General features: G+C 43.4%; 1 protein-coding gene across 2 annotated transcripts; it reads left to right on the forward strand.

Annotated features, from left to right (window-relative positions):
* The first annotated feature begins 203 nt into the window (after positions 1-203).
* On the forward strand, positions 204-39551 carry GAD1 (glutamate decarboxylase 1). 2 transcript variants are annotated; one of them, XM_060106046.1, is made up of 16 exons: positions 204-309; positions 3693-3755; positions 9608-9766; positions 11106-11348; positions 15940-16030; positions 22854-22966; positions 24108-24223; positions 24300-24379; positions 24604-24658; positions 25930-26046; positions 27243-27307; positions 32284-32362; positions 33694-33843; positions 35920-36027; positions 37725-37814; positions 39378-39551. In XM_060106046.1, exons 1-16 carry the CDS (start codon positions 228-230, stop codon positions 39549-39551), a joined length of 1785 nt encoding a protein of 594 aa, XP_059962029.1. In that variant the 5' UTR covers positions 204-227. The 2 variants fall into 2 exon arrangements, with proteins under 2 accessions (XP_059962029.1, XP_059962030.1); XM_060106047.1 differs by lacking the exons at positions 22854-22966; positions 24108-24223; positions 24300-24379; ... (6 more) ...; positions 37725-37814; positions 39378-39551 and adding an exon at positions 21260-21296 and having other exon boundaries at positions 228-309.
* The last annotated feature ends 26952 nt before the right edge of the window (positions 39552-66503 follow it).

A 66503-nucleotide genomic window follows, 5' to 3' on the forward strand; every position in this document is an offset into this window, starting at 1 on the left:
CCAGCCCGGCGCACCCCGACCCAGCCCGCTGGCTGCCGTTCCTCTAGCCTCTCTCTCCCGAGCCTGGACTTCAGCGGGAGCGTCCGCGCCCCCGACCGCTCAATCGTCTCCCGCGCGCCGGACCCCTGAATCCCTCCCCGTACAGCTCTCGCTTCTCTTTGCAGCCTGTTCCTAAGCCCGGCCGGCCGAGGACCCCGGACAGCAGAGGACAGGGGACAACCGAGCAGATGGCGTCTTCGACCCCTTCTTCGTCCGCAACCTCCTCGAACGCGGGAGCGGACCCCAATACTACCAACCTGCGCCCCACAAGTAGGTCCTGCTCCAGTTTCCTATCAAATGGGCTGCGGGGAAGATGGGGGCGCTGGGACGTGAGGAGGCTGCGCTGGCTGAAAGGGAAGGGGGAGCGCGGAGATGATGGAGGCTAGAAAGAAATGGGGCCCTGACCCAGGTCCCGACCAAAGGTCGTTCGACTGCCAGGGATGCTAGGCGATTCCAGGGCGCTAAGGCAGTGGGAACCACGCAGGGACTGAGCGGCGACGAGAGGCTTCGCTTGGAGGCTTCGCTGCGGGGGAAGGACGCGCGGCGAGGGTGTTGTTTTTGTTGTGTGTGGTTTCTTTGCTAGGTGGGACGACGGGGGTCAGCGCAAGGGGCGGTGTGAGGAGCTGGGAGTCTCAACGGGAATAGAGAGTCTTCTGTCTTCGGCTTTCGTTGAGCCGAGATCTGACCCCTCCCCCCCTCCTTTACCCCTGCGTTGTGCTCGAAGTCTGTAATCAGCGGAAATTTCGACGTTAATTGCAGCTTTTAGAAAACTCGGGGTCCCTAATTGCTCCAAATTTGCGTCGAGCTATTGACGAGTGAGGAAGAAGCCAGGGGCGAGAAAAAAGCATAAAATGGTTTGAGATTAAGCCTCGACATTTTAGACAATTAATTACATTTCAGAGACAAAAAAAAAAAAAAAAAAAAAAGCGGGCAGCATCCTGAGTGACAAGAAGTGGGGAACCAGGAAGAGTCCAGAAGGTTTGCCAGGGCAGGAGGAGAGAGCAGCCCTCTCTTTTCTCCAGGGCAGGAGACCTGTCAGCAATGAACACCTCTCGAAGAGAGAGGAAGAAAAGGGGAACCAGATAAAAGCGGCTGGGGAGATGTATGCTTACCCAACCCTAGCTCCGTGCGACTCCTCAACCCATTTCCAGAATCTGTCTTTAATTCGGATTGATTTCCAGCATCTTTGTAGAGATGTGGAGATGAGGGAATTGTTTTCCTTTTTCCACTTTGGATGGAAATGCGCTCCCTCCAAATCCATGAGCTCCAGATAGTAACGGCCCCAGAATTTCTATATAAAAGGGCTTAGGGATGGCATTGTGGTTAGAAGGAGGCTCATTGCTTCGCTTTTATAGCACTTTCTATAAGCTTGAGAAAACATCAGTTGTTCCCATCAACGAAGGTTGGCGCGGGGGGTGGGGGGTATCGGGTAAGCCCTCTATCCAACCCCTAGGTGCTGCCCTTGGCTTCCCGGCTGGAGGCCTTCTCTTAAATTCTTAGGCGGCGTTCCAGTTCCCTTTGCAGCTCCCTCTCCCCGCCCCCGAGGCAAGCTACAATTACCCACACAACAAAGAGGGGCTCAGGAGAGCCGCCAGCCTTGGTGGCGCGAGAGCCGGGCACTGGCTACCAGAGCTGGTCGGAACAGGCCAAGAGAAACGGGAGGCCTGCGCGCCTTTGTCTGTTGCTCTGGCCCCGATGGATTTCTTTTCCAGTTCTCTCCACATTTCCTGCCCCTTTCTTTGCTGTCTGGCAGGGGTGGGCGGCCGTTGTGTTCACCCATCCTCGAGTCCTGCACCCCTACTGCGCCCCTACTTCCCAGAGGCAGCCAGCAGCGGAGTTCATGTGCCCAACCGCGGGTCCCAGACCCAGCAGAGGAGCTGACCCGAGTTCGCTCATGGCCGGGCGCGCCCGGAATTTGCCAGGGCGGAGGGAAGATAGCCGAGAACTGGGCCCAGGAAGAGCATGCAGCACCTGTCCTGAGAACGCCGCCGCCGGCCCCGACAGCCCAGCCGCCGTGAGCATTCTAGGCTGTGTGCGCACGCCTGGCTCTCCACCCATCCTTGCCCTCCTTTGCAGACACATCCTCGCCCGCCCAGCTGGCTCTGCTTCTCTGCCCCGCCAGGGTCTCCTGGGAGGTGGCGTTGCTCAATTCGCACAACCTTACTCGACCTCTTGCTCCGGCGATGCCTCCTCCTTGTTCTCAGCCACTCGGTCTTCCCTACTCTGGCTACGTCAAAGGATCTCTCTCACTTCCTCTTCCCATCTCTCTTTCCCTTTCTTTCACTGCAATCCCCAACTCTAAAAGGCAGTGCCATGGGTCTGAACTCCAACGCCACAGCTGAGTGACCTTGGAAAACTCTCCTAGCCTCTCTGAGCTTCAGTGTTTTTATTTGTAAAGTGAGTCTTAGATTAACACTCCTCTTGCTTCATAGGGTTATGAGGATTAGGTGAGATGGCGTTTAAAATGAAAGCACTCTATCGGATGAAAATAGCTCTTTACCTGCCAGGCATTTTTATTAGGGTTTAGCTTTCGCACCGATTTACTACTGTCTGTTGCAGGAACTCCATCTGTGACACGCTCTCTCTTTGACGTCGGGCTAGTTCTTCTCCCCGCTGGGGCTCTGTTGTGCCTCGGGTTTAATGGATGTCACTCTCCTTATCGCAGCAAACACTCGCGCCCGGCTGAAGGCACCGGCCCGGATGGGGTGGGGGATGGGAGTGATTGGAGGCGCCTTGCTATGAGGAATCCGAGGGGAATTTCAGGCTAGGCCCACTACACCGGCTCGCATGCAGGCTCTGCAGGCACCCCCGTGCTTCCGGCTGGAAGTTGAACCCCGAGGGCAGGATAGACACTGAGGAGTTTGAGAACACGGCAGCGCCTGAATCCGCGATTCAGACCTGGAGAAAAAGTGTCTGATTCCCTTCGCCTTCGCCTGCTCCAGATCCGAGACGTCCGAGGGAAGGGTTAATGAGGGGCAGGTTGGGAAGAGGGGGCAGGGGATGAGACCCGAGGCGCACTATTGTCTTGCCGACTCCCCGGTCCCACTGAAGAGCGGCCATGCCAGCCCGACCATCTAGTCAAATACTATTTTTCACCCAATTAATTCCTGAACTCTTCTGCGACCCCATTTCATGCCAGTTTATTTTAAGCTGCCACTCGGCTGGAGACCCGCCAAGAAATTATGAGACGTGTTGGTCCCAGATGTCTCTGTGTTCCCTTTCCCAGCCGCTGTGGTCGCCCTTCGAGTCTGTGGGGCGGAGACCAAGGGACAGGGCCTGCGGGTGGGTGTTGGGCTACTCGAGGAGCTGGGCCTGGCCCTTTGCACCTGCGGTCAGCCCTGTCCCACTCCGACCCCGCCTTGGCGGCTACCGCATCGTGGTCGCTGGGAGGCCGGGCGGGGCGCTGGGTGCGTGGCCTCTCAGAGACACTGTTCTGTACCTGAGGTCGGAGCAGGAAGGGACTGTGGTGGGGTCTCGGGGGGCACGAGTCTCCCCGTCGGCCCAAAGATCTGGCTCTTAGCTCCTTTCGGGAAAGAGCTTTTTAATGAGGCACACTGTTGAAGACCTGCCCCTACCCTCCCCAGAAAACCTTTGCCCTCGACCGGGTGCCGGACTGTCCGAGCCTCACTGATCGCACGTCTCTTGGTTTCTAGCGTATGACACCTGGTGCGGCGTGGCCCATGGATGCACCAGAAAACTGGGGCTGAAGATCTGTGGTAAGTGAAAGGGCCGGCTGGGGCCCCAAAGGGGCTGCGAGGCGAGCGGGCTTTGCGGGTTTGGGAGAGTGGGACGTACGCGGAAGGGAATCCTGGCTCTTGGGTCTGTTTTCTAGTGTCTAGAGCCCCTACGCCCGGCAGAGACGCTCCTCTACTGGCCTTGACCTTCCTCTGCCCTCTCCTGACGTGCCCCCGAGGGACCTTTTCCGATGGGGGGCCCTGGGCTACTTGAGACCTCGGGGCTCCCCTAGCTGGGCGCGAGCACAGCGCCTCCGCGCGACAGCCCCGCTCATCTTGCCCGGCGCTTTGGCTGTTCTGACCCATGCGCTCGGCCTACGCGACGCGAAGGCGGCATAAAAAGGTCCGGGTTTACTGGAGAGCAGGCCCAAGGCAAGACATCCGCCTTAGACGGTAGCTGACGCATCGTATTCCTTCCCTCTCCACCATCGCGCGTTCAAAGTGGCTTCCTTGGCTGGATATTTTTTGCCCGAGATGTCAAAACGGATTCAGATTTCGTTCTTTAAGGCCTTGGAGGCCAAGAGAAAGGATTGCCTGCAGCCCTCGGTGGCCTGCCTGGAGGAGGTGCGGGCGGTGCAAGCTAGAGGGTTTGCGGAGCTTGCCCTTGAAGGAGAGGAGGGAAGGGAAAGGGGGCAGAGGGGGCGTGGGGCTGCAAGACGGAAAGCGGGTATGGGGCACGATTTGCTAGAGAGGAAGGAAAATAGATCTGGGAGCTGGACGGGAGAAAGAACTGCTCTCCGGAGACGTAAGGATCTAAAATGAAAACGCCCAAGGGGTGTAATTTTTTTTTTTTTTAAGGAAAAAGGGAGATTTGTTCGAAGGGACACAGCTGAGTGGCTCCGGCTGAATAATGAGAACTTGCTTTCCTTGCTACATTTCACCGTCTAAAATTTCTAGCCTTATCGGGCCAGAAAATACGGACGTCCTCGGTCAGGGGGTGGAGAGGCGGGGTAAGATTAACGAGGGGCTTATTAAAAGGCCATCCGTCAGCTGCTGCGCGCTGGAGATAGTGGCGGCGCAGGCGTAGGCACGCACGCTCAGCCCCGGGAGCGCCCGAGAGTGGGCCGGCGAGCCGGTGGTCTCCGGGCCTGACCTTCCCAGCTGCCCTGCATTCCGGGGCCCCAGGGAGGCGAGAGTTTGTGGCCGGAGCGAGAGGAGTTACTTAGCAGCTTTTGGGAGACACCCTCCCTTCCCCGCCTTGCGGCGCGGCGTCCTCCCTGCGTTTCTGGGGCTCTGCCCCCTGATACCAGAAGCAGCTTTACGGTGAGGAAGGGTTGCTCGACTCCAGGACCTAGCCGTTTTGCAGGGAAAGCCCAGCCCTGCGGCGGGGAGGCCCCGGCGTTTGGCCCTCTCCCCAGCACGCTAGGCCCGCGGGGCGAGGCCTGGGCCGCGTCCCCGCGCTGGGGCAGCTGGCGGCAGCCGAGCTTTGTTCTATAAATAGCCCCCTTCTCCCGCCGCCATTCTCGGCTTAATGGGCCGTTTCGCGCCGGGTCCCTTCGGCGCCCAGGCAGCAGCCGTCATTGTCATGCAGTCGGGCAAGCAGAACTGAGCGAGCCCTGGGCGCCCTCCACGGTCGAGGACAGGGTTGGGGGAGGCTTGGGGTGAGGGCTGCTTTCCTCGCGGTCCTAGGCCTGCCTAGCCAGCGGCCTTCATCCATCCCCATCCCCGCTTCCCGGCCTCGGCCCTGGGCGGTGCCCCCTGCTGCCCCGACTGCAGACCCTCAGGGTCTGAGGAGAAGAGAAGGTCTAAACGCCGCTTCGGGGACACACCCGAAGGGACCCGAAAAGGTAAAGGGGCAGGAGCATCCCTGGGTCCGGGAATAGATGTCCAGGCACAGGGGTACGGGAATTGGGGAATAGAGGTTTGCATCACCTTCCCCTGAGGGAGAGCTTTTGGGCATTTGGGGGCTACCATCCTCAAGGAGTTTCTTCTCTGTTTTTACCCACCTCCCCAACATTAATTTCAGGAAAGTTGAAACCCCTGTGACAGGAGAGGGCTGGTAGTGTGTTGAGGGAAAATTGCCTTCTGCTAATACACGTGCTTTGAGGGCCACAGGTTAGGAGGATTTACAATAGGTTTGATTCTGAAAGGAAACAAAACAACAGGAGGATTTGTTTTCCATACTTTGCGTCAGCTCTGGCTTTCCATTTTAGTCTAGTTACCGGAGGCAAAGTGCAGTCTTTGGTTTTGACTTTAATCCACAGACCCCTCCCCTCCTCCACACACAGATTCCCCCACTCCCTTCATCCCAGACCTTCACGGGCTTGAAAGGTGCCCTCTTGACCTGACACTCCAGGTTGGTTTGGCCTTTCACCTTAAGAGAGTTGAGGGGGGCCTCCCTGGTGGCGCAAGTGGTTGAGAGTCCGCCTGCCGATGCAGGGGATACGGGTTCGTGCCCCGGTCTGGGGATCCCATATGCCGCGGAGCGGCTGGGCCCGTGAGCCATGGCTGCTGAGCCTGCGCGTCCGGAGCCTGTGCTCCGCAACGGGGGAGGCCACAACAGTGAGAGGCCCGCATACCGCAAAAAAAAAAATAAATAAATAAAAAGAGAGTTGAGGGACTAATGGTCATCTTCTCACTTCAAGATCCATTGCCCTGGGGGACCCATCCATTGCCCTTGCCAAGATTCCACCCCACCTCCTCTCCTACCCCCTCTCCTACCCCCTCTCCTGGATCCCCCCACCCCGCAGGAAGACAAGGCTGCAAGGAAGGCCCCTGGTCTCACTAGTGGAGCCCTTAGCTCCGGAGGCAGAATCCTGTGGGAAAGCAGTCAGCCAGAAGAAACCCAGGGTCTTGCCAAGAGGTAGAGAGCCGGGTGGCCACAGGCATGATAGCATGACCTAAATCGAAGGAGATGCAGGGAGCCCTAAGTTCTGGGCTCTGCTAACTTCCCAGTGTGTCCTTGGGCCTCAGTCACTTCTGTATTCAGAGGTCCCAGACTGGCTGCCAGTTACAGACCCTGAGCTGTTTTATTTAACCCATGCAGTGTGTGTGTTTGTGTGTGTGTTTAATTTTGTGTCAGTCACCAACTTTTAAATATACATTTCAAATATTCTGTATATATGATGGCTCTCTTGAAATTAAAAAAAAAGTTTGAGGTGGGGGAGAGATCTGGCAGGGTACTTATAGCCCAGAAAAATCAGGAAAAGAGCCCCTTCCTCTAGGGAGATGCAACTCCATGCTACAGCTTAGTGAGAGACAGCAAGGGAGTTGGGCTTCAAGCCTCACTTGCGCCCTTGGCCAGGTGCCCTTATGCCAGGCTCAGTTTGAAACCCCACTTGGAAACAACCAGCTTGAACCAGGTGCTCTAATTCCTCACACCTCCCCCGCCTCACGGGGCTGATTAGGCCTTTGAGTTTGGGGGCAGCTGTGAGGACCAGCAGCAGGATCGCCCCTCGGCTCATAGGTGGAAGCTAGCCAGGGTGCTACGACCGGGCCAAAGCTTACCGCAGCTTCGGCTCCCCTCCGCTTGTCTCTTTGCCTCTTAAGAATGTTCAGCTAAGCTACCTTAAACTAGGTCCTTATAGCTGAGGTATAGAGCAAAAGGGAGTACAGTCTGCTTTAGTCTCAGGGACCTCTGCTTCCAGGACCCCTTGCTAGCCAGGGAGGTCATCAAAGCACTGACCTCAGTGTCATCCACCACCTCATTATCCTTGGAGAAGCATACGAACCTCCAGAGCCTCTCAGAGCCCAGAGAGGCCCGGCTCCTTGACCTTATTTTTGAGGCTCCCAATATTTTAGAAAACAAATACCTTCCAAAAAAGTGATATTCCAAAAATAATATCCATTAAGTGTTTATATTAGCAAATTAATGGTTTTTAACACAAATTATAATGCAATATAAGTGTGCTTTGCATAGGATAATTATAAGATGTATAGAAAACACTAATTCCTTGTGCACTCCAGGAAGTGTGGTCCAGGAATGGGATGCAGGTTTAAAGTGGCGTAATTGGCATCTTTCATTCCTATCAGGACACCTCTGGGAATGCCTGTGAGAAGAACTCCTTTGGAGATAATATCCAAAGCCCACATGCAGGTCCTAGGTCCTTTCCCACCTAGGAAAGGAGTTGCTAAGGGGTTTCAAGGCAGAGACTTTCCCAGGGAGTGAGTCAAAACCAACCAGAGGTCAGAGACCTAAAGAGCAGGAGTTCAGCTAGGCAAGACCTCACCTCCATTAGGGCACGTGGACTTGGTCTTTTCAGCCTGCCTGAAACAAATTCCACTGCTGCCTGTTTGGGTGGAGGGGGGCAGCCTCACTCAGGAGCCAGGTGATACTGCATCCCTCTGGCAAATGAGCGCTAGCTTCCCATTTTGGACTCTGGGGATTTGGAGGAGGAATTCAGAAAGTAGGAGCAGAGGTGACGGGGAGGATGCACCCCCCCCATCTTTATACCCAAGTGTGGAGCTCTGTTATAGTGTATTTCCCCCCTTCTGATGTCCTTTAGAGCTTTAGTGATAAGTTTTAAAGGTGCTGGGAACAATGAAAGGCCTGGTGCCTCTGCCTTCCTATTCTTCCCTCCAAAAATAGACCCTGCTTCTGTGTGTGGGAGGATTCTAATCACTGCAACTTTCCCCCTGCATCCCTCCTTCCTCCACCCCTCACCACTGAATTGCAGTCCTGGGGAAGTAAAGCTGAATTCCCCAGATTAACTTGCCTCTCATCCAACCTCCCGGGACTTTCCTCCAAGCCTGCCTTGTGACGTATGTGACTCCCCAAGGATCTTGGTATCTACAAATACAGCTTTGGGGTCACCAAGAAGCTTAGAACTTTCTTCCTCTTTTCAGGGTGTTGCATTTCAGACTAAGATTGAGGCTGAATTGGAGGAGATGCTAAGGGAAGGAGCAGGTCTGCAGGTCCCGAGCCCCAGAAGGGACGGGTGGAGGTACTGGGGGAGGAAGTGTGCTCCTGGTAGGCAGAGCCTCAGCCCTTTCAGCTCAGCCTGCTTCTGGGTTTGCCACTGGTAGTGTTTGCACTGCTCACCTCAGGCAGGAGAGATTTCCACTCCTTCTGAGGGGCAGGGGGGAGGTGCTTTGACTCCCACCCTGGGCTCAGAGTTCACCTCTGGGGAGTTCTTGGATGGCTGTCCAGCTTTATTACATTGTTGGTCACCATCTGCCAGTCTGCAAGCTCCTGGAGAAGAGGGGATCTGTCTCATTTATCTTTATCTGTCCCTGGTCCTAAAGGCTTAGTAAAGTCCTTTTCCACAGTAGGTGCTCACTAAGTATTTATGGAATTAAATGTCACCACACATAACATTTTAGGTTTTCTTGTCTCTTTCTCCAATACCTTTATTTAAGGAGGGGGGGGGGGAGACAGGGAAAGCTGCCCTTCCGTTTTGGGTCAGAAAAATTAAACTTACATTCAACCCTGGTAGCATTTACCTGGTGTCCAAGGAAAGCATCTTCCCCAATCCTCAGTGCTGGTCCTCACCCCCTCCTCCCTCTGGTTGCACAGCCCATAAACCCAGAGCTGGCAGCATCCTCTCCGTTTGTGTCCCTTCCCTTAAAACCCCATCCTGGGGCTGGTTACTGGAGTGGAAGCTGTCCAATTGACTTAATTCTGCGTTCACTGTCATGTTCAGAGAGGAGAATGGGCTTCACTTACTGTTTTTCTCTCTTGCATGACTGGGTCTGTGCCACTGACGATGCTTAGCACTGCCCCCTCCCCGCCTGGAGGAGAGCAGTGCCGGAGCCCTTACGTATAAAACAGACACACTCAGCTTCTATTCAAGAAGAGTGAGAACCCTGCTTGGAGAGTCGACCTGGGCCAGCAGCTGACCCTCCAAGGCTGGGAGTTTGGTGCCCTTCCTCTGACCCAGCTTCTTGTGCTACAGGCTTCTTACAAAGGACCAACAGCCTGGAAGAGAAGAGCAGGCTTGTGAGCGCCTTCAAGGAGAGGCAGTCCTCCAAGAATCTGCTTTCCTGTGAAAACAGCGACAGGGATGGCCGCTTCCAGCGCACAGAGACCGACTTCTCCAACCTGTTTGCTCGAGGTAGTCCCCACCCCCAGCCCTAGTGCTGTCCAGTAGGTTGCTTATTGGAGTTTCTTTACTTTTTCCTGAAATCTTGCTTCTTTTACAAAAAAAAGTCATTATTCTCTCTGAACCATCATGAAACTGCTTTCCCAACATTTGAATATAATATACTCCCTCCTTCCCTATTGCCCAGGTATCCATCATTTGAAAGCTGGATGAGGGCAATCAGTTAAACAGCCAACTCTAAAGATACTTGCAGGGACAAATACACAGTCATAGAATCTCAGAATCCAAAGAAATCTTTCATATAAGAAAATCCAGCTATTCCCTCCATAGCATTTATCCTCCAAGGGTGGTGCCCACAACAACAAAATCACCCTGTGGGAAGCTGTGTAGCTGGGCGTCATGACCAAGTGCTGTCCTGAAGGTCATTTTCCTTTTGAAGGTCTTTCACTCATTACCACTGCCCCTACAGCAGTGGTCTCAGGAGGTGCTTTCCTAGTCTTTCCCGACCAGCTCAAAGGTAAACCCACCTCCCTCCCCCTTCCGTGAACTCCCCACAAGCCATGCAGGCCAAACCAGAACAGTATACAAGATTCACTAAACCTTGGAGAGATAATCCAAAGAATAGACACAGAGCATCATATACAGCCAGTCTGTTCTTGAGCTATGGCTGACAAATTCAGTTGGGGCCCCCTACAGCTTTCCCCCCCAGCTACCCCCCAGCCTGACTCTACCTAACAGAGGCCAGAACCCAGAGTCACCTTCTGGCATCCCAGAGGCCAAGCCCTAAAAGGTAAGGTCAAGAGAGGGGCAGTAGTTCCCTCTCCCACCTTCCTGAGCCCCACTTTCCAGTTCTAGTTTTCTGTCCAAGGACAACATAAAGAACCATCCTCTTCGGTGTGACCTCAGCCTCTACCCACAGAAGCCTCACCCGCCACCAGCAACAGATCAAGCACATCATAACACCAAACCGAAAGCCCAGTATCTGAGCCAGATGTACAGAAGCACACCTGGTACTAGGGGAGCAAGACAGATGCCCTATCCATCACACTCCTGACGGGTGCCCAAATGGATAGCTGCAGGGGCAGGCTGCTCATGGCTTCTCAAAGCATTTCATTTGTGAGCAGCCTAACTATCAGAAACTCTGTGAACCCCCAGAGAATATATGCAGCACTTCTGTGTATACGCCAATGTACATTGTTCTGGGGAGATGGTACATCAGATTCTCAATGCATGCATATCCTGGAAGAAAATCAGTCCTATAAAGATAACGGATATTAGGGATTTCTAAGCTGACTGAGGAAATCCGGATACGAGTCAGGTGATAACCACTCATGGGCTTCCCACCCCCCAGATCTGCTTCCGGCCAAGAATGGGGAGGAGCAAACTGTCCAGTTCCTGCTGGAGGTGGTAGACATACTCCTCAACTACGTCCGCAAGACGTTCGATCGCTCCACCAAGGTGCTGGACTTCCACCACCCCCACCAGCTGCTGGAAGGCATGGAGGGCTTCAACCTGGAACTCTCTGACCACCCTGAGTCCCTGGAGCAGATCCTGGTTGACTGCAGAGACACCCTGAAATATGGCGTCCGTACAGGTAAGGGTGAGAGCCAGGTGGACACACAGTGGCAACCTTGGCCTGTGTCAGACCTTTGCCAGTTGCCAGGATGTCAAAGTCATGTTGAAGGAGAAACACAAACCCAGGTGAAGGAAGGCAGCAAAGCGCTCCATGACCTCAGAACCACCAGACACAGTGACAAAATCCCATCATTATTTATTGTAAAAATATATTTAAAAGATACAGATACATGGTGCTGTGTCAAGTTCTGTATCAAGAGTTTTAATTCTTGGTTTGAGGCTATTCACAACCTAAAGAGAGCAGAATGATCCATTCTCTACTTCTTTTCTTGCTTCCATTTTCACGCCTACTTCATTCTGATAAATCCAACCCTTGCCTGTCCCTGAAACTGGGGAGAATTGGGCCCATTTCCTTTTCTTTCTGTACTAGTTTCCTAGGGCTGCCACAGCAGATTACCACAAACTGGGTGACTTAAGACAACAGAAATTTATCATCTCACAGTTCAAAAGGCTAAAAGTTCAAAATCAAGGTGTCTGCAGGGCCATGCTGTCTCCGAAGACTCTTGGGAAGGAGCCATCCTTGCCTCTTCTAGCTTCTGATGGTTGTGGGAATTCCTTGGCATTCCTTGGCTTGTAGATGCATCCCTCCAATCTTTGCCTTCATCTTCACATGCCATTTTCCAAGAGTCTGTGTCCAGGTTTCTCTCTTCTTTGGATTAGTGCCTACCCTAATCCAGTATGGCCTCATCTTAACTTGTTTACATCCACAAAGACCGTATTTCCAAATAAAGTCACAGGAATCAGGGGTTAACACTTGAACATATCTCTTACAGGACACAATTCAACCCACCACACCCTCTATTTGCTGGCCCAAAAGCCACACACTTAAACACCCTTTGCATTCTACTCCATTCTCTGGAGTTCAGGTATCCTGTGGCACCAAATCCTATCTCCAACAGGGAGCCCTGGAGGACGCCCTCTTGCCTCCTTTCCATGTTATAGGAACTCTCTCTACTCAGCAATCCTGGCCAAGTGGTTACTCTCCAGTTGCCTCAAGTTGAAGGACTTCTGGGACCTCTGTCTGGCTCTTTCTAAGCCTAGGAATCAAGCAGTGGTTTCTTCTCCCTACCGTCTTCCCCCACTGCAGCCTGGCTCTCCTGAGCTCTTGGGCAGACTGATGTACAGGAATTGGCAGTCCATAGCATGGTTGTCCCCACAGAGGAGCCCCTGAGGCCATGACTGGTAGCCTCTTGTTCTTTTTTCTTTCTCTCTCTCTCCTTTATTATCCTGCTCACTCTTCCTAGTCATTTGAAGATATGACTGGGGAGGGTGTCATAATAGGGCTGAGTAAGGCTATTGGATGTCAAAAACAAGGGTTATAATGAAATAATGAGGCTGGCCAAAGAGGCATTTTTAAATAATGAATCCCAAACAGCTTTTGAAGTCTGCCAACACCACTGGTATAGGTGTAGCTTCCTTGAATAACTGCAAGATGGACAAGACTCAATTATATTACAAAGTCTGTGTTTGATTTTTAAAGAAAAGCATGCTCATCAATTTAGTTACATCTCACCTTGGTCTGATGGCTAATCTGTTCCTGGTGGAGATCAAGTTGTTATTTGGCTAGGAAAAAAAACAGTCAGAATTCTCCGTGTATGTTTTAGCTTGACTAGCTTTGGTCCACTATTTTTATTTTGTCAGTTCACGCCACAAACACTTTATCAGAGAGATGAGACCACGTACATTTATCATGAAAACTCAGAATAGTGTTGCCCCTCAAAGAAAAATACATGGATTTGTCATAATAGCAACTCATATCGCCTACAAAACTGAAGTATCACGTGGTCAGAGAAGCATGGACTCTTACTAGAGTGTGTGAATCCAATTAGATACTTAGCCTGGAGCCATTCATCCCTGTTCTTCAGAGCAGCTTCTAGAAGCAGATATTTGCATTTGTAGAGTTCAGTCTTCAGGCAATGTGAATCCTGCATCACAGGGTGTTGACCCTGGCAAACTATACTGTTGCTTTCATGGGGAAAACACATTTCCTAGTTGCTGGTCTGTAGTTTAGATGGAGTTACTGGAGCAATAGAGTAAACCCACAGGTATTCTGCAGTGGAAGTGGAAGATATTTTTTAAGAGTATTAATGCACAGCCAGAATAATGAATAGGGTTTTAGAATGAAAACATACTGATCTGGGAAGTGTCTGTGGAGGGATGATGATGGCCTTTGGAAATTTCCCTACAAATTAACAAAGACTTCTGAAAAAGGAACCAATGTATATACACTCTCCAAGAACTGAGAGAAACGCTAGTCAGCCCTCAGTCACAGTAGACATGCTGACTTCCTTAGTTTTCCTTTTTTGAACTTTTTATCATGGAAATTTTAAACTTATACAAAAATAAAACAGTGTAATGAACCCTGTATACCCAACACCCAGCTTCAGCTATTAGCAGCTCTTGCTAGTGTGTTTCACCTGACCCCACCCACTCCCTTCTCTTCTATACTATATGGAAGCAAATCTCCAGCATAATATTATTTCATTCATAAATATTTTTTATCCTCAAGGACTGAAAAAAAACACCTTATCATTGGTACATCCAAAAAAAATTTATAATTTTTTAATATCACATAGTCAGTGTTCAAATTTCCAATTGTCTCATGAATGTCATAAATGTTTTATTTTGTTACAGTTTGAGTCAAGATCCACAAAAGTCCCCCACATTGCAATTGCTTAATATGTCTCTTAATCAATAGATTTCTTCCTGCATCTTTTTTTTTGAAGCTTATTTGTTCAAAAATTTTACTTTAAAAAATTACTCTTTCTTTCTCTCCAACCTGACTCTAAGCCGTGTGCTGCTCACCACCACGTCTATCATGTGTTAGTATTTTTGTTGACTATAGACAGTTGAAATTGAAATTGAAATTTAGGTCATTTTGTTGCTTGATAGAAATTCTGGTATGAGATTTTGGGGACATTAAGCTATAGCCATAAGAGGAAAGTAAGGTTTGGGGGGACTTGGTGTCCTTTTATATTTTAATAGACCATGAGATACTGTTTCGCTTTTGTTTGAGGGTATTTGTGTCAGTCTGTCTGTCTGTCCATGTCCATCTTTTGTCTCTGCTATGCGATGTGATTTTGATACATTGTCACATGGTGTGATTGCATTTATTTATCATTCAATCTTGTCTTAAAATGAAATGTTTGTTGTTAGGAGTTTTCAAATGGGTATTGTGTGTGTGTGTGCATAAATATATATACACACACACGTGTATGTGTATATATATGTACATACATATTTATATTTAAATGGACTTCAACAAAATTAGTTATGTTGTAGGAGATCGCATAGATTTTGTTGGCACTGAGCCGAGTAGAGCAAAATGGACCAGCTTAAGCTATTTAGAGTAATCTACATGAATGTCTGGAATCTGGCCTTGAAGTTACACTAAGCTTACTGTTTATGCTTCTTTTATTCTTTCTAAAGATCAGTATTATTTTTCGAGGACTCTTGAGGTGCAGGGATCTGTATATTCTGCTATAAAAAGTCCTAGTCTAGATGTTCTGAATGAGTCCTCATCACAAGGAGGGAAGGATAGACTTCCTCAGAGAGGGGACTTAGACCAGGAACATTCCAACATTAGCTCTCTGACAGTTATTTCAGAGGCAAAAGCAATTTCCTCTGGAAACACAGCAGTCAGCACATCTTTCTAACACGAGTTCTCTGTCACACACCCCTAGATAATCTATTGCGTTGATGCCTTCGTGACAGCCAAGCCAAGCCTGCTGTATGGGGTTGAGTTTTTCTGTGAATGCCAAGTTGGCCAAAATTTGGCAATAATCCTGAATTTGCTGAGAACAAAGCCTGATAAAGCGTAGAGTAGGTTGAAAAGGACTTTTGAGTTACATAATAATAAAAATTATTCTATCAACAACTCAATGAGTGAATGAGGCTGTGTCTGCCCCTGTTTCACAGAGCAGATGCCAGGTCATCTCAGCAATACACCTAGTTTAACAGTCACCTGACTATATGTGGGCAAAACACACCAGTGCTTGGCATCGTGTTTGACTGACACAGAGGCCCAGAGAGTGATGGCACGCCTCGGCATCTGCCTCAGAGCTGGCACTTACCCTGGGCTTGGGTCGGTTCACAGAGCCACTGACCCCTTCTGAAGCCTGCAGTCTCTCCTCCTCCCTCAGCGTACCTTGATTTGGGGAATAAAAGCTGGAGGTGTTAAATTAAAAATTGAAATATTTATGGAGAAAAACAGGACCACCACATCTGGATTCGTATTTTAAAAACTACAACAGAGGAGCTCATCTGGAAATCAACGATACTGGACAGATTATTTGTTTTATGACACTGGATTTTTTAAAATTTAAAAGCATTATGCTTTAGAAACATGTACGTTTGGGAGACATCTTCAATGGTAAAGGTTGGTATAGGGTGGGTTAACATGCCCTTCCTTCAGTATTCTTGGGCAGCCCTATTAGACCATTGGGATAGAGGTCCCATCACTGTGACCTAGTGGAGTGGACCTTTTGATTCGAAGACAGCTTTAAAAATCTGGATTTGCCTTGATGCTTGTCTGTTACTTACCTCTTTAGGTCATCCTCGATTTTTCAACCAGCTCTCCACTGGACTGGATATCATTGGTTTAGCTGGCGAATGGCTGACATCAACTGCCAATACCAATATGTAAGTCCCACATATTATTTCCATGTAAGCAAACATGATGTCTGAGTATGGCTTGTTGTATTAAAAGTCCAATTCCAATGGTTCTATAATAATTTTATTAAAGTGTGCCCTAGTCATCTTTTCTCTTAAAATCTTTTAGGTTTATCACAGTTCTGAGTTAAAGGTAGATACTTGATAAACTATTTTTTAATTGAATAATGCAGTTTAATAAGAGCATGGTCATAAGAAGTAATAACTCTAGCTTTCAAAGTTTAGTGTGAAACTTCATGTTAAAAGACTCCATATTTCTTAATGATATATTTAAAGAGATCATGTTCTGGGGTATAATCTTGGTCCATTTTCCCACCCAAGCATATAGCTCCTTATCATTTAGGTCATTTTTTCTTCATAATTAAAGAGGCCATAAAGCCACAAACCAATTTGATCAGCCTATTGTTCAACTAAAAATTCTAAAACAATTCATGTAGCGATATCCCTTTGAAAGGAATTATATATCCCTTTCAAAATAACTTTTTCTGAATGTGAAATTTTTTCCATACTTGAGTAGGCAAAGCCTTTGTTTGTTTCTAAGTTCTTGTAAATTTATTTGAAACTGTCTCTAAGGTCCTGGCGGTAGGAGGGTTGTGTGTGCAAGTAATACCTGGGTCGTCTTCTGGTAATCACCCCACAGTTTCTTCTACACACACGTGCCATCTTTGGAGACAAGGACAGGTTACAAGTTGATGGACGGGCATCATAGCCTACTAAGTACTGTCTTTTCTTTCAACGCTCAGATAATGTTTTACCACTCTCTATGTATCCAGACAGTGGTACCACATTCTATGAAAGTATCCAGAGGGAAATAATAAAACAAGGTTATCGCAATAAGTTAAAAATAACTACATAAGAATTATATGGGTTTTAGTCACTGTGGAAATATTTGGAAAATAACCGTACACTTTATAGTTCATGGTAAAGTAGATTTGAAAAATGAATTTAGGTGAAAGGGTGGTGTTATTTAAAATGAGAAATTCCATTTGACATCAAGATAGAATGTAAGTTATTAAAGTTCAAGGTATTCTATTTTTCTTAAAGTACTACCAGCCACAGAACCTGAAAGGGCATTTTAAACTTATATATTGATTTGTGTGTGTTCCAAAGCTGTTTAATGCTGTGACTCAAAATACTTAACTACATTCAGAAAAGTTTCTATTAATTAAGGCCTCCTGCTTTGTTTGCTAATTTAAAACAACAACAACATTTAAAAAGCAAATGTGACAAATGAAACCATTAGTGCTAAAAGGCATAAAAGATTAAATTGATTGAAAAGTCAAATGGTTTTCCTGCTCCCTACTTGCAAGTCAAGGTTAACTTCACAGAATGTTCATGTTGGATCACTGAGGCTCTGAAGGGCTAGGAGGAATTCAGGTCAAAGATACAATCACCTGTATGATCTCCTCAACAAAAAAAACTCCCCTTTGCAGTCTTTATGTTTATGGTTTGTGAGATAAAAATATATCAGCAAGCACAGACATCATAATATATTAATTATAATTTGAAAAAAGACAGTAATGTTTAACTGAAACATCTCACACTAAGGAATGATTTTAATTAGAAAGTACAGCTTTAAAAAAAAACAACTATTTAGAAAATAAATGAGAAAAATAGAGTAAAAGGTACATACCCATTAAGGCCCAAGTACCCTTATTAATATAGGCACCCAGTTCACCCAGTGTCTTTAAGTGTGTATTCTGTAGGCCACTCAGCTGTGATTTCCTAATATGTATAGCTCAGTCTCAAGGTAAATAAAAGGAATTCACCCCGTTGAACCATTTATGACCACATATTCTCCTAAAAGACTTTTCTTTAACCAGGGAAATCTCACAAATTCTCCTTTTTTTTTTTTGTATGTGTTCATAAAATGAAAGTCCCTTACTCTTCCCTTACCTCAGCTCAGCCATGAAACACTAAAATATTGTCCAACCATCTGAGGTCAAGGCCAGTCCAACTAAATGGCACATAGTAATTGCAGCTGTACTGAACAGTGGATATTTATAAAATATGATCCGATTCCAACAGATCGATAACAAAGGTTATTTAAAATACTGAAATAGTTTCTGTCAGTTCTAGAGACAAGGCATTGTCTGAAGAAGTAATAACTATTATCTAGAAATTGTTCTAAGCCAGTTCCTCTGGAAGATCAGGAAATGTGGCGGCGCTGTCAGGAGCTTATGCAGAAATTTGCTCCCTTGTGACAAGTCCTTCTCCAGCTGGGAACAGTGTTCAAAATAAGCCTGGGAAAGAATGGCAAAAGGATCTTTTTTGGCAGAGTAGGATTTAATTAGTGATACGCTCAGTATTTTGACCTGTACTTCATTGAGTTGGATGGCACTGGTAATAGAGAATAATAACTACATTCCTCAGTATACTCTCCCTAAAAGAACTATCCAATATCTTAATCCAAGTAGCAAAGTGTAAGGTATCTGATGGTTAGAATAGAAGGAACATTTATGCCCATGCTTTCACACCCGCCTGTGCATTCAGCTTTGAGATATATTCTTCCAAGCTAGGACTCAGTGAAGATCCAAAGAAAACGTCACCAATGTGTAGTTGGCCATGGCATGTACAGCTCTTTTCTTCCAAAACACAGGCACCGAGCAGGTGTAAACAACAGCCTGCCCTCAAGCACCTGATGATAATACATAACCCTAGTGGCAAGATCTATCACAGCCCTTTGTTATGAGGTTATGATTTCAAGTATCTAGCACTTTATTTTCATAGAAATTACACAGGAGAAATTTTCTATGGGAATTATCAGTCATTTTATACTAGTAGGCAGGTTGTTACAGAGGAGCCTGCAATAAGTAGTTCTCATTTGTCATAGAAAAGCAGCTGTGATGTAAAGGACATGGAATTCCAGCTTGGAAACATCCTACATGTGGGATCTTGAAACAACTCACTGAATTTCTCTGAGCCCCAGTTTCTTCTTCAGAAAAATGAAGAATAATTGTATCCACCTTACATAGTGGTTCTGAAGACTAAAAAAGACACCAGTCTTAAGTGCCCAGTGTATACAACGTACAATGCACACACCCAGGAAAGTCAGCCAGCCCATAGGTCACTGTTGCCACTTGCAACCCCTCCCTTCAACTTCCCAGCTCTTTTGTTTCTGTCTCTCATCATCTCTGGACACTAAAGGGGCTCACTAAGTTCCCCCTCAGGTGTGTTATCTTTTAAGGTAAAGATGGGCCACCCACCACATCCATAAGGAGGATAAAATCTAAGAGGAGTGTCAAGTTAGAGAATCAACATAGAAAATTATTTCTTCCTCTCATTAAAGAAGTTCCTGGTTTGGCAGTCACCAGGGATGCAGGATCCTTGTGCCTTCCTGGTTCATACTGAGGCATGTGGCTCTCATCTTCAATGTTACTTCATGGTGCAAGCTAGCTGCTGGAGTTCCAGCCATCATTTATGTGTTCCAGATCTCAGGAAGGAGTGCAGGCAGAGGGAGCCAGGAGGAAGGAAGGAAAGAAAGAAAAGAGGGAAGGAGGAAGAGCAAAAGGGAAACACACTCTTTACTTCTAAGAAACCTTCTCAGAAGCTCCACAAGACATTTCTCATAGCATCTCTTTAGCTAGAACTTAATCCAATGGCCACACCTAGGGAGGCTAGAAAATACAGTCTTTGATCTGGATGAACTGCAACTCCAAATAAAATTGAATGAAGGAAGGGAAATTTTGATACTGGTTAGCAACCAGCAGATTCTGCCATCAGAGAAAATCAGCTTAACAATCAGTTTGCCTCCATTAATCCCACTGGGAAGGTGAGTTGAACTACTAAAACAGGGCTGACTCACTACCCTACTCAGAATATAAAAACTCTCCTTTAGTGTCACTCCCTGAATGTCACAATCATACTGTTTTTAAACCCTTACTTTCAATCCCATGTTCTTATGCTTCAACCTAGAGCTTTTAGCTGGTTTAGTTTCTTATCCTCCGATTCTGAAATGTCATCTTGTGCTATGACTTCAGCATCAAACTAGCTTCTTCTGAATCCATATTTGACCTTTCATCTCTTGCCTTTATCCACTTTCATCTGTCATTTACGGAAGTGGTACCAAACCTGGAGTCCCAGTTGCAAGAGGAGACTCTCCTACAAGTGTATACAAAATGATGTCCATATCCTCATTGTCTTCCTGGAGAGAGGGACCATAGCTTTCCTAGGAGTCCCAAAAGTGTCTGTTATCTCAATTAAGTTAACAACCACTGCTCTAGGGTGAACTTCAAGGTCTTCTCTAAGGCTTTGGATGCAGGCAGACTCCCAGTTGTAAGCACGGCCCAGGATGAGAAGGCAAGTTCAGAGGAAGTGTCAGGAATGGGGGCACCACGTTAGCCCACGTGACAGTCCTGGCTGAGGATCAACAGCCGTGGGGCAATCTACCAGCTTCCAGGAGAGGATGTCAGGACTAAGGTCACGAATCGGAATAAGCTTGGTGTTAGCTGTGGGGTAACTGGTCCTTCAGACCCAGGCAGAGACTGTCAAAATAGGATGCAGCTAAGGCCAAGATGCTGGATTCATTCTAGTAAGCTTCCTCCTCAAGGTTGGGAATTGTCTTATGACATCTTTGTCTCCTCAGTACGTAAAAAGCCACTTGGAAGAAAATAGTCATTCATTAAATATTTGTTGAACAGAACTGAAAGAAAGGTTTCAGAATCGGGAACCTGGCATAAGTAAGGAAGCTGAGATAGATGAGATCAGATAATCTCACGATCAAACTCTCTAGACTCTTCCTCCTGATCCTGAGAGTAATAGCCATGTTCCTGGTAAGAAGACTAGTTCATGCAAACCTGGGCCCTAAGTTGATTCAAATCCTGAAGTGGACCAACCCTCTGGCCTTCAACCCCATCCTTTCTCCCTTCCCCATGTGGTTCCTGCACCAACTTGACTCTGGTCCAGCTTTCATCCAATCCTTGATACGGTTCTGATATTATGGTGTATGATTCCATTGGTTCCTTGCCTTACCCTAGAGAGCCTTCTCATTTGGTACTGTGAGACTTAAACACACACACTGCCACCAGTACCTCTTCACCATGCAAACATTTTTGCCATTCCAACATTTTCAACAATCAGTGGCACCGTTGATAACGCATTTGTTCAAGAATGGTTAGAACCACATCATGAGTTTGCCCCTTGGTACACTCAGCAGCACAGGCTAAACCAGGAATCCTTCTCTTCTTCTTCCTTTATCAGGCCATCAGACATGAGGGAGTGTTGGTTGCTACGGTGATGGGGCTCAGAGCAGAACCAAAGCATGATTGTGACCTCCAGAGGTGATGGTAACTGAACACATGATTTCCAAGGGTCTTCCTCCCAAATTCAAGGTGTCTCCCAAGGAAAATGGACATATTCTTTTTGCAAACAAAATTCTTCTACCAGAAGATATACCCTGAGGATCCTTCAGGATCTTTTTGTCCTCTTTTACCACCATGTGATTAATTTGATTACTTGATTTTTCTCCGTGATTAAAATTTAGTACCTTCACCTGGGTCTTTGTACAACAATTGTTGTTTCATCCTTGCAAATAGCTTTTCTAAATCATGAAGCCAGAAAAAATTCCCATTAATTCTCAGCATTGGCATTCAGCCTAAACACCCTAACCAGGGATGAAGTCTCCCCATATCACTTGGCTGAGTCAATCTAGGAATCTCCCTTCGGCGAGCATTGTCTGAGCCGAGCCCACAAACTCTAATGCTTAAGAAGGCCAAGCAAAAAGAAGAAAGATAAAGAGTCTCACAGTCAGTAAATACCTTTTTGTTTTCTGGTTTAATTTTCTGTAGATGGACCTTCTTTGATTTCTCTTAAGCCCTTTGCCTTGGTACCATGATTTTGTTTCAATGATTAGTCACCAGACTGTGTTTTGAATGGCTTTGAGAAGAGCATGGCTTGCTACTTTTAAGTCAGTTACTTAGAAGACAAAGCTAACCTACCAGAATATCTTGATGCCCACAGTTAGCTGTATATGCCAGTTGACATTCTTCTTGTTTTTTTTGTGATTGGTAATTAGAAAATCATCACTTATAATTATTCTTGACAGATACCGACTTCAGAGAATTATAGAAGCATTGCTGTCCTTAGGGATTATCAGTAGAAAAACCATGTAGATAATTATATTGAGATCTTTAAAACCTAGGTCAATACTTCCAATTATCTTCATGGTTAGCTTTCAGGTATTTACATTGTTTTTAAAAGATAGACTTTTTGGGAATTCCCTGATGGTCCAGTGGTTAGGACTCCGTGCTTTCACTGCTGAGGGCGCGGGTTCAATCTCTGGTCGGGGAACTAAGATCCTGCAAGCCACCTACCTTGGCCAAAAAAATTTTTTAAATAGACTTTGGCTCTTGGTTTTATAAATTCTACAAGTGTGAAGTTGGCAATCAGTTTTTTGTAAAATGTTGCAAACCATTTACATAGAATTTAGAATACATTTTTTCAATTAGCATTTGCATCATCCTATAATCTTAGAGGTGAAAGGGACCCAGAAAAGTCATTTTCTTTCTTTCTATTTCTCTGGGTGGACCACACCTAAGACATTCCGTTGAGATGAAAGTCTGTTTTGTTGGTGAAGAATCACAGAGCAGGTACTTCCACCACCTCTCTTGGTAACCCAGGATGGTTTCTAACATTTTATGATTGATGACAGTGCATTTCCAGGAAATTAATTGTTTTAGTGGTTTTAAACATCTTTTATTCGAACCCAAGTACAAATACTAAACCAGTTATCTGTGTTCCCCAAATAAGTGGTTTGACTTCTTTATTTTCATTCTTTTTCTCACCACCTTTCCAGGTTTACATATGAAATTGCACCAGTGTTTGTCCTCATGGAGCAAATAACACTTAAGAAGATGAGAGAGATAGTTGGATGGTCAAGTAAAGATGGTGATGGGATATTTTCTCCTGGTAGGTTTCTGTTCTCTTTCCCCAGCTCTCCTCAAGGTTTGCAGTATGGATCCTTGGGATCCATGAGAACACTAAACACAAAGTGAGTTTTTAGAAGAATAACAATTTTTTCAATAGTCCTGCCTCTTACCTTTGTCAGAGTGAAGGCTAGCAAGAGTGCTACATTCTATGTGTACTAACCAACAAAGGCTGTGCCTAAACCTGTACTCACTGACAAAGGCTGTGTCTAAATCATGCTAAACAACTCTGGTCTGTCAATAGCAGTTTGATTAAGCTGGGGAGCAGAGAATCAAGATTATCAGTGGACAGATCAATTTTGGCCAAAATAGTGTATCTACTTTAAGTAATCTCTAGTTCAATATAGATACAATAAGAATCTTTAAAACAAGGACAGATAATCTTGTAGAAAGGGGGGAGTTTGGAGTGGTGTCAGAGACAGTGTGATTGTGTACAAAGGGAAGAGAAAAAAAATTGCAATTGTTCAGGCAATTGAATCAGTCCATGAATTTGCCTGTTTGTCAGGTAACTGATGCAAACATGACTCGTTTGTGTTGGCCAGACATACCTGGTTACCTCAGTTCTCCTTGCATCTTGATTTAAGTAAACACGAGTTTGGTTTTATTTTAATACACTTGGAGTTCTTCTAAATGACTCAATAACTCAGTTGGGCTGTTCTTTGAGGAGAGTATCCAGGCAATGTCACTGTTTCCTTCCATAGGCTCTATTGCTCTCTCTTTCTCTGTCTTTCTGACTCAGAGAAAAGATTCATCTTTGTTCAGCAAATAGATTGAGCAGAAAATGGAAGCAGGAGGGTTGTAACTCACCGACCTCTTTGCAGCCGCTGCTTCTGCCACTCCTTATATTCCTGTCTAGGCTTCGAGGTGGGACAGGCATCAGAGTACGTGAATCACCTCCAGCCAAATTGCCTAAATGGCTTTGGTAATAGGTGTGATTATTTGTATTTCCAGGGCAAAGGGGCCAGAGGGAAGCCCTGGCAATAGGGAAGCCAGCAAAACCTATCACGACATTGTCCTTCCCCTTTCTGACCTCCCCTGTCTCTTGAGACACCACGTCAGCCTTTGTTGTTAGAAACAGTAATGAGGGAGTCCCAACAGCTCCCAATGTGTCTGCTTGCCGATAGGGGGAGCCATATCCAACATGTACAGCATCATGGCGGCTCGCTACAAGTACTTCCCGGAAGTTAAGACAAAGGGCATGGCGGCCGTACCCAAGCTGGTCCTTTTCACCTCAGAACACGTGAGTTGGGTGCTCTTGCTCATGGATTGTGGTGTTTTCCAAGGGACTAACATCTAACCTCCAGCCTCTGTTGCAGAGTCACTATTCCATAAAGAAAGCTGGGGCTGCACTTGGCTTTGGAACTGACAATGTGATTTTGATAAAGTGCAATGAAAGGTAGGCAAGGGAGAGTGAATATTAGGTTCTTGATGTATTAAATGTGCTCATCTGTTAAATTTGTTTTATTGTGCTTAAGGACTGACTCAGTACAGTGTGCCAAGCTGCTAATGGTCTGTTGAAAATATCTGATTAAATTACTTTTTGCTGCTGTTGAAGTTTTTTTCCATGTGCAATCTCACTGATTGTTCCTTTTAATTTCTCTCCTTTTACAATAATCACAGGGGGAAGATAATTCCAGCTGATTTAGAGGCAAAAATTCTTGAAGCCAAGCAAAAGGTAGGTACGCTATGGTGCATCTAAACTCTGGTGAATATAGATTTTTTAAAATACCTTCTTTCTGCCCTAGACAATAAAAGTGTTTGATAATATAAGAGATAATTTTATTGTGTTTCTAAAATTCTTTTCTCAGATGTTTGCTTATTTTCAACTTGTGTGATGACATGGCTTTAAAGCTGTGTCTACACAATATCAATTTTTTTTGAAAAGTGGAAAATTCAGTCATTAAACCACTTGTTCTGTCTTCACTGTGCCAAATGACTAGTTCGATGTACTTCAATAAATCCACTATCTGCGTCTCATGAAGATGCAGCCTAATTGAGGTTTTTACTTGCTACTTGTTAGGTATAATCTCATTTTAACAAGTATCATTTAAGGTTAGGATTCTATTTAGCAAATTGCTTGCATGCCCTGGCAGTTGGCCCATGATACTTGGTGAATCCAGCCTCAGTAAATTCTCTTAAACAGAAAAATCGCATAGAACAGATATATGCACGAGGCACTGCCAAGTAGCTGTCAGGCCATTTACCAACTCGTTGTTTTGGTTACATTCTTGTACCTCCTTCTCTAACTATGGTTGTTTGCCGGGTCTCAGCAGAGGAGACGGATAGAAATGTCACTAGGACTGAGCAAGGGGCAGAGGGGGTGCTCCTAGAACTCATAGACTTCCCCAACCCTGTCTGAGCTCTATTACTTCACTTTCTCATTTATTTCTTGTTCACACCAAAATTTTACTGTATCTACTCTTAGGGAAACGGTGTATAGACCTGTTTTCAATAACCAAACAATGCTTCAGTATTATTATTACCTCAATACACTTAGAACAGCACAGCTTCTAAAATGTAGAATGTCCAGATGACACTCAGATACCTGCCCATCACTCCACTTATTACTCTTTCCTGCTTTATTGTTTGCCATAGAACTTATCACTACTAAACATGCTATTTATTTTGCTTATTTAATTTTGTTGACTGTCAGTCACTCCCCAGGAGAATGCAAACTCCACAAGGACAGAAATATTCATCTTTTGTGCTCACTGCTGTATTCCCAGCATCCACAACAGGGCCTGGCACATGAAAGTCATCAAAAATATTTGTTGAATAAATGAAGGAATGAGTGAATGAGCTAACAGAGAATAGTCCCAGATATAGTATCTGATAACACACCAGCTTAGCTGATCTCTGCTGGAAATAAATGCTACAGTAATTCTTCTTCATGTGGAAAGGAGGAAGGTTAGAAAGACTAATCAGCTTGTCCCTCTTACCTTATAGGGATACATTCCTCTGTATGTCAATGCAACTGCCGGCACGACTGTTTATGGCGCTTTTGATCCCATACAGGAGATTGCAGATATATGTGAGAAATACAACCTCTGGCTACATGTCGATGTAAGTGCTGTAACTCAGAGTGGCCTGGTCCCGTCGGGGGGTGGAAGCAGCTCTGCTTTATAATTTGTCTCCAGCTTCTCCCATTGCCTCTCTCCCCACTACATTTCTCTGGCCCCTAACAGGCCATTCATGACAGGTGCACACCACACACCTGTCCGTCCTCTGGGCTCACCCAGTCCTTACTGGCCAATTGCTGTCATCTGTGATTCATCCTAGAATTTCATCTCTGTCACTTTCCCGGAAAGCTTTTGTCTGAACAAATGTCTAAGAGTGAAGGACAACTGATTTCAGAGGGAAAAGATGTAAGATACAACGTATAGAAAGTGGCCATGAGTCTGAATCTGGGCACTCAGCTATCTGCCTTCAGTCCAGCCATCTATGACACTTTTCTTCCAAAAAAAAAAAAAAAAAAAAGGAAGGAGAAAGGAAGAAAAGAAGAAAGAAAGAAGTGCATATCTGGTACATGTAAGAAAAATAAGGCAGTATATGGAAGGTGTTATCAATTAAGATATTTAGTTCCAAATTTTCCTAGGAACATAAGAGGTACATTTTCACACGTGTGACTGGGTGTGTTTTTCCTTTTCCTCTCTCCATTCTCTATGGGTTTAACTTCTCACAACTAGACAGTGGGGTGATCTGCCCTGCTATTGGACAAATGATAACAAAGGCTGTTCTTGTGTCACATGGTGTCCCAAGATACTCGATCACGATGCATCAGGGGATGCATAAAAATGTCTTGCTATTGCAGGAGTGGTTGTGGGACCTCCAAGCCTACCAGGGCTGCTGCCTTGTGAGTTTTTTTCAGGAGCCCTTAGAATTCTCTGGGCAGAATCAGACGGCAGTCCCTAGTCCTTTGTGTTGCTCCCGGAGCTCCGCCCCTCGTCTCCTCAAGTGTCCCTGGCTTTCCAGAGCACTTTGGGCCTTGGGTCTCAGCACCACATGCTCAGCTCCTATTTACCTGTATCACTTGCACTGTGACTCTGACGTTAACCAGGAGGAACTTTTGAGGAAGTGATAAACGATGAATAAGCACAACTACCCCTGGTGGAACGATCAGCGTGGGTTCCATTTGTCAGAGAAGCTTACGCTTTTCACTGTTTACATTCTCGCTCATGTTTCGCTAGAGATGTGAAGTGACCGGGCATGGACTCCTCAGCGCCACCTCCCTCTCCCTCTCTTTTTCTCTGTCCTCACAGGCTGCCTGGGGTGGCGGGCTGCTCATGTCTCAGAAGCACCGCCATAAACTCAGCGGCATAGAAAGGTAAGGGCTGAGCACGGGGCCTCCCTCCGTTCAGGCCATGCAACATGCTGTGCCGCTGAGTCCCTAATGTCCCTGCCCTGACTCCCAACGTCTTATTCACTCTAAGCTCACTTTTGTTCAGTAGGCACTTATTGAGCACTTATTGTATGTCAGGCACTGGGAAATCAAAGATGATGGATTTCCCAGTCAAATGAGTTCTCGCCTCAATTCACGATTTGGAAAGAGAAAAAGACAAGTATGCAGATAGTTACCACACCATGTGATATGCTCAACAATAGATGTGATCGCAAGGTGCCGGGGTAGGAGAGAAGAGAGACTTACCAGTGTGGGGATTTGGAGGCTAAATGGGAGTTTGTCAAGGGCACAGAAAGGGGCGCTGATTTATTTCATTCTTTTTTGTCACTAAGCTGATGTTTCCCATTAAGCTGGGAAAAGGGTAAGACACTCAGCTTACCTAACTTGTCTCATAAACAGAGATATTTCATCTGCCAAGCCATGCTATTTTAGACAGGGTAGTTGGAGGCCTTTCTGAGGAGGAGGCGTTTCAGCAGATACTGGGATAAAGGGAGAGAGGAAGCATGAATACAAGGAAGAGTGTTCCAAGCGGTGGGAAGGGCAAATGCAAAGACCCTGAGGTAGGACTGTTCTTGGCAAGTTGGAGGAAGGACTGTCACCGAGACCATTGTGGCTGGAGCAGTGAGAGCAGTAAGAGCAGACCAAGGGTGGAGAAGTGGACGGGGAGCAGGCGTCAGGGAAAGCGCTCAGTGGCTTCAGTGTTTGTTACCTCTCCTGTGCCTCTTCCCTTGCATTTCAGGGGTTTTTTTGTTTGTTTGTTTTTTGTTTTTTTTTGCGGTACGCGGGCCTCTCACTGTTGTGGCCTCTCCCATTGCGGAGCACAGGCTCCGGATGCGCAGGCTCAGCGGCCACGGCTCATGGGCCGAGCCGCTCCGCGGCATGTGGGATCTTCCCAGACCAGGGCACGAACCCGTGTCCCCTGCATCGCCAGGTGGACTCTCAACCACTGCGCCGCCAGGGAAGCCCGCATTTCAGTTTTGAAAGGCCAGTATCGAAGCGAATGAGACTGACTCATTGAAGCATAGTTATATGACCCTTAACTTGGAGGACAAGATCTTAAATGTAGATAAGCCAGTCCAGCTGTACTTTAGATTTCTCAGGCAATTTCCATTTTCCATCTTTGAGTCAAGGAAAACTTGAAACATTTTGCACTAGACTTTTTCTTTTCTAACATTTTAAAGTACATATGTCTTCTGAAGGAAATTGAATCCACGTCATGTCTCATTACTTTCCACCTGTAGCACCAAAGAATCATTTACTTCAGACCTTTAGGACATTCAAAAAACATTTAAGACATTTTGTGAGATCTACGTATAACTGATTTTTTTAAACTTATTTATTTATTTAATTTTTTGGGTCTGCGTTGGATCTTCGTTGCGGTGTGCGGGCTTCTCACTGCAGTGGCTTCTCTTGTTGCAGAGCACGGGCTCTAAGCACGCGGGCTTCAGTAGCTGTGGCACGCAGGCTCAGTAGTTGTGGCTCACAGGCTCTAGACCACAGACTCAGTATTTGTGGTGCATGGGCTTAGTTGCTCTGCGGCATGTGGGATCTTCCCGGACCAGGGCTCGAACCCGTGTCCCCCGCATCGGCAGGCAGATTCTTAACCACTGCTCCACCAGGGAAGTCCCTATGTGTAATTGTTTAATGATTCGGTGAATGATAGCAGTGAGAAAATGGATTAAATTCACTACCTTCTAAATAAGGCTTGACACTGTTTTTTTTTAAATAAATTTATTTATTTTTGGCTGTGCTGGGTCTTGGTTGCCGTGCATGGGCTTCTCATCGCAGTGGCTTCTCTTGCTGTGGAGCACAGGCTCTAGGCACGCAGGCTTCAGTAGTTGTGGCTCGCGGGCTCTAGAGCGCAACTCAGTAGTTGTGGCACACAGGCTTAGTTGCTCTGCAGCATGTGGGATCTTCCTGGACCAGGGATTGAACTCGTGTCCCCTGCATTGGCAGGCAGATTCTTTTTTTTTTATTATTTTTATTTTTATTTTTATTTTTGCTTTATAACAAATTTAATCAGTTATACATATACATATGTTCCCATATCCCCTCCCTTTTGCGTCTCCCTCCCACCCTCCCTATCCCACCCCTCCAGGTGGTCACAAAGCACCGAGCTGATCTCCCTGTGCTATGCGGCTGCTTCCCACTAGCTATCTACCTTATGTTTGGTAGTGTATATATGTCCATGCCACTCTTTCACTTTGTCACAGCTTACCCTTCCCCCTCCCCATATCCTCAAGTCCATGCTCTAGTAGGTCTGTGTCTTTATTCCTGTCTTACCCCTATGTTCTTCATGACATTTTTTTTCTTAAATTCCATATATATGTGTCAGCATACAGTATTTGTCTTTCTCTTTCTGACTTACTTCACTCTGTATGACAGACTCTAGGTCCATCCACCTCATTACAAATAGCTCAATTTCATTTATTTTTATGGCTGAGTAATATTCCATTGTATATATGTGCCACATCTTCTTTACCCATTCATCCGATGATGGACACTTAGGTTGTTTCCATCTCCGGGCTATTGTAAATAGGGCTGCTATGAACATTTTGGTACATGTCTCTTTTTGAATTATGGTTTTCTCAGGGTATATGCCCAGTAGTGGGATTGCTGGGTCATATGGTAGTTCTATTTGTAGTTTTTTAAGGAACCTCCATACCGTTCTCCATAGTGGCTGTACCAATTCACATTCCCACCAGCAGTGCAAGCATGTTCCCTTTTCTCCACACCCTCTCCAGCATTTATTGTTTCTAGATTTTTTGATGATGGCCATTCTGACTGGTGTGAGATGATATCTCATTGTAGTTTTTTTTTTTTTTTTTTTGCGGTATGCGGGCCTCTCACTGTTGTGGCCTCCCCCGTTGCGGAGCACAGGCTCCGGACGCGCAGGCTCCGGACGCGCAGGCTCAGCGGCCATGGCTCACGGGCCCAGCCGCTCCGCGGCATATGGGATCCTCCCAGACCGGGGCACGAACCCGTATCCCCTGCATCGGCAGGCGGACTCTCAACCACTTGCGCCACCAGGGAGGCCCTCATTGTAGTTTTGATTTGCATTTCTCTAATGAGTAAAGATGTTGAGCATTCTTTCATGTGTTTGTTGGCAGTCTGTATATCTTCTGTGGAGAAATGTCTAGGTCTTCTGCCCATTTTTGGATTGGGTTGTTTGTTTTTTTTGTTATTGAGCTGCATGAGCTGCTTATAAATTTTGGAGATTAATCCTTTGTCAGTTGCTTCATTTGCAAATATTTTCTCCCATGCTGAGGGTTGTCTTTTGGTCTTGTTTATGGTTTCCTTTGCTGTGCAAAAGCTTTTAAGTTTCATTAGGTCCCATGTGTTTATTTTTGTCTTTATTTCCATTTCTCTAGGAGGTGGGTCAAAAAGGATCTTGCTTGATTTATGTCATAGAGTGTTCTAGGCAGGCAGATTCTTAATCACTGCACCACCAGGGAAGTCCGACACTGATGTTTTTTAATGAGATAAACATTTAGTCAACTTTTCTTAGAACTTTTCAGTCTCTTTCATAAAGGTTTTCTTTATTATGCACATGGGGGAAAGTACATCAAGCCGTTCTTTCTTCTCCTTGATGTATCTGTAGGGAGGAAGGTGATCTCCGCGTCTTACTCTTCCGCCATCTTCCCCTCTCTCCTATTCTCCTTGAGATACAGTGTACGCCTGTGGTCATGTATACACTAAATTATTTTCCCTCTTATGCATCTAAGCAAGATGAAGAGGTTAAAAATTCGCAACAGGAATTTAGCTCCAGGGAGAGCAGAGGCAGTATAATTCCGAGCCAGTTGCTATGTCTGGGGAAAACATCCTTCACAGGTATTAAAGCATAGAGCCCAGCTGTGGGCTAGGCCATTGGAAAGGAGCTACCTAAGCTTTAATCATCATACATTACACGTAGTTGTTTCCGTAGTGTCCTAGCTAGTGTGCTCCTTAACCATTTAATTGTGTCTGACGGAGTGTTGTGGTTGCTAGGAGACCATGCTTGTTAAGCTATCATTGCAGCCTAAACAGGCAAGATTATGTTTATTTAGCATTTAAACAATGCTGCTAAGTAGCCAAAGTCTAGAATTGTCCAACTGATCCTTGCTTTTATGTGTCAGTCTTCATACTACCTTATAAGCAGGTAGGTCAGCATCACCAGTCCAATTTATTAGTAAGAATGGGAAGGCAGAAAGAAGCTGAGTCTGTAGCCTAGAGGGAGGCAGTCTAGTGGAGAGGATATGAACACTGGCTCGACAGTTAGACTCCCTGAACTTGAATCTTGGCTCCAGCACTTCCCAGCTGTGTGACTTTGGGTGATGTATTGAACCCTTTTGTGCCTCAGTCTCTCCATCTAAAATAGGGGTGATAATAGTCCCTATATGATAGGATTGTTGTAAGATTAAGTATTCAAGCGTGGTTATTAGCATTATATATTTACTAACTCATTTTATCCTTTATTCAATTCCTTGAGGCAGATACTGTTCTCCCCACTTTATGGACAGGAAAACTGAGGCTCAAAGGAGTTATGTAACTTGCCCAAACTAGCAAATGTCAGAACCAGGTTTCAGACTTGGGTACTCTGGCTCCAAAGCTTGAGCTCTTAACCATGACACCGCACTGATAAAATGCCTGTAACACTCTTAGAACAATAGGATACATAATAAATGCTGTGCGTAAATGTTAGGTAGTATTAATAGCAGTTATTTAGAAGAGGCAGTCTGCCACTTAGTACTCTGAGACTGCCTGCAAAATATTTGTTTACCACTTGATTAGTCAGTTTAGGGGACGAGGTGTCAAAAACTTGTCTTGACTTGAGTTGCAGTGGGTGATGTTTTCCTCAAGAGGACGGTTGCCTCTTGCTGACTCCTGCACCTCCTCCTCAGAGCATCATGTGTTTCTTTCAGGGCCAACTCAGTCACCTGGAATCCTCACAAGATGATGGGCGTGCTGTTGCAGTGCTCCGCCATCCTGGTCAAGGAAAAGGTCTGCCCTTCGAGCTGGTGGCCTGCACACCCTTTAGAAGGCACAAAAAGAGAAAAGCATGGGTTTTTGTTTTTGTGTTTTTGCGGTACGCGGGCCTCTCACTGTTGTGGCCTCTCCCGTTGCGGAGCATAGGCTCCGGACGCGCAGGCTCAGCGGCCATGGCTCAGGGGCCCAGCCGCTCCACGGCATGTGGGATCTTCCCGGACCGGGGCACGAACCCGTGTCCACTGCATCGGCAGGCGGACTCTCAACCACTGCGCCACCAGGGAAGCCCTGCATGGGGTTTTTTTTACAGTACTGGCTGAGGAACTCACAAGATTGACAGCCCCACTGGGCCTGCCATGGCTGTTCTTTCCCACCTGCATATGTGAGCCTTCGGCTAACCCAGCATATCCTGTTGGCTCCTGCTCCGAACTGTCCTTCTTCCTTGTTCAGCCCCCAGGGCCCTGCCAGTGATAGAAACTACAAGGGCATTATTTGAGTTTGTGGTCCCAAGAGCTGAAACAAGTTATTTGGAACCACAACTACAAATGTCAACTTAGGGCAACAAGGAATGTTGACCAAAAAGCTTCTGTAAATGGAGATAGTTGTGTAACTTGCCCAAGTTAGCAAACGTCAGCCAGATTTCAGACTTGGATACCCTGGCTCCAAAGCTTGAGCTCTTAACCATGTCACCGCACTGATAAAATGCCAGTAAGGCACTTAGAACAATAGGTAGTATATTCTTTTCCTAAGAATCTAATAGGACCCTGGCCCGGAGGGCCTTTTTCCTCCAGTAAAACTGTTGCACAATGAGGCGTCCTCAAAAACCTGTCACCAACCTGTGGGGGCCAGTACCTGTACAAACTTTTTACTCCACTCCTAAGTAGAGCGCCTGTTAACTTCATAGGAGCTCCCGGAAAGGATTGGAACACTTTTTTAGGGTGTGCTTTGGCGGAGGAAAATTCTTCCATGCATGAAACTGTCCCACCCTCTACAGGAAGTTTATATCCCCAACCCCTGCTGACTGAATGCCATAGCACTTCCAGTCTGTGAAATAACCTAAAACACCCATGCACATTTCCAGATGCTCCGTAGAGGGACAGTAGGGTGGGCCCTTGTTGTTGGCATCTGAGACAAAAGATCGTTTTCCAATCAGAGTGATAGAGGAGAAGGGGCAAAGGTTTTTCCAAGGGTAGTTTTGGAGAAGGACATCAGAACAAGTGCACGGCCTCATGAGACGTTAGAAGAAAGATTGTATGTGACCCTAAGTCCGACCTGCCCTGTTTCAAAACCATCCACACCTCTGCCCTGTGAATACAGATGCACGACTGTCTTGATTTCCATTACAGGGTATCCTCCAAGGATGCAACCAGATGTGTGCGGGGTACCTCTTCCAGCCAGACAAGCAGTATGACGTCTCCTACGACACTGGGGATAAAGCCATTCAGTGTGGCCGCCATGTGGACATCTTCAAGTTCTGGCTGATGTGGAAAGCAAAGGTACGAAGGAGGGCATTCAGGAAATAGAGCAGAAATGTAATTTGCACAGGCTATCTGGCAAAAGAGAGGCAAAGGTATATCCCAGATAATTCATTATGTGCGAAGTCAATATCTAGATAATTGAATTAACTGTATTTTCTTTGCAAATGAAATCACTTTATCCCTTATGTCAAATTCTCTCTCCTTCCATTCAGTCTCCTCAATTTGAATTAGCATGACTTTTCTTATAACTTTCTCTTATAAGCACTAAAAATTTTGCCAAGATAAGGACTTCCACAGCAGTCCTTAGGGATGCTGAAATTATTTAGTGCAGATGTAGAGAAAGAGATAAAGATAAAATTACTACATTTTGTGCAGAACCCTGAGTTCCTTTATATGGCCTCAAATCATGGGATATATATGACAGTTTTAAGTTGTATTTAAATAATGGCTTTCCCATTATTTGTACTTCTATACTCTCTTCTAGAAAATGCATACTTTATTCTAAGAAATCCTAGACTGAGCCATGCTATGTCTGCATTCATCAGTCTTTCAGGATGCATTTCTATGTCTAGAAAAAAAGCAAACTACTAGAATTTCCCCCAGTGGGGGTGAGGGAGAGGAATACCATGGGACTATTTATTTCAAAAGTATTTGTATGCAATCAAGTAAGGGCAGTTTTTATTTCACAGCTTTATACTGCAACCATCGTTTTATTTTTCTACTGTTAAAGTAATTTTAATAAATTTCCGTCTATAAGATCGGGTCACCTAATACCAAAACAAAAAAGGGTTTCCAAACGTCTAGTCCAATGCTTTTTCTGTAAGAAGAATTTGATGGGTTATTAGTTTTTTTCCTCATTAAGTTATCCTGTCTTAATATAGAAATAGTCTGAATTTGATTTCTACCACAAAGTAATCATAGGTATTTTAAGCATATAAATAGCCATAAATTGCAACAAGAGAAAGAGCCCTATCATTCAGAACTATAACCACATGGCCTGTCTCAGTAATTTGTGCCTTGGTTTTGCCTGACAATAACCGCTTGAACAGTCTGCTGGAAGTTTAGCTCAAAGAGTATTGGTTACCGAGGTGGGACCTGGTGCAGGCTTCCTTCCCAAGAAGAAAGTGGACTGGCCCGAGCACTGCTCAGCGGCAGCTGCTGCTTTGCCAGTGTTGGACTTGGCCCAGACACATTAGCAACCCACAGGCCTCGTGCATCTGCTCTCCTTGTTAACACCGACCCACTCAACACCCCCCATGCTGCCGTTACTAATCAGCCATGCTGGCTTTGGAAACTCATGCTCAGTCAGTTTGTCAATAGATGGAGCTACTGCCATCTCAGGGCACATCCTGAGACCAGTGCTTCTGTCTGCCTGCCTCTCACTAGAAAGGGGTAATACCATGCTACGTGGAAGGTAGCCTGCCTGGGAGTAAGGGGGACGTGTTTGGCCAGGACTTCCTGCTGCGGAAGGTGGGTTCTAAAGTAGTATTTCTCCAACTATCTGTGGTGAAGAACCAGCTGGGGTGTTTTTAACCGCTCATAGACCAGTACAATAAATTGGTCTTCATTAAACTCATTTATTGTACACTACAATAAATGAATTGCTAGAAAGGTGAAATAAAAAGCCATACAAAGTATGAACACCGGTTTTAAAAATGCAATTCAGTAGGCGTAAAATTACTCTGTCAATTGACCATAAAAGTTTCTTACTACTTAATCTCAAGTTTTGGACTCATCATGGACTGGTTACATTTTGTGGACTGGCCTCAGTCCATAGACAACAGTTTGGGTGGCATCATCCTAAAGCAAACCAGAAATGGGCTTCAGGCTGTGAATTACTAGCAAGAAGCTAAAAGCCCTGTTGAGAATAACTGCCCAGAGACTAGAGTGCCTTCAAAAGAGATGAGGCACACTTTATCGCATGCAGAGCTATGAGAAAGCCATACATAGTTAATGAGATGGCTCTTGCTAACCATCTCCAAGAATACTCTTATATATATTTCCGATAGACAAAGACAGCATAGCCCTCTCAATGCCATCACAGGGAAATTCAGCCTGTCACCAACAAACATGACTTTTCCTTTTTTAAAACAGGGCACGGTGGGCTTTGAAAATCAGATCAACAAATGCTTGGAGCTGGCAGAATACCTCTATGCCAAGATTAAAAACAGAGAGGAATTTGAGATGGTTTTTGATGGTGAGGTAAGTTGTCATCCTGGACTAGATGTATAGCATTTCTGGAAAATCTCTTGAAGGAAGCTCCTGAAGCTGTAGTGTCCCACATTGCCAGGAGCTGCTTCTGAATTTTCATTCTAGCACTCTTCATTTACTTCCCTCTGTGTCCATGAATGTTTCTTCCGGTAGCATTGGGATGACTTTTCCCCTTCACCTCTTCTAAAAAATATATAGTTCTCAGCCAGCCCTTCGTAGGTAAGAGGTCTTTCCTTGGCAGGTCTGAACCCTGTATAATTCTGGGGTCTTATTATGGTGTTGTACGTCCATGATAAAGTGTTCCTCAGTTCCAAGAAGCTCATAGGATGGGTCTATCCTTGTCTTCCAAGACTGGTTCTAAAATGAAGTTCTACTTTACAATAGATTCATTATGAAGAGAGCAAGATACAATTGTCTCTGCCCTGAGTTCAGATCCTCATTGCACACAGTAAGGTACTTGTCATACCAATGTTGGCTAAGTGCCTGCGGTGTGCCTTGCCCCAGGCCAGGAGCTGGATTATAGAGTAGTGACCAAAACAGGTACTGTCTCTGCCCTATTGGAGCTCGCAGTTGAATAAAGAAAGTTGGAATAGGAGCCAGTGCTGAACAAAAGGACATCCACTCATAATTTAGTGTAATAAAACACCACCTGCATTCAATTCAGTCTATTTATCAGGCACCTAAACTACTAGGAACACACTGGAGAGTCACCAAATGAGCAAAAGAGAGCCCTGAGCAGTTCAAATCAATCATACAGGGCTCATGCGTTTCACCTCTGGGACCTCACTCTCATTAAATTTACACTAATTTAAACATTCTGCTAGCAGGTTAAAACAAATGTAATGTCTCTAGACCATGAGAGGCAGGCACAGTGATGGCAGACAGCAACTAGGAAGGAAACTGAAAAACTATAGCAAGAACACAGAAGGACTTAAAAAGCATGAGAGTCTTTAGGGCAGGAACACTAAACAGTTCTAAGCATCTCAATAAGCCCTGTCTTATAGTCTAATCGAACCAGTTTTGTTTTGTTTTGTTGTGGTACGCGGGCCTCTCACTGTTGTGGCCTCTCCCGTTGCGGAGCACAGGCTCCGGACGTGCAGGCTCAGCGGCCATGGCTCACGGGCCCAGCCGCTCCACGGCATGTGGGATCTTCCCAGACTGGGGCACGAACCCGTGTCCCCTGCATCGGCAGGCGGACTCTCAACCACTGTGCCACCAGGGAAGCTCTAGATTAGAACCAGTTTTAATGCTCATTATGATAATCCTGAGTCTTCAGAGAAAGTTCAGTATTGATAGAGTAAACTCAGAATATTCAGTACCGGTAAAATTAACTATGTTTTGAGCATCTTCTATACATGAGGTACTACAAAATGGCAAGATGGATAATACCCTTTTTTAAAATGACCCAAATGTAATTTTTTTTTAACATTTCAGTGTTGAAAGGTGGGTAACTTTAGTCATCTAGAAAATGGGTTATGGGAAACAGTTCTCTTGTCAGATATGATGGGATTAACCAGGCTTTGTTCTCCCAAGTATAGAAGTAACATGAAGCCTTTTTTTTATCCTTTTTTTTTTGTCTGAGAGACTTCCGCCAAGGGTCCATAGGGGTTTGGGGACAGCTTTCTCTCAGGTTCTCACAATTTTTCTGTTTTGTTTGTATGCATGCTTGTCTGTGAAAATCTCCACAGCCTGAGCACACGAATGTCTGTTTCTGGTATATTCCACAAAGCCTCAGGGGCGTTCTGGATAGCCCTGAGAGACGGGAAAAACTACACAAGGTATGAAATCACTCCTTGTCTCATCTAACCCTCTGCAATTTCTCTGGCTAGTCAGAAGATCCTCACTCTGATGTGTCTTTCTAACGGAGGAGAAATAAAAGCTAAAGGCTTGGGGTGGTAGGGAGACATCTTGTTATAGTCTTCTTGGGTCTGAATTGTCCCCTCACTGTGGTTCAGATCAATGGGAACCTCTGGGGGACGCATCCCTGCCTTAGGTTGGTGTTCGTCATTAGAGGGGTCATATGCAGGGCAGTTGAATAATATACATATTCCTAGGAACCTTCGTATTAAACTATGTCTGTTAACATATCTTTTACTAAGTTCAAGGCTGCTCTAATGCTGATTCATTCTAGTTGTCGGTTTCTATATCTAGTTTATATATTACTTATAGTTGTTTGTATTGTACTTAATTTATATAATATTTCATTCATCTAACCATTCAGCAAATATTTGTTGAGCAGAGTCCATGTGCCAGACAGTATCCTAGGCCTGGATTATACAGAAGCCCTAAATTGCGTTGTTGCCCATGTGAATTTTTCATTTGTTTTTGATTTTGAATTTATTATCATTGTCCTATGTCCGACTTTCAAAATTCAGTTGCACAGTACTTTCTGTACGAATGTGTGATTGGGTAGACTTAAATAGTCATTAGAGGCCATCATGAAAAATAATAAATGCTGGAGAGGGTGTGGAGAAAAGGGAACCTTCCTACACTGTTTGTGGGAATGTAAATTGGTGCAGCTACTGTGGAGAACAGTATGGAGGTTGCTTAAAAAAACTAAAAATAGGGTTACTATATGATCCAGCAATCCCACTCCTGAGCATATATCCAGAGAAAATTCTAATTTGAAAAGATATGTGCACCCCAATGTTCATAGCAGCAGTATTTACAATAGCCGAGACATGGAGACAACCTAAATGTCCATAGACAGAGGAATGGATAAAGAAGATGTGGTACATATATACAATGGAATATTACTCAGCCATAAAAAAGAATGAAATAACGCCATTTGCAGCAACATGGATGGACCTAGAGATTATCGTACTAAGTCAAACAGAAAAAGATAAATATCACATGGAATGTGAATGTGGAATCTAAAAAAATGATATAAATGAACTTACAAAACAGAAACAGACTTCACAGACATTGAAAATAAATTTATGGTTACCAAAGGGGAAAGGGGATGGGGGAGGGATAAATTAGGAGTTTGGGATTAGCAGATACAAACTACTTTATATAAAATAGATAAACAACAAGGTCTTACCATATAGCACAGGGAACTACATTCAATATCCTGTAATAACCTATAATGGAAAAGAATCTGAAAAAATATATATGTGTGTATAACAGAATCACTTTGCTGTCCATCTAAAACTATCACAATGTTGTAAATCAACTGCATGTCAATTTAAAAAATTAGTCATTAGATACTAGCCAAGGAAGAAACTTGTACAAGTAACACAAAGAAAATTGCTCTTTTTTCCAACTAAGAAATGGGTTGCATTTTGAAAAAGAGCATGGTATATCACTCTTGAGTTTTGTTTTGTGTTTTCCCTCACAAGGTGGCCCCGAAAATCAAAGCCCTGATGATGGAGTCTGGCACGACCATGGTTGGCTACCAGCCTCAGGGGGACAAGGCCAACTTCTTCCGGATGGTCATCTCCAACCCAGCCGCTACCCAGTCTGATATCGACTTCCTCATTGAGGAAATAGAGAGGCTGGGCCAGGATCTGTAATTGCCGTCCATAGAACAGGAGTTTCTGGGACTTCCCTTTCCCCTCTGGTATTCTAGAACAAACTCTATATGTTGCTGAAACACATAGGCCATTTCATTGAGGGAAAACATAATATCTTGAAGAATACTGTTAAAACCTTACTTAAGCTTGTTAGAGTTAGCAGGAAATGACGTTCTTTTTCAAAAGTTGCATATTAGGAGTACAGTATATATGTACAGCTATATATACCTCTCTCTATAAATATATGTCTGTATAGTGAGTGTGGCTTAGTAATAGATCACAGCATGTCTCCCACTCCAAGAGAATTCACTTTACCTTCAGCAGTTACTGAGGGCCAAACATGCTGCAAACCAGCTTGTGCAACAACCCCAGGAAAGATGTTTTTCAAAATGCCAGGTGTCGGGGACCAAGGGAAATGCTGTTGGCAGGAGTTGACTTCATTTTCAGTATTTCTGCCGCCTGAAGTGATGATGGATGAGAAAAAGCACCACTGGCTGACAAGAGTCCCGTCCTTCCCATTAGTATCCTGTGAGGGGAAAACAGTAGCAGAGTCATTGTTTCAGGTGTACTATTGCTGTATTTTTAGAGATTAATTTGTATAGATTGTGGATGTTTCTGTTGTCTGACCTTGGGCCGGAGTGGAAGAACACATGCAATGATTTCAATGACTGTTTAACAGTAGGTATATGAAATATTTGCTTATTTATATTCAGAGATTTACCATGTTAAAGAGGTGTCTTGTATTTTCTTCCCATTTGTAATGTATCTTATTTATATATTAATGCAGTAAGTTCTGAAAACTGATTATGGTATTTTCGTGCACTTGTGAGCCAAAGAGAAAAGATTAAAATTAGTGAGGCTTGTATTTATATTAGAGTGCCCTTAAATAATGATTTAAGCATAAGTTTACTGTCTGTAAGAGAACTCGGATACTGTACATAACGTCGTATATATGGAAATCCTGTTACTTACATAGCATCTGCTCTTCTATTACCCTCTCTGTCTGGCTATATGTCTGGTGTTCTCTACGCTTTTCTAGTAACTGTTGCGTAATACCTAGACCCCCTGTAATTTTGTAGTAGCTTATGACCAATCTCTGTGACTTGCTTAGCACAAACCTAAGGCAATGTTTCCGAAGACCTTCTGAAGTCAGATAAACTGACCAGGCTCACAACTGTTTTGGAAGAAAGGAAAATCACACTGTGCGTTTTAGAGTATGCAAGAAGAATATAAACAAATAAAAATATTCTCCATGGAGAATTTGAACACAATTTTCTTTTAGTATCTGTTTCATGCAGAAAGAGAGGTTTCCAGTTATAGTTACTGGGATCACCACAGCCCATTCACTCTCCACTAGCTGACTTTAGGTGATGCTCAGTACCTTTATTAAGTTGCGACTCAACCCACAGTCTTAGGTTCCCAAGCCCCTTGTCTAAAAATCATTGGGATTCTAATTAAATAAAAATTGCAATTCACACCTGGGAAAAGAAAAGCCATTCCTGTTTTTCATTTTCCTATCTGCATCTTGGAGTTCCATTCATTCAGTTACTCAACAAATGTTTTCTTCCTCTGTAGCAGGCAGTATTCTAGCACTAGGTAGGGTTGCAGAGGTGTGCATGGCAGACAAATTTTCCTTCTCGTGGGGATCTTCCATCACTTGGTGTCTATGGTATCTGAATACATCTGAGAGCACAGAATTGTGCCTTCCTGCTGTTTATGCTTGTACAGGGGGCCCAGTTCACTTCCTCAGGAAACATATTTTGGTGCTGGATCATTATGAAATAGGGTCCATTTTCTACAATATTCTATTAAGCTATGATAATACTATCTCACTCATTTGGAATACAAGTACTTCCCTATTTGGCACTTGTAGGGATTAAATGAGTCATTTGTAATTAACATACTGATTGTACAAATAACCATTGTATTAAACAAACTGGGTTCCATAAGGAGGTGATGATAAAGTCACTTTACTCTTTCTTTTACTGTTCCTTCAAATCCCCTCTGTGGGCTGATTGTTTCCATACCTCCATTTGAATTCAGGCCGATCCCATAGCTTTCCTGGCCTCTCAGTCACAAGAACAGTCTCATTTTAGCAACTGAATGTCCAGGTCAGGGTAATAAGCAAGACCTCAGATTTGTATGCAATATAGAGTTCCTCCCCTTCCTCCCTCTGGTACCTTTCAGGCTGTAATCCCTGGCACGAGGTGGGGGGGGCGGGTGTGAGGCTGGTGGGGGGGTAAAGTCAGCTGCTTTTTTTACTCTTTCAGCCTCATTTCTACTCCCTAGCTACTGTATTTTCCCATCTAGGGTCAGGTCTAGGGGGAGAAGCGGTCAAAGTAGCAAAGACACAATTTTAGGTAATTGTTAAGTTGGCATCTGGCATCCACGCCCCTGGTCTGAGATTTTCTTCTCATGGGACAATATTTTGAGGGGAATGGTTTATTTTTTTTATTAAGATATAATTAAGGTACAGTAAGAGTCACTCTTTATAGTGTACTATGTATAGTGTTCTGTGAGTCTTGACCAACCCATTCAGTCATGTAACCACCACAATACTTGGAAGAGTTCCATCACACCAATAAATCGCCCGTATCCTTTGTGTGTAGCACCTTCCCCAAGCCCCCGTTCTTGGCAACCTCTGATTTGTCTGTTTCTAGAGTTTTGCTTTTCCCATTTTGGTAACAGAATCATATAATATGTAACCTTTCGAGTCTATCTTCTTTCACTTAACACAAGGCACTTGGAATTCATCCATGTTGTTGTCTGTTTGTTTGTTCCTTTTATTACTGTGTAGTATTCCATTTGTATGAATGTACCAGTTTGTTTATCCATTCCCTCATAGAAGGAAATTTGGGTTGTTTGCAGTTTGGGGCAATTAAAATAAAGCCACTATGAACATTAGTGAACAGATTTTTGTGTGAATATAGGTTATCATTTAACTTGGGTAATTAACTAGGTATAAGATTGCTTGATCATATTGTTAAGAGTATGTTTAACTTTATAAGAAACTAGTTCTGAAGTGGCTGTACCATTTTGCATTCTCACTAGCAATGTACAAATCTTCCAGTTGCTCTGTATTTTTGCTGACATTTGGTATTGTCAATTTTTAAAAAAATTTTAGCCATTCTTTCTGTTGTTACAGCTTTATTGAAATTTAATTCACTTGCCATGTAATTCATCCATTTAAAGTGTACAATTCCCTGGCTTGTAGACTATTCATATAGCTCTACAGCCATCACCACAATCAGTTTTAGAACATTTTAATCATCCCACGAAGAAACCTCATACCCATCAGCAAACACTTCTCATTCCCACACACACATCCTCTCCAGCCCTTGGAAGCCACTACTCTGCTTTCTGTCTATAGATTTGCCTATTCTAGACATGTCATATAAATGAAATCACACAATATGTGGTCTTTTGTGACCACATGTGACTTAGGATGTTTTCCGGGTTCATCCATGATATAGCATTTATCAGTACTTCATTCCTTTTATTGCTGAATAATATTCTATCATATGGATATACATTTTATTTATCCATTCATCAGTTAATGGACATTGGGGTTGTTTACACTTTTTGACTATTATAAATAACAGTACCTACTATGAATATTTGTGTACAAGTTTTTGTATTGACACTTTGTTTTGTATTGTTTTTACTCTAATAGTGGTATCTTGCTGTGGTTTTAATTTGCTTTTTCATGGAGCATTTTTGAAGGATCCCATTGGAGTCCTCCCACCTCATCGCACATGAGACATCAAAGTCTCTCCTCCTGTGACCACTTAGGACTCAGACTCTCAGCTCTGGGCCCCCAGCAATATACCCTGTCCAGCCCTTATGTTGATACCCCTTCTCCAGGCAGTACTCCTGGGTGGAATCTATAAATCAGTGATGTGGATTACATAAGGAGGGCTTTTCAAATATACGTGTACAGGATAAAGAATGACGATAACAGAATACTTCTACCCACTGCTCAGCCAAAGAAATAGAGCATCATCAGTCCCTTAAGAGCTCTGCAACCCCATCAGGAACTCTTCCGTAAGTGGTTGCTCTCCTTGCCCCAAGAAATGATCACTATTCTGAATTCTGTGTTAAACACTCTCTTGTTTTTCTATATAGTTTTAACGTACGTATATGAATCACTATGGCTTAGTTTTATTTGGTTTTGCAGTCTGTATACATGGAATATTACAGAATATATACACTTCTGACTTGTCTTTAAACATTATGATTTTGTAGAGCCAGAGCTAACCCATAAAGAGCCTCTGGACAGTTAAAAAAAGTTTTAAAGGCACCGCTTCCTTCAGGGATAGGCATCCCTGTGCCAGTGTGTTCAGCTTGGCATGTGGAGCATGTAGTAGATTCTAGCACCTACTGAGCCCACTCCCATAACTTGCAGGCACAGCCTTATGTGACAGCCTCATGTTTTTGAGATTCATCTTTGATTATGCTGTAATCCATTCATTTTTATGGCTTTGATGCTATTCATTGGTATGAATATACTTAAGTTGGTTTATTCCTTCTATGAAGGTGGATATACGATTTTTTCCCCCAGTTTTTGCCTATAGGGACAATGTTGCTATGAGCATTCTTCTTTCTTTTTTTTTGATTTTTTAGGTTTTTTTAAATTTATTGAAGTATAGTTGATTTACAATGTGTTAATTTCTACTGTATAGCAAAGTGATTCAGTTATACATATATATACATCCTTTCTCATATTCTTTTTCATTATGGTTTATCACAAGATATTGAATATAGTTCCCTGTGCTATACAGAAGGACCCTGTTATTTACCCATTCTATATATAATAGTTTGCACCTGCTAACCCCAAACTCCCACTCCATCCCTCCCTCAACCCCCTCCCCCTTGGCAACCACAAGTCTGTTCTCTACGTCTGTGAGTCTGTTTCTGTTTCAGAGATAAGTTCACTTGTGTCATTCATATTTGAAGTTCATATTTGAAGTTCATTCATATTTTAGATTCCACATGTAAGTGATATCATATGGTGTTTGTCTTTCTCTGTCTGACTTTCTTTGCTTACTGTGATAATCTCTAGGTCCATCCATGTTGCTGCAAATGGCATTATTTCATTCCTTTTTGTGGCTGAGTAGCATTCCGTTGTATATATATACCACATCTTTATCCATTCATCTATCAATGGACATTTAGGTTGTTTCCATGTGGCATGCGGGCTCAGTAGTTGTGGCGCACGGGCTTAGTTGCTCCGCACTCTTTATACCTTTTTTTCCTCTTTTCCTTGATATACTGCACTGGCCAGGATAACCAGTATGATGAAGAAATGAAGTGTTGGTAGCAGGCATCTTGCCTTATTTCTGATGTTAGAGGGAATGTTTTCACCAGACACCATGAAGTTTTATGTTTCCTTTAGGGTTTTTTTTTTTTTTGTAGATACACTTTATTGAGTTAAAGAAGTTTCCTTTTATTCCTAGTTTGCTAAGAGTTTCTCTAATATATGAATGTTTAATTAATGTTGTATTATACATAAACAATTTAAGTTTTTCATGTCTTCTTGAGTCTGTTTCTGCAAGTTGCATTTTTCCAGGAATGTATACATATTTTGAAGTTTTCAGGTTATTATGAAGTTGTCCACAATATCTTCTTTTTTTTTAATCTGTTGCATCTGTACTTATATTCTCCATTTTTCCCCTAATAGAGGTAATTTGTGTCTTCTTTCTTTTTTTATTGATTAACCTTAGCAGAAGTTTGTCAGTTTCATTAAGCTGTTCAGAAAATATTTGTCTTGGTCAATAGTCTCAATCATATGATTGCTTTTTACCTCATTAATTTCTGCTTCTATGTTTATTATTTCCTTTCTTCTACTTTTTTGAGGCTTATCTGCTATTCCTTTTTCTAACTTCTCAAGTTCTGTGCTTAGGTCATTAATTTTGAACGTATCTTCTTTTCTAAATGGAAGCATCTAAGGATATATATTTTCCTACAAGCATTCCTTTAGCTGTATATTACAAGTTTTGACACACAATAATTTATTATCATTCAATTCTAAATATGTTTGTCTATTTTTCCTTGTAGTTTAATTTTTGCTCTTTATTGGGTATAAACAAGCTTATAATTGTCATATTTTTCTGGTGATCTAAAACTTTTATCATTATGTGGTGACCCACTGTTTTTTGCCTTCTTGTCTATTTTGTCTGACAGGCAAATATAATTTGCCTAATATATATTTTCTCTTCCTTGAACTATAATGTTTCTGTATCCTTAGGCTTTAGGTGTGTCTCATATAAATAACTGGATTTTATCATCTTTTCCATCTGACCATCTTTGTCTTTTAACTGAAGAATTTCGTTTATTGTGATTACTGATATATTTGGATTTAATTCTACCATCTTATTTTGTGCTATCCATTTGTTCCACCTTTTCTGTTCTTTTTTTCTTCTTTCTTGTAAAAGATTTGGATTAATTGAGGTTTGTTTTTTGTTTTTCTTGCTTTTCAGTTTTAACTTATGAGGGTATAATTGCTGATGAATTATACTCTTTATGTCTACCCTAAAGATATCAGCGTAAATACTTTACCATTTCAAAAGTTAATTTTACTCTCCTCATGAATCACAAAAGAACCTTAGAATTCTTTTGCTTTGATCATCCTCCTCCCAATATATACGCCGTTGTTATCCAGTATTTTAGGTATCTCTTTTTTAACCCTATAATTTATACATTATTAATAGTTTTATTCAATTGATTATTGCTTAGATATACCGACATATTTACCACTCCCTTGTGCATGATTCCTTTTTACATCTCAGACCTTCCATTTGGGTCATTTTCTTTTTCCTTGATCTGCATGTGTTTGAACTTTTCTTTATTGAAGCTTATTAATAACCCCTCTCTGAGAATGGGCTCTCTAACATTGCTTCCTGGGCGTCATTTGTGAGGCTGGTTTGAAAGCATAGTGATTCAGGCGATTTGCTGCCTTGAAGCTGGAAAAGGTAACTCTTAGATAAGGCAGACTTTGTTAAACAGAAAATGTTCCAGTCACATCAAGGGGCCCTGCTTCTAAGCTTTATGAGGATTCTGTTATCTCTTACAGACAAAAGAAACTAGATACATGCATCAAATTTACCTGTAAGAATCTTAAAATCCTTTAATCTGACCAAATGATGTAAAGCAGTTTAATAAAGGGAATCTCACTTTATTTTGGGTTGAAGAATGGAATTTTTCATAATACAAGGTTGCTTTAATATTCCAGTAAACCCACTTCAAAACTCCGTCTCCTGATTCCCTCAGTCTCCATAGTGGACATCTGTGTTTTATGCCTGCCTGACATCTATTCTCTTTTTTTCTGATCATAACACTATAATTTTCCTTTGAGAGGATATCCTTTCTTCATTCTTGCTCCATGTAATTGGAGGAATGAGCCCACCCTCCAATTCCAGAGCTGGTCATCTGACTCAAGTGTGGCCAATCAGGGTATTCCATCCCCTGGGCTACAGGGATGGACTCTTGACCCTGGACACGCTGACAGGTGAGGTGATGAAGCCCTAGTCAATAAGTACTTAATGAGCAAAGCAACATGTGAGAAGCCTTAGCAATCTTGGCCTTGACACAACAGATGGAACAGAGGCCCCATCTTGAAAGCCTAGACTAGGTTTATCCAAGATTCTTTAATAATGGCTGAACTTGTCTGGAGGGCTGTATTAGTTTCCTATTGGTACTGTAACTAACACAAATTTAGTGACTTAAAAAACAACATAAATTAATTTTTTTACAGTTCTGAAGGTAGAGCTGCATTCTTTCTGGGGGCTCTAGGGGAAAATCTGTTTCCTTGCCTTTTCTAGTTTCTAGAGGCTGTCTGAGTTCCTCGGCTCATGGCTTTACTTCACATCTCCATCTTTGACTCACCTGCCTCCCTCCTTCCACGATAAGGACCCTTGTGAATATATTGGGACCACTTAAAAAATCCAAGGTAATCTCTCCATTGCAAGATCATAACTTAATCACACCTGTAAACTCCCTTTTACCATGTAACGTTCATAGATTCCAGGGATAAGGATGTGAAGCTTTTTGGGGGCCTATGGGTAATATCCACCATGAGTTAAATGTGCACTGGGGCCAAGGTTCCTCCTGACAAAATCCTCATCTGAGGAAAAGGGACAGCTAATGGGCCAAGGACAATGAGTTGGTGTGATGAGGAATCTGTTAAGTTCATCAGGGAATGTCTTACTGAGATTAGTTTTTCGGAGAGAGAGACCTTGCATTATTCCTAAGAACTAATACCAGAAACCTGTGAAGAGGAGGTGGTAAGAAAAGAATTCATTTCACTACAAACTGAGAAATTTAGAACACAAGCTGGCATAGCTTTGGAGCCACATAGCACAGTGGAACCCCCATGGGGGTGTTTGGGAACTGGCTCTGTGGGAAGGGCTATGCCTTCTGCCTGGACCTCAAGTTACCAGGTGAAGTTTGGCTAGAGCAGACTCCTATAACATGGCTTCAGAGTGGTTAACTTTTTTTTTTTTTTTTTTTTTTTTTTGCGGTACGCGGGCCTCTCACTGTTGTGGCTTCTCCCGTTGCGGAGCACAGGCTCCAGACGCGCAGGCTCAGCGGCCATGGCTCATGGGCCCAGCCGCTCTGCGGCATGTGGGATCTTCCCAGACCAGGGCATGAACCTGTGTCCCCTGCATCAGCAGGCTGACTCTCAACCACTGTGCAACCAGGGAAGCCGGAGTGGTTAACTTTTGAGGGTACTTTCCCCACTCATAGTGCATTTCAAGGCCTCCGAGAAAAGGGTGAAAAAGGACAAAGGTATCCTGCCAGGGTTCTGGATGCTTCTGCTCCGACACCCGGACAACCTGGCCATCATTGCGCTACTCAGGCCACTCCAGCAGGCGTGAACAAATGGCAGGAGGATGTAGCTTGGTGAGCTGTTTCAGAGTGCGCCTGTGCTGCTGGTTCTCGTAGCATGTGGAAGGGGGAGGGAAGAGGGTGTGAAGGATGGTTCTGTACTTTGTGGCAGGTTAACAGGTGGGATGTTTTTCTTTGCCCCAAAATTGGTACTTAGGATCCAACTGGAGAGATAAAAAGCCGTAAGTACTTCACATGCTAAACCACCGCCACGTCGCTCATGTTACCCAGAGCTTACTGGGAGGTGGTAGAACCGGCCCTTCTAACAGCAGCCATAGCCTCAGACCAGCCTTCCAAGCCCACCACCTTTCCAGAGAGGAGAGAAGGGATTTGTCAGGGTTGTGAGCTGAGACCCAACACCCCGGAGCAGCTGGAGCCTGGAGGTTGAAGGGCGGGCGGCCTCCCAGAGGAGATACAAGCCCTTCCCTGATGAGGTGAGGGCAGAGGGAAGGAGGACCAGCAGTTCGCAGCCCTGCCCCTCCCACTCAGGTCTGTGAGCCGCCAGCCTGTACGGATGGGGGAGTGGACAGCTTTGAAAAGCTGGACTGCCTTTTAATAATCAAGAGTGAAAAGTAAGTTACGGAATCTAAGCTATTGCCAAGGGACCCCCTACACAGTGAGAAAGAAAGTTTCAACATCTGGGGCTACAGATTGGAAGACAAATAGAACAGGTTCATGTTTTACCCCCCCAGAGTTAGGGTCATTAAAAATCTGTACAACGGGGGCCTCCCTGGTGGCGCAAGTGGTTGAGAGTCCGCCTGCCGATGCAGGGGATAAGGGTTCGTGCCCCGGTCTGGGGGGATCCCATGTGCCGCGGAGCGGCTGGGCCCGTGAGCCATGGCCGCTGAGCCTGCGCGTCCGGAGCCTGCGCGTCCGGAGCCTGTGCTCCGCAACGGGGGAGGCCACAACAGTGAGAGGCCCGCATACCGCAAAAAAAAAAAAAAAAAAAAAAAAAAAAAAAAAAAATCTGTACAACGAATTTACAGTAATGGCAGAATAAGCACCAAGAATCTTATTTTCTCCTGATAGTAGGCAAGCTGCCCTACCCTTTCCTAGAAGGAAAAAAACAAAATACAAAGCAACACCTGGAGAGAAGGGACGAGAAGAAAGAGGAGTGGAAGGGGAGGTGGGGAGAGGAGAGGAGGAGAGAGAAGAGAGAAAAGAAAAATAACACCTGTGGCTAAACTTAGTTGTGGGCCTTGGAGAAAATCAGGTGAAAGCAAGGAATGGAATGGGGTGAGAGTTACAGGTTCTCAGCTGGCTCCAATTACAATCTAACAGCACACGAAACTCACTGGGCCGTCGTTTCGGACTTGATGAAAAGAACAGCCTTCTTGCCTTAACTTTAGTCCGGGCAGTCAGAGAAGCTGGAATCCTCCCGGGAGGGAGAAGTAGAAAGGTGCCTTGTTTTAATGTTATTTTTAGGGTTGGAGGTGGTGGCGGTGGCGATGGTGGTGGGTGGAAAAAAATAGAAAAGAAAAAGAAAAGCAGCAGAACACTTCCTTTGTGCTGTTTTAACAGAAAAGCTCTCCTTCTCTCCTCAGGCTCAATAGACGCCACCTAGTGGGCAAACGGCGGACTCACACTCAGCCGGCAGCCGTGGCCAGCCCAGGTTTGATTTCCTATTTAGCTTGCTTCACCTACCAGACGCGGGGGTGTAAACGGTGTTTCAGCCTCTCAAAAGCTGCCCCTCACATTGGGGTAGAGGCAGCACATGATTCGGGCTGGCAAAGAGTGGCCCAGGCGAGCCAGAGAGCCCCCGAGAGCTGGGGTAAACAAAGGGGACTCCGCGGCTGCCAGACTCAGGGCAGGAGCTGGGAACCAGAGAAGCTGCGGGCTGGCGGGGGCTTACAGCTAGCCGTGGTCAGCAACAAATCGAGGGTCTGGAGCCTGGGGTGCCTGATGAGGCAGGTTGGAACTCATTGGTCCTCAAGGCAGAGATCTGACATTTAGAAGGTCATTATTATTCAAGGCAGTAGCAGCAGCCAGCAGAAATACAGTATATTCATTCTAGCCAGGGACCATCAGTCCTCTAACCCGTTCTGTATTTTATATCACTGATGCACATTCTGGGCCTGGCCAAAGCTTCTGGGGCCCATAGGAGTGTGGGTATAAGGAATGTTTCAGCCGGTGTGAATTGAGGTGTTTTTTTCCTGAGGTATAGTTGACATATTATATTAGTTTCAGGTGTACAATGTAATGATGTCGTATTTGGATATATTGTGAAATGATCACTGCAATAAGTTTAGTTAACATGCATCACCATATATAGTTACAAAAAAATGTTTTTTCTTGTGATGAGGACTTTTAAGATCTACTCTCTTAGCAACTTGCCAATAGGCAATACAGTAGTATTAACTATAGTTGCCATGTTGTACATTACATCCACGTGACTTATTTATTTTAGAACTAGAAGTTTGTACATTTGACCCCCTTTACCCATTTTTCCCACTCCCCAACCCCCAGCTCTGGCAACCACCGATCTGTCCTCTGCATCTATGAGCTTAGGGATTTTTTTGTTTTTGTTTTTTAGACTCCACATATAAGTGAGATAATGTGGCATTTGTCTTTCTCTGACTTATCTCTGGCTGATTTCACTTAGCATAATGCCCTCATGTTGCATAATGTCCACCCTTGTTGCAAATGGCAAGATTTCCTTCCTTTTTATTGATAAATAATAGTCATATATATATCACATTTTCTTTATCCATTCATCCATCAATGAACGTATAAGTTGCTTCCATGTCTTGACTATTGTAGTGCTGCAGTGAACATGCGGGAGCATTTATCTTTTTGAGTTAGTTTTCTTTTTTTCAGGTAAGTACCCAGAAGTGGAATTGCTGGATCATATGGTAGTTGTATTTTTACATTTTTGAGGAACCTCCATACTGCTCTCCACAGTGGTTGTACATATTTACATTTTTGAGGAACCTCCATACTGCTCTCCACAGTGGCTGTACCTATTTACATTCCCACCAACAATGCACAAAGGTTCCCTTTTTGCCATATCCTCACCAACACTTGTTACTTCTTGTCTTTTTGATGAAGGCTGTTCTCACAGGTATGAGGTGATATCTCATTGTGGTTTTGATTTGCATTTCCCTGACGAAGAGTGTTGTTGAGCATCTTTTCATGTGTCTCTTGGTCATCTGTGTATCTTCTTTGGAAAAATGTCTACTCAGATCTTCTGTCCATTTTTTAATCAAATTGCTTGCTTTTCTGCTGTTGAGTTGTACACCTTCTTTATACTTCTTTGGATATTAATTCCCTATCAGATACACGATTTGCAAATATTTTCTCCCACTCAGTAGGGTGCTTTTTCATTTTGTTGATGGTTTCCTTTGCTGTGCAGAAGCTTTTTAGTTTGATATAGTCCCATTTGTTTATTTTTGCTTTTGTTGCCTTTGCTTTTGGTGTCAGATACAAAAAATCCTCATCAAGACCAATGTCAAAGAGCTTACCACCCATATTTTCATCCAGGAGTTTTATGGTTTCTTACATTATTTAATGTATTAGTATTTAATCCATTTTTGTATATGGTGTAAGATACACAAAATGGTTATGGTTAATTTTTGTGTATGGTGTAAGATAGTGGTCCAGTTTCATTTGAATTGAATTTATGACACTCACAATCAAAAAAATCCTGACTAATACATCTGCTCAGTCCTATTGCAGAAGACTTTGGAGAGTGCCAGTGGTCAGAAATAAAGTGGCAGTAAGGCAGTGAACATGACCTATACTTACCTGCCCACATCCCCTTCTCTGGGACTGTCCTGCCTAGACAATCCTGATGAAGGTATGGGCCTAAGCATGTTATTCCAACCCAGCACTTGGCCAGGGGCAGGTGCTTGACGCCAGGACAGTCTAGATAGTTTAGGTTATGCTACCTTAAGAAACAACGCCCACATTATTAGTGGCTTAAAAGAACATGGGATGGGGGAAGAATATAGGCTTATTTCCCAATCATACTCCCTGTCCATAACATGTCAGGTGGGGGTTCCTCTCCAGATTGTCCTCAATCCAGGAGAGGTTGAAGGGACAACCACCTACTGGAGCATTGCTGGTCACTACAAAACAAAAACCAAAAAAACAAAAACAAGAAAATGGCTGAGATAATACAAGGGGTTGATTGTCAGACCAAACACGCAGGGGTCATAGATCCTACCTGATACTAAAATGTATTAATAATTCAAAAGATATAGGCAATTCCAAGATGGGTTCAAGATGGCGGAGTAGAAGGATGTGTCCTCACTCCCTCTTGCGAGAGCACCGGAATCACAACTAACTGCTGAACAATCATCAACAGGAAGACACTGGAATTCAACAAGAAATACCCCACGTCCAAAGACAAACGAGAAGCCACAATGAGACGGTAGGAGAGGCGCAATCACAATAAAATCAAATCCCGTAACTGCTGGGTGGGTGATTCACAATCTGGAGAACACTTATACCACAGAAGTCCACCCACTGGAGTGAAGGTTTTGAGCCCTACGTCAGGCTTCCCAACCTGGGGGTCAGGCAACGGGAGGAGGAATTCCTGGAGAATCAGACATTGAAGGCTAGCGGGATTTGACTGTAGGACTTCGACAGGATGGGGGGAAACAGAGACTCCACTCTTGGAGGGCACACACAAAGTAGTGTGTGCACTGGGACCCAGGGGAGGGAGCAGTGACCCCATAGGAGACTGAACCAGGCCTACCTGCTAGTGTTGGAGGGTCTCCTGCAGAGGCGTTGGGTGGCTGTGGCTCACCGTGGGGACAAGGACACTGGCAGCAGAAGTTCTGGGAAGTACTCCCTGGCGTGAGCCTTCACAGAGTCCACCTTTAGCCCCACCAAAGAGCTGGGTAGGCTCCAGTGCTGCGTCGCCTCAGGTGAAACAACCAACAGGGAGGGAACCCAGCCCCACCCATCAGCAGACAAGCGGATTAAAGTCTCACTGAGCTCTGCCCATCAGAGCAACACCCAGCTCTACCCACCACCAGTCCCTCCCATCAGGAAGCTTACACAAGCCTCTTAGATAGCCTCATCCACCAGAGGGCAGACAGCAGAAGCAAGAAGAACTACAATCCTGCAGCCTGTGAAACAAAAACCACATTCACAGAAAGACAAGATGAAAAGGCAGAGGGCAATGTACCAGATGAAGGAACAAGATAAAACCCCAGAAAAACAACTAAATGAAGTGGAGATAGGCAACCTTCCAGAAAAAGAATTCAGAATAATGATAGTGAAGGTGATCCAGGACCTTGGAAAAGGAATGGAGGCAACGATTGAGAAGATGCAAGAAAAGTTTAACAAAGACCTAGAAGAATTAAAGAATGAACAACTAGAAGAATTAAAGAACAAACAAACAGATGAACAATACAATAACTGAAATGAAAAATACAGTAGAAGGAATCAATAGCAGAATAACTGAGGCAGAGGAACGGATAAGTGACCAGGAAGACAGAATGGTGGAATTCACCATCACGGAACAGAATAAAGAAAAAAGAATGAAAAGAAATGAAGACAGCCTAAGAGACCTCTGGGGCAACATTAAATGCAACAACATTTGTATTATAGGGCTCCCAGAAGGAGAAGAGAGAGAGAAAGGACCCAAGAAAGTATTTGAAGAGATTATAGTTGAAAACTTCCCTAACATGGGAAAGGAAATAGCCACCGACGTCCAGGAAACGCAGAGAATCCCAGGCAGGATAAACCCAAGGAGAAACATGCTGAGACGCATAGTAATCAAACAGACAAAAATTAGAGACAAAGAAAAATTACTGAAAGCAACAAGGGAAAAATAACAAATAACATACAAGGGAACTCCCATAACATTAACAGCTGATTTCTCAGTAGAAACTCTACAAACCAGAAGGGACTGGCATGATATATTTAAAGTGATGAAAGGGAAGAACCTACAACCAATATTACTCTACCCAGCAAGGATCTCATTCAGATTCAACAGAGAAATCAAAAGCTTTACACACAAACAACAGCTAAGATAATTCAGCACCACCAAACCACCTCTACAACAAATGCTAAAGGAACTTATCTAAGTGGGAAACACAAGAGAAGGAAGGGCCCTACAAAAAAAAACCCATAACAATTAAGAAAATGGTAATAGGAACGCACATATCAATAATTACCTTAAACGTGAATGGATTAAATGCTCCAACCAAAAGACACAGGCTTGCTGAATGGATACAAAAACAAGACATATATATGCTGTCTACAAGAGACCCACTTCAGACCTAGGTACACACAGAGACTTAAAGTGAGGGGATGGAAAAAGAAATTCCATGCAAATGGAAATCAAAAGAAAGCTGGAGTAGCAATACTCATATCAGATAAAATAGACTTTACAATAAAGAATGTTAGAAGAGACAAGGGAGGACACTACATAATGATCAAGGGATCAATCCAAGAAGAAGGTATAACAATTATAAATATATATGCACCCAACATAGGAGCACCTCAATACATAAGGCAACTGCTAACAGCTCTAAAAGAGGAAATCGACAGTAACACAATAATAGTGGGGGACTTCAGCACCTCACTTACACCAATGGACAGATCATCCAGACAGAAAATTAATAGGGAAACACAAGCTGTAAGTGACACAATAGACCAGATAGGTTTAGTTGATACTTATAGGACATTCCATCTGAAAACAGCAGATTATACTTTCTTCTCAAGTGCACACGGAACATTCTGCAGGATAGATCACATCTTGGGTCACAAATCAAGCTTCAGTAAATTTAAGAAAATTGAAATCATATCAAGCATCTTTTCCGACCACAGTGCTATGAGATTAGAAATCAATTACAGGGGAAAAAACATAAAAAACACAAACACATGGAGGCTAAATAATACGTTACTAAATAACCAAGAGACCACTGAAGAAATCAAAGAGGAAATCAAAAAATACCTAGAGACAAATTACAACGAAAACATGATGATCTAAAACCTATGGGACGCAGCAAAAGCAGTTCTAAGAGGGAACTTTATAGCAATACAAGCGACCTCAAGAAACAAGAAAAATCTCAAATAAACAATCTAACTTTACACCTAAAGAAACTAGAGAAAGAAGAACAAACAAAACCCAAAGTTAGTAGAAGGAAAGAAATCATAAAGATCAGAGCAGAAATAAATGAAATAGAAACAAAGAAAAGAATAGCAAAGGTCAATAAAACTAAAAGCTGGTTCTCTGAGAAGATAAACAAAATTGATAAACCTTTAGCCAGACTCATCAAGAAAAAGAGGAAGAGAACTCAATAAAATTAGAAATGAAAAAGGAGAAGTTACAAGGGACACCACAGAAATACAAAGCATTATAAGAGACTACTACAAGCAACTCTATGCCAATAAAATGGACAGCCTTGAAGAAATGGACAAATTCTTAGAAAGGTATAACCTTCCAAGACTGAACCAGGAAGAAATAGAAAATATGAACAGACCAATCACAAGTAATGAAATAGAAACTGTGATTTAAAATCTTCCAACAGGGCTTCCCTGGCAGCGCAGTGGTTGAGAGTCCACCTGCCGATGCAGGGGACATGGGTTCATGCCCCAGTCCAGGAAGATCCCACATGCCGCAGAGAAGCTAGGCCGGTGAGCCATGGCTGCTGAGCCTGTGCGTCCAGAGTCTGTGCTCCGCGATGGGAGAGGCCACAACAGTGAGAGGCCCGCCTACTGCAAAAAAAAAAAAAAAAAAAAATCTTCCAACAAACAAAAGTCCAGGACCAGATGGCTTCACAGGTGAATTCTATGAAACATTTAGAGAAGAGCTAACACCCATCCTTCTCATACTCTTCCAAAAAATTGCAGAGGAAGGGACACTCCCAAACTCATTCTATGAGGCCACCATCACATTGATACCAAAACCAGAAAAAGATGCTACAAAAAAAGAAAATTACAGACAAATGTCACTGATAAATACAGATGCAGAAATCCTCAACAAAATACTAGCAAACAGAATTCAACAACACACTAAAAGGATCATACACCATGATCAAGTGGGATTTATCCCAGGGATGCAAGGCTTCTTCAATATATGCAGATCAATCAATGTGATACAGCATATTAACAAACTGAAGAATAAAAACCATATGATCATCTCAAATAGATGCAGAAAAAGCTTTTGACAAAATTCAACACCCATTTATGATAAAAACTCTCCAGAAAGTGGGCATGGAGGGAGCCTACCTCAACATAATAAAGGCCATATACAACAAACCCACAGCAAACATCATTCTCAATAGTGAAAAACTGAAAGCATTTCCTCTAAGATCAGGAGAAAGACAAGGATGTCCATTCTCACCACTATTATTCAACATAGTTTTGGAAGTCCCAGCCACAGCAATCAGAGAAGAAAAAGAAATAAAAGGAATACAAATTAGAAAAGAAGATGTAAAACTGTCACTGTTTGCAGGTGACATGATACTCTACATAGCAAATCCTAAAGATGCCACCAGAAAACTCCTAGAGCTAATCAATGAATTTGGTAAAGTTTCAGGATACAAAATTAATGCACAGAAATCTCTTGTGTTCCTATACACTAACAACGAAAGATTGGAAAGAGAAATTAAGGAAACAATCCCATTTACCATTGCAACAAAAAGGATAAAATACCTAGGAATAAACCTACCTGAGGAGGTAAAAGACCCATACTCAGAAAACTATAAGACACTGATGAAACAAATCAAAGATAACAGAAACAGATGGAGAGATATACCATGTTCTTGGATTGGAAGAATCAACATTGTGAAAATGACTATACTACCCAAAGCAATCTACAGATTCAATGCAATCCCTATCAAATTACCAGTGGCATTTTTCACAGAACTAGAACAAAAAATCTTAAAATTTATATGGAGACACAAAAGACCCCAAATAGCCAAAGCAGCCTTGAGGGAAAAAAAACGGAGCTGGAGGAATCAGACTCCCTGACTTCAGACGATACTACAAAGCTACAGTCATCAAGACAATATGGTACTGGCACAAAAACAGAAATATACATCAATGGAACAGGATAGAAAGCCCAGAGATAAACCCATGCACCTATGGTCAACTAATCTATGACAAAGGAGGCAAGGATATACAATGGAGAAAAGAGAGTCTCTTCAGTAAGTGGTGTTGGGAAAACTGGACAGCTCCATGTAAAAGAATATAATTAGAACACTCCCTAACACCATACACAAAAATAAACTCAAAATGGATTTGAGACCTAAATGTAAGACTGGACACTATAAAACCCTTAGAGGAAAACATAGGAAGAACACTCTTTGACATAAATCACAGCAAGATCTTTTTTTATCCATCTCCCGGAGTAATGGAAATAAAAATAAAAATAAACAAATGGGACCTAATGAAACTTAAAAGCTTTTTTGCAAAGCAAAGGAAACTACAAACAAAATGAAAAGACAACCCTCACAATGGGAGAAAATATTTGCAAACGAATCAATGGACAAAGGATTAATCTCCAAAATATATAAACAGCTCATGCAGCTCAATACTAAAAAAACAAACAACCCAATCCAAAAATGGGCAGAAGACCTAAATAGATATTTTTCCAAAGAAGAAATACAGATAGGCAAGAAGCACATGAAAAGCTGCTCAACATCACTAGTTATTAGAGAAATGCAAATCAAAACTACAATGAGGTATCACCTCACACCAGTTAGAATGGGCATCATCAGAATATCTACAAACAGCAAATGGTGGAGAGGGTGTGGAGAAAAGGGAACCATCTTGCACTGTTGGTGGAAATGTAAATTGATACAGCCACTATGGAGAATAGTATGGAGGTTCCTTAAAAAACTAAAAATAGAATTACCATATGACCCAGCAATCCCACTACTGGGCATATACCCAGAGAAAACCATAATTCAAAACGACACATGCACCCCAATGTTCATTGCAGCACTATTTACAATAGCCAGGTCATGGAAGCAACCTAAATGCCCATTGACAGATGAATGGATAAAGAAGATGTGGTATATATATATACAATGGAATATTACTCAGCCATAAATAAGAATGAAATTGGGTCATTTGTAGAAATGTGGATGGATCTAGAGACTGTCATACAGAGTGAAGTAAGTCAGAAAGAGAAAAACAAATATCGTATATTAACACATATGTGTGGAACCTAGAAAAAAGGTACAGATGAACCAGTTTGCAGGGCAGAAATTGAGACACAGATGTAGAGAACAAACGTATGGACACCAAAGGTGGAAAGTGGTGGGGGGGTGTGGTGGTGTGATGAACTGGGAGATTGAGATTGACATATATACACTAATATGTATAAAATAGGTGACTGATAAGCTGGTGTATAAAAAATAAATAAAATTCTAAAATTCAAAAAAAAAAGATATAGACAATTCCAGGATCCAAGTGAACATGGAGAAATTTGGGACTGTCACTGCATTTCTCCCTTTCTTTCTGGATTAGAAAATATTCTTGTTTAGATTTAAAATCTAAATCTAGGTTTTAAGAAGGGCATCACTTGGAAAAAGGGAGGCTTTCAGCTATGAAATATCTCCAGTTTATACTCTAGTCATGACATAGCTGACTCAGAGTTTCCCAGTGGGCCATGCCCCGTGAATGCATAAATTCCAGATTTGTTGACCATAAGCAACCAAACAGACCAAGTCCCTCCTGCTAATAACATTCTGTGGGTGAAGACTCTCCATTATCTGCCATCAGGAGGTGTGCTTAGCATATTTACAAGGAATAGTTTCTGTCTTTGAATCCTCCCACTACCTGTTGGTATCCCCAAAAGAAAGAGAATGGGTTGCAGGCCAGCTGCTTATCTTTTCCTTTCTGGTGATGAATCATGCTATGACTCTTAAAAAGGTTTCCATCTGGATATTAAGCATATCAGTTCTATTCACATTTCATTGGCCAAAGCAGGTCACATGACCAAGCCTGGAATCAAGGGGGTGGGAAGTATAATCTTTCCTTAGGAAAGGAAACCAGATATTGCTGAACAGTGATATAGTCTACCACAGGCAGCCAATCCATAGTCAGGAAGGGGGACCCTGATGTACAGATTTGCGCTGTGGTAGGGTAACACTAACTCCTGTAACAGATAAACCTCTCAATTTCAGTTGCTTAACACAAAGAATGCTTATTTCTCTTCCTTTTTAAAAAAATTTTTTATTGTTGATTACAATTTTGTGTTAATTATTTCTCTTTCGTATTACAATCCTATGTGATATTTGGCAAGCAGCTTTCTACATGGTAACTCAGGATACCAGTCTCCTCCCATATAATTACCCTCTCCAGTGGCCTGAGTTCTCTTCTGTCGGTTCACAGGGAAAGAAAGGATGCAGAAGTGAGAACAGGTGCTTCCTAAGAGCTTTGGTTCATAAGTGACACACACAGCTTCACTTACATGCAAGGTAGACTAGGAAACGTAGTCCAGACTGTACAGCTCCTTCCCAACCACAACTCTACACAGTGGAAAGGGAACAAAATCTCTGGTGGAAGCCAGTCACCTCGGCTGCAAGCATTAAAAGAGGGAGCTAGACAGATCTTTCTCTAAGAAATTCCAACTGGCGAACACTAAATAATTTTCTAATTTGTGATAGAGCTGTAGCTAAAGGAATGTATCAGTTGGGATTGGGTTGAGTTGTGAATGGTGGGGAGGGGGGTGGGTAAATAGCAACTTAAAAAAAAAAGTTTATTTCTCATATGCGAAATTCCCAAAATGAGCAGTCCAGGTTCTGCTCCGTAAAGTCCTCGGGGATCCTTCGATCTTGTTTTAGAAGGCATGGCCTCCATTCCCAAGGAATGGTTTCCTCCTGGTCCTCAATGACAATTCCATGACCAGCCAAAGTCTATAATCTAACTAATGAGAAGGAAGACAAGACAAAGAAGAGGGTAGAGGACTCATACCTCCTGTCATCTTCCTTGAAAAGTTCCTGGAAGCTACCAGAGGACACTTCTGTTTATATTCCACTGGGCAGAGCATAGTTATATGGCCAAATCTAGGTGCAAAGAGAAGTCTTTATTCTGGTAGGCCAGAAGTTGACTGGTAGGAAGGGAACTACTCTTTTGTTTGACAAAAACAGCCTAATGGATGGAATTGGTTATGAACAAGTAGGCTCCTTGCAGATTAACCTAGATGGGAAAGAGTCAGTTAAAGAGAATTCAGTTGCTTTTCACAGTAAAATCAGAGAAAATTAGAATCTTCCTCTGTTGTGCAAAAGAGCAAGATTGCAGGAATATAGGAGAGAAAGAGAACAGTCTTGGTAGAGGGTGGATCTGGGTACCATGGTGTATTGGTTTCCTAGGGCTGCCTTAACAAAGTACCATAAACTGAGTGGCTTAAACAACAGAAATTTATTGTCTCACAGCTCTAGAGGCTTGAAGTCCAAGATCAGGGCATTGGCAGGGTTGGTTCCTCCTGAGGGCTCTGAGGGAAGGATCCATTCCAGGCTTATCTCCTTAGCTTGTAGATGGTCATCTTCTGCCTGTGTCTCTTCTTATCATCTTCTCTCTATGTGCATCTGTCTCTGTGTCCAAATGTCCCCTTCTTATAAGGACCCGGTCATATTGGATTAGGACCCACCCCAATGACCTCAACTTGATTTACTCTGTAAAGACATTATCTCCAAGTAAGGTTACATTCTGAGGTACTGGGGATTAGGACTCCAACATATCTCTTTTTGGAGGGGGGACACAATTCAACATATAACCAATGGTAAGGAAAAGGACGGCTGGTGAGAAATTCTCTGGGGACGGATGGCAAGGACCTTTAAGAATAGCAGTGTTTAATATTCAGTGTAATGTTCTGTGTATTTAGAATAAATATGTTCATTTAGATATAAATCCCCTCTGTTACCCCAAAATGTTAGTAAAAAGTCTGCTGCATATGAACAACATTCAGTTTAGGGGTGCTTTGGAGAATGGGATCCTCTGTCTGAGGAAGCAATCTCGCCAGCTTGTCCTCTTCTACACAAGGCAAGCCTGGAGAGTTAATGCCCTGGAAGCATCCCTTAGACACTTCCAGATAAGGTGTTAGTGAATAAATACCCCAACTTCCTTGCCCCCTGTTTGGGACAACTTTGAGGTTCCTTCCTTGTCATCTCCAGATGCCTCAGCAGCACCAATCCCCAATTGCCCACTTCCTTGCCCTCCTGACCTCATGCCCCTCAATGGTGTTTCCTGGAGTTACCTCACAAGAAAACTACTTGTGATCAAACCTCGATCTCAAGTTTGCTCAGATGATTCTAAAGCTAAACAGTGACCGAAAATCTGAAAACTTAAACTGGAATTCAAGAGCTTTCTTAGCTTAGTAAGCTTAGGAAAAAGTCCTGATATTCTTTTTTTTCTAATTTTTTAAATTGAAGTATAGTTGATTTACAATATTGTGTTAATTTCTGCTGTACAGCAAAGTGATTCAGTTATACATATATATATTCTTTTTTATATTATTGATACTTTCCATTATGGTTTATCATTGGATAATGAATATACTTCTCTGTGCTATACAGTAGGACCTTGTTGTTTATCCATTCCATGTATAATCATTTGCATCTGCTAACCCCAACTTCTCACTCCACCCCTTCCCTGACCCCCTCCCCCTTGGCAACCACAAGTCTGTTCTCTATGTCCGTAAGTCTGTTTCTGTTTCAGAGATAAGTTCATTTGTGTCATATTTTAGATTCCACATATAAGTGATATCATATGGTATTTGTCTTTCTCCTTCTGACTTCATTTAGTATGATCATCTCTAGTTGCATCCATGTTGCTGCAAATGGCATTATTTTGTTCTTTTTTATGGCTGAGTAGTATTCCATTGCATATAGGTACCACATCTTCTTTATGCATTCATCTGTCAATGGACATTTAGGTTGTTTCCATGTCTTGGCTATTGTGAATAGTGCTGCTGTGAACATAGGGGTACATGTATCTTTTTGAATTATAGTTTTGTCTGGGTATATGCCCAGGGGTAGAATTGCTGGATCATATGGTAATTCTATTTTTAGTTTTCTGAGGAACCTCCACACTGTTTTCCATAGTGGCTGCACCAGCTTACATTCCCACCAACAGTGTAGGAGGGTTGCCTTTTCTCCACACCCTCTCCAGCATTTGTTCTTTGTTGACTTTTTAATGATGGCCATTCTGACCGGTGTGAGGTGGTATCTCATCATAGTTTTGATTTTCATTTCTCTACTAATTAGTGATGTTGAGCATCTTTTCATGTGCCTATGGCCATCTATATGTCTTCTTTGGAGAAACGTCTATTAAGGTCTTCTGCCCATTTTTCAATTGGGTTGTTTGCTTTTTTGTTGTCCTAATATTCTTAATGAATGCCTGTTGATGTCTTTGATAATCCCCTGCCCTGGAAAGTGATGCTGGATCAACATCTCTTGTTTCATTCATGAGCTTTCAGCATTAGATTTGAGAAGGTGGGAAACAACAAATAATTGTATTTTTGAAGTTCATTTTTATTTTGCTCTGTGCTAGTACCTTGAAACAGATGGTATCCATTCAAATGAAAATGAAGTTTAAAAGTGATTTTTATTAAAATTAACATTCAATTTAAACTTTGCTTTATTCATACCACAAATAACTATGTGAGTTCCCTGTAAATAGGTTGTATATATCACATAATTCATAATCATTTGTGCTCTACCAGTTACATTGAAATTATGACTGAAGTTACCACAGAACCTCAATAATCATTACTATGTAATTTGCAGTTTTCCAGATTTGGGAGCTTTTTGGAAGCTGCAAGTAGCTAGCCAGTTGTTTTTAGAGAGTACGGTAATGAGTGTTATTACTGAGGAGTTGAATGAAGCTCCTTTTTATGCCCTGAAGATTACTTGATAATTATACTTGATGCTATCATTTTTTTAAAAAAGTAACCAACACATAAATAGACAGCAAAGTAACTATAATAATAGTCCAATAATGTGGGCCAATATTGTTGGCTGTGAAAATTAACACACTCTTCCATTGTTTTTTCTTTCTCTAATGGGAACGCCTGCCTGTACAAGTACACTTACCTTTAGATGGATTGCCTTGACTCATGAATGGCATTAGATGAACAATCAGTGAAATTAAAGGGAGGAGTTCTGAGATTGTGTTTATCGTGTGAAAGCACAATAGGCCACAAAGATGACTCAAACTAAGTCAGCTCCCCTTACCTTACCCAAAACAAACCTGGCCCTGTCTTCCCTTCAAAGTTCCTTGACTATGGTGCCCACACCTACCACCACCATTTCGTTTCAGCTATCTGACCCCAGACTAGAATGTATTACTACAGCCCACATCTCAGAAAATATTTTCTATAGATGAGGCCCATTAAAAGAGTTCTAACTTTTAAGTACTCAAAAACAATATTTCTTCTCTGCTTTTTTCCCTTTTAAACTAGGCCGTAGTAGACTCTCCCCAGATATTTTTTATTTGCATATGTTTTTATTATGTTTATATTTTTCCATTTTTTATTGAAGTATAGTTGATTTACAATGTTTCAGGTATACAGCAAAGTGATTCAGTTATACATATACACATATATATTCTTTTTCAGATTCTTTTCCATTATAGGTTATTACAAGATATTGAATATAGTTCCCTGTGCTATACAGTAGGTTCCTGTTGTTTACCTGTTGTATCCCCATTTTTTTTTTTTTTTTTTTTTTTTGCGGTACGCGGGCCTCTCACTGCTGTGGCCTCTCCCGTTGCGGAGCACAGGCTCCGGACGCGCAGGCCCAGAGGCCGTGGCTCACGGGCCCAGCCGCTCCGCGGCATGTGGGATCCTCCCGGACCGGGGCACGAACCCGCGTCCCCTGCATCGACAGGCGGACTCTCAACCACTGCGCCACCAGGGAAGCCCCCCAGACGTTTTTTAATGCAAGGAAACAGACTTCTCATTCAAAACTGACCCCAGGCCAAAGTGTTAGGAATTTAAAGTTTGCTTTCAGTCCCATTAAACTCCTTTTCTGCCTTCTCTTCCTCTTAACTTTATACATTCAATGCACATCTGATCAAAGCTTGCTTTTATGATAGTCTCTGGTGCCAGGCCCTGTGCTGCCTTTATTCGTGGTAATTGTTCTATACATTTACCTCTAGGGAGTGAATAAAAGATTCTTTCCCCATCTAAAATACTTCAACCAGGGGGAGGTCACATGAAATTTTGAAATCTGATATCAAGTTACCTTACTGCAACTATTAATATGTGTGTAGCCCATAAAACTGCCCACCATCCTAACTTCCCTGCTGAAAGAATGGGAGTCCCTGCCTGAAAACAGCCCAGTGATGACATTGAGATTGTGTCTGTGGTGCCCTCATTTTCTGCAGCAGCTGTTCCAAAATAAAAGCTCCTGCCTTTCACTGGTAGGTTGCCCTGGGAACCACTTTAATGTGTCTATTAAGATCTTTGTTCATGTGCTGTCTGGCTGCTGGTATTGGCTCCCATTTCTAATTTTAATAAGACTTACACTAGCTAACTCACTGAAACAGCCCTCTTATATTTTTATTCAACTGATTAACTCCAACTGTTTTATGGCTAAACCATTTTATTTAACAGTCTCCAAAAGTACCCCATAAAATGCTCATGAGTCCTTTCTAGGGGCCTTTTAATGAGCAGGAGCTACTACACTTTCAAAATTCTTGTGATCAAACTCATCTACTTCTAGAAGGCTCCAACTGATGGAAATACCACCTGTAGAAAACCTACTGGCTGTGTGTGGGATGAAATGACAGACTGACAAGACGGATAGAAAGGCTGCAGTTAGACACTGCTGGGATGCTGCCCAGCTCTCCCTCTCTCAGGAACCCTCTTCCACAGAGCTGGGCACTGGTAGCCATATTTATACTACAAGTCGCCACTGCCTGGTCACAGCTGCTTGGACCTGAGGGAAACATCTAACCAAAGTCGGGCTAATCCAGTTCTCTGGCCCAGGAATTTGGAATTCAGACTGAGAACTTAGTTGGTCTGTGTATATTTTGCAATCTCAGGAGCAGGGGTTGGGGGTTGGAGGTGCATGTTACATGCCACCCTGTGGACAGGGGAAGCAAGAAAGCCAATCTGAAGAGAAAGGAGAATGAAGTGAACAGGAGAGGACTAGAGATAAAGATGCAGTGTTCTGAGAGCATTCCAGCCCCTGGGCTCAGCCCTGGCTGATGCTCAGCTTCATTTCTGACTTCCCTAGGGTTCCATGAGCTCCCCCTGCAGCCTTATAGCAAAGCCCTAAGTTCTGCTTCAACTGGTCTCTTATCATGGCCTAGGTGATGCTTTTAAAATACATCCACAAATTCTTTGACATTCCTCCGTTCCCACGGTGAAGGATAAACTCCCTCCCCTGAAATGTGGGCTTCATTTAGTGACTCACTTCCAACAAAAAGAAGGGTAGAAGGGACAGTATGTGACCTTCAAAACCAGGTTGTAAAGGACATTGCCACCCACCTTACTCTCTTGTGTCTTGCCCACTCTGGAAGACTCCAGTAGCTGTGTCTTGAGGGCACTCAAGCAGCCTATGGAGAGGCTCAAGTTGAAAGGCACTGAGGCCCCCCAACCATCAACCAGCTCTTCTTGCCCTCCATGTAAGTGAGCCACTTTGGAAGCAGATCTTCCAGCCCCAGTCAAGCCTTGGCCAACACTTTGACTAAAAACTCATTAAATTCCTAGCCAGAACCATCCAGCTAAGCTTCTCCCAAATCCTTCACCCATAGAAACCATAAGGGTAACAAGTGTTTATTGTTTTAAGCCACTAAGTTTGGGTAACTTGTATGCGGCAGACTTCAAGGTCCCACACTGTCTGGACTCCCTTTCAAACCTCATTTCTGACCCCTGCTCTCCTTGCTTTTTATGCTGTAACTACATATTTTCCTCCTTACAGCCTTCACCCTAGTATTTCCATTACCTGAAGTCCTCTTCCCACAAATAGCACTTTCTCATCTTTTAGGTCTTAGCTTAAATGACAGTGCTTCCCAGAGACCTTGCCAAGACTTTACCCTAACTATCCTTCTACACCATTCTCTCACAGTGTTCTGGTTTTTGTCTCCATAGATTTTACTGTAACTTATATATTTATTTGATTTGGGGTTTTCTTATTGATATTTGTCTTT

The sequence above is a fragment of the Mesoplodon densirostris genome, chromosome 8 (genome assembly GCF_025265405.1).
Source record: "Mesoplodon densirostris isolate mMesDen1 chromosome 8, mMesDen1 primary haplotype, whole genome shotgun sequence".
NCBI classification, from domain to species: Eukaryota; Metazoa; Chordata; class Mammalia; order Artiodactyla; family Ziphiidae; genus Mesoplodon; species Mesoplodon densirostris.

Coding starts and splice junctions, on each gene's coding strand:
- GAD1 (XM_060106046.1), top strand. CDS start 228: ATGGCGTCTTCGACCCCTTCTTCGTCCGCAACCTCCTCGAACGCGGGA. Junction 16,031..22,853: donor TCAACTGCCAATACCAATAT/GTAAGTCCCACA, acceptor CCACCTTTCCAG/GTTTACATATGAAATTGCAC. Junction 32,363..33,693: donor CCATCCTGGTCAAGGAAAAG/GTCTGCCCTTCG, acceptor TTTCCATTACAG/GGTATCCTCCAAGGATGCAA.